Genomic DNA, 71,826 nt, shown 5'->3' on the forward strand with positions numbered 1-71,826 from the left:
GTTCAAGGCCGCCCTGAGACTACATAGTGACTTCCAGGTCAGCCTGAGCTTGAGTTAGACCCTACCTTGAAAAACCATAAAACAAACAAGCAACAACAACAACAAAACCTGGAAATGTTGGGCTGGAGGAATGGCTTAGCAGTTAAGGCATTTGCCCGCAAAGCCAAAGGACCCCAGTTCGATTCCCCAGGACCCACATAAGCCAGATGCACACAGGGGCACATGCATCTGGAGTTCGTTTGCAGTGGCTGGAGGCCCTGGTGCACCCATTCTCTCCCTCCCTCTCTCTCTCTTTCCCCCTTTCTCTGTCTCATATAAATAAATAAATAAAACATATTTTTTTTAAACTGGAAATGTTAAATAAAAAAACCCATAAATTCATTGCGTGCATGAAAGAAAACGTTACAGGGCTGGAGAGATGGCTTAGCGGTTAAGCACTTGCCTGTGAAGCCTAAGGACCCCAGTTCGAGGCTCGGTTCCCCAGGTCCCACGTTAGCCAGATGCACAAGGGGGCGCACGCGTCTGGAGTTCGTTTGCAGAGGCTGGAGGCCCTGGCGCGCCCATTCTCTCTCTCTCCCTCTATTTGTCTTTCTCTCTGTGTCTGTCGCTCTCAAATAAATAAATAAATAAATAAATAAATAAATAAATAAAAACAAAGAAAACGTTACATTTCTACTAGCATAAAGAGCATTGTCCTTCTCTATAGCGTAAGTTGTTATTTTATTTGAATGTTTTCCTGTACTATGTAAATGTCCCTGCTATATTCATTTCATACAGGTGCATGAATAGCGTTCTAGGCCCATCATATGGACTCTCTGCATATACTGCACCACTCAGTAATATCCACCAGGCCCTGAAGTAAAATACCACAAGGCAAGCTATGTCTACGGAAGCATGGTCTTTCCTAATGGGCCTGTGTCAGTCTGCATAATCCTACATGTTCTTTCTCATTAATTTACTATTATACCAACTCTGGAAAATGTTTTTTTGTGGTGCTCAGCTGGGACTGATTTTGTTCCCCAGATGACTTTCAACCATAGCCAAAGACATTTTTTTGGCTGTCACCCAGGGATGAGTCATTAGAGGTAAAGGATGCTGCTAAGATTGTCCAGGACACCCCCAAGAAAGAATGGTGTGGCCCAGCGTATCACCAGTGCAGAGATAGAACTGGAATTGGGGGATTTGTGCTTTGTTATTGATGGCTGTTTTCATGTCGTCTTCTTTTTAAAAAAAAGATTTATTTTTATTTATTTTTATTTATTTAGTAGAGACAGAGAAAGAGAGAGAGAACCAGAAAGAGTGTGAGAATGGGCATGCCAGGGCCTCTAGCCACTGCAAACGAATGCCAGATGCATGTGCTACCTTGTGCATCTATCTGTCTTACATGGGTTCTGGGGAATCAAACCTGAGTCCTTTGTCTTTGCAGGCAAGAGCCTTAACCTCTAAGCCAATTCCCCAGCCCTCATGTTGCCTTTTTAATGTACATTGCTAAGTCACTTTTTTTGCCAGCAAAATTAAAGTTTTCTCTTCTGTCCAGAAGTTCCAGGTTTTTTAAAATAAATTTTCTTTTTACAAGTTATTGTTTGTTCATTGACATTTGGGGTGATTTTTTCTTTTGCTATAAAGCATTTTGTTAGGTATATGTCCTTTATTATTCCTGACTTTCTGGCCTTCTGGATTGTTTTTCTCAGTGTAGGTTTTACATGTAATTTGTAGATGTTCATTTAAAGTGAATTTTGCACTTTAACGGAACTCTTTAGCCCTTCTTGCTATTGCTGAAATATTTAAGATGGGTGGGACACCTTCAATTTCTTCCAGACAGACATATTGCAAACACAACAGCACAAACATAATATCGGTAGGTATGGCATCTATTTCAATCCGTAGCCTTCTTTTTTGTTTGTTTGAGGCAAGCCCAGCAGCCTGGCCTTTTTGTATGCAAGAGAGTGAGAGAGAGAAAATTGGCATGCCAGGGCATCCAACCACTGCAATCAAACTCCAGACGCGTGCACCACCTAGTGGGCATGTGCAACCTTGCACGCATGCATCACCTTGTACGCCTGGCTAACATGGGACCTGGAGAGTTGAACATCAGTCCCTAGGCTTTGCAGGCAAAGCACCTTAACTGCTAAGCCATCTCTCCAACCCCATAGTGTTCTTTTGAAACAAAATAATTTACAAGAAGGGCACAGTATGAGTGATGGTCTTTCTGTGCCTTAATAGTTTCTGTCCTGGCACAGAGGCCACATCAGTATTCCACATCTTCTGATGCCAACTGTGGTGGTTTGATTCAGGTGTCCCTCATGAGCTCAGGTGTTCTGAATGCCAGCTGATGAAGATGTGGGAACTAGCGCCCCCCTGGAGGCGGTGTATTGTAGTGAGCCGGCTTATGGATATTATAGTTGGTGTCCCCTTGCCAGTGTTGGGCACACTCTCCTGTTGCTATGGTCCGCCTGATGTTGGCCAGGGGGTGATGTCCACCCTCTGCTCATGCCATCATCTTCCCCTGCCGTCATGGAGCTTCCCCTCAAGTCTGTAAGCCAAAATAAACCTTTTTTTTCCCAAAAGCTGTTCTTGGTCAGGTGATTTCTACCCGCAATGTGAACCTGTCTGTGACACAAAGTGTCATCACAGTCTCTCTCATTAACCAACCCCCTCCCCGCCACACACACACACACACACACACACACACCGGCTCCTTGATGGCTTTGAACGTCTGAAACAAGCACACACCTCGGGGTCTTGACACCGTCTGTTCCCTCTGCCAGGGGAAATTTTGGAAGACCCTGTCTTTTGGCTATCCCCCTGTCTTCCTGATTAAATGTCATTTTCTCTGCTCTTCTTGTCTGGATGCTCCTACAGTTGGTATCACCACAAGCTGAAGGAATAAGTCAGTGATAATGTGATTAGTATGTGCAGAGACCTTGGCTTTATCTCAGTAACACACACACACACGCACACACACGCATGCACACTGCATTCCCCATTTACCCCATTCTCCCTCTTTTTCTTCATAGCATCTTTACATCTGGCATGTTATATGAGTACTTATTTTTTTTTCAATAGCATCCCTAAAGTACAACTCATTTCAAAAGTACCAGAAATATTTACTTTGTACAATAAAACTATTGTTTGATATGAATATTAGTAAACATAATTCAGCCAAGGCATGGTGGTGCACGCCTTTAATCCCAGCACTTGGGAGGCAGAGGTAGGAGGATCACAGTGAGTTTAAGGCCAGCCTGAAACTACATAATGAATTCCAGGTGAGCCTGGGCTAGACTGAGACTGTACCTCAAACAAATAAATATAATTTTCTTATCTATCTATCTAGTCATCTGTCTGCCATTGAGATGTAGGAACCCTTGTTGCCAAACTCCAGTGTGTGTGAATGTGTGTGTGTGTGTGTGTGTGTGTGTTTAAAAATGGTCTTACACTCTAGCCCATGCTGGTCTGAAGTTGCCACAGTCATGTTCAGCCTCCTTAGTTTTGGGATTAGAGGTATGAGCCACCACACTTGGCTGCCAACAAGAGCCCCTAATCAGTGCCTTGAACAGACATGCATTATACATCCATTGAACAGACATCCATTATACAGTCCTAAACTGTGAAAATTCTACTCTTGTTGAAGTTGGAGTAAACATGACTTCTTGGGGGAAAAGGCTCACAGTAGGGAAGCACTAGGAAAGCCCTAAAGGGACCACAACCACGAACCCAATGCAGAACTTGACTTACTCAGTGGAAAGCATCGACCGCACGTTGCCTGTACAGCCATGACCACCTGCGTGAATTGGAGTCACGTGTTTTCCTTCTTAATTTTTTTTTGTTTATTTTTATTTATTTATTTGAGAATGATAGAGAGAGAAAGAGGCAGAGAGAGATTGAGAGAGAGAATGGGCGCACCAGGGCCTCCAGCCACTGCAAACGAACTCCAGACGCGTGCGCCCCCTTGTGCATCTGGCTAACGTGGGTCCTGGGGAACCGAGCCTCAAACCGGGGTCCTTAGGCTTCCCAGGCAAGCGCTTAACCGCTAAGCCGTCTCTCCAGGCCTTTCCTTTTTAGTTACATGCAACACATGGAACCAGGGAACAAGACGAGAACTTCAGAGTTCCTTCTCCTGGGATTTTCAGACGAACCAGAACTGCAGCCTCTCATCTGTGGTCTTTTCCTCTCCATGTACCTGGTCACTATATTTGGGAACCTGCTCCTTATTGTGGCCATTCTTTCAGACTCTCACCTGCACACACCTATGTACTTCTTCCTTTCTAACCTGTCCTTTGTGGACATCTGTTTTATCTCGACCACCGTCCCCAAGATGCTGGTGAACGTGCAGACACAGAGCAGAGCCATTTCCTACGTTGGCTGCATCAGCCAGATATATTTTTTCTTGCTGTTTGTCGAGCTGGACAACTTCCTATTGGCTATCATGGCCTATGACCGCTATGTGGCCATCTGTCACCCCCTGCGCTACATGGTCACGATGAACCACCGCCTCTGTGGGCTGCTGGTTCTTGCCTCGTGGGTTGTGAGCGCTCTTCACGCCTCCTTACAAAGCTTGCTGGTACTACAGCTGTCCTTCTGCATGCAGCTGGAAATTCCACACTTTTTCTGTGAACCCAATCAGGTGGTCCAACTCACCTGTTCGGATTCCTTTCTTAATGTCCTGGTGATGTACTGCGTCCTCGTGTTGCTGGCTGCTGTTCCCCTGGCCGGCATCCTCTGCTCTTACTCCAAGATCGTGTCCTCCATCCGGGCCATCTCCTCGGCTCAGGGCAAGTACAAGGCCTTCTCCACCTGCGCGTCCCACCTGTCCGTCGTCTCCTTGTTTTATTGCACGGGACTAGGAGTGTACCTCAGCTCTGCCGCCACCCACAACTCCCGCTCCAGCGCAACAGCCTCGGTGGCGTACACCGTGCTCACGCCCATGCTGAACCCCTTCATCTACAGCCTGAGGAATAAAGACGTCAAGCGCGCCCTGAGGCGGCTCTTTTTGCAGAGACTGTAGCAGATGCCACCGTCCTGGAGGTGCAAGGCGGCCGGGCGCGAAGCCACGGAAGCAGGGACTGGCATTGCTTGACTAACGTCAGAAGGATTTATTTCCTGTGGTTTCCATCCCTCTGATTTCAGTTCAACTGGTTAAGTTAAGGAAGTCGTTTTATTACAGTTCCTGTTTTCTTACACCCAACCATTTTCCCTTTTTGTCTCGCCTTGAGTTCACAAGGTTATTACAAAAATTGGACCAGACCATTGCGGAAGAGGTGGTGGAAAGAATGCAAGAGCCAATGCGCTCCTCCAGACACAAAATGGCCTGGATATCCATGACTTCACAGTGCCTGACACTACCTACACAAGACCATCTTAAGATGGAGGAGGAAAAGATCATGACATCAAAATACAAGAGAGACTGATTGAAAGGGGGAGGAGATATGATGGACAGTGGAATTTCAAAGGGGAAAGTAGGGGGAGGGATGGAATTACCATGGGATGTTGTTTACAATCATGGAAGTTGTTAATCAAAAATAATAAATTTGGGCTGGAGAGATGGCTTAGCGGTTAAGCGCTTGCCTGTGAAACCTAAGGACCCCGGTTCGAGGCTCGGTTCCCCAGGTCCCACGTTAGCCAGATGCACAAGGGGGCGCACGCGTCTGGAGTTCGTTTGCAGAGGCTGGAAGCCCTGGCGCGCCCATTCTCTCTCTCTCCCTCTGTCTTTCTCTTTGTCTGTCGCTCTCAAATAAATAAATAAATAATTTTTAAAAAATAATAAATTTATTTTTAAAAATTTGACCAGAAGTATTTGGACAACCTGCAGGCAGCTCGGCTGGTTGGAAAGTCTAAGACACATGACGTGACTTGCAGGGAGCTCAGATCAGACACCTTGTGGGAGAAAAGAAGCTAAAAGTTGAACCGGTTCACTGAGTCGCTGTCAGAGTTAATTGCCGAGGAGCCAAAACTTATCTTTGTCAGCAGATGGAAAGATCCCAAAGAAGGAACTGTCCAGAAAGGGCCCAAAGGGACGTTAAGAAGGAAAGACAGTTTAAGCTAAAACAAAGTAAAACGGAGTCCATTGTTCCAGTGGCCTGACTACAGAAGTGATTGATATGCAAGGTGTCTTGTCTATTCACTCATCCCCTCCCCTTGGCTATGGAAACTATACAATGGAAATAAAATCTCCGCTGGGGGGCAGAGCTTCTTTGGAGGGCGACCTTAAGCTTCTTGGCCCCTGGGTAATAAACACCTCTACTTTCATTCTGGCACCGGGAATGATCTTTTCCAGAGAGTTTCTACAACCTCAGTCACCGAATAGCTCTCTAAGCACTTGCTTTCCCTTTATATAGCCTTGGGTTGGTCTAGCAAAACTTTCCCAGACTGACTGACTTCCAGACTCTCTAGAACTTCTGAACAGAGCCTCCTTCCTCTCTTCTATTAGAAGGAATCTTGCTCAGCAACACCATGCTTTCTCCATCCTTGGGAAATTTCCCCTTCAAACTACAAGCCAGAAAACAAAAGCCTTTCCTCCCATTATTTGCTTCTGGCTGGGAGTTTAGTCACAGAAGTGCTATAGCATTTGCTATACTAGAATTTGCACTTGAATTTTAATGCTTGGTGATTTTGAACAAAGCATTGGGCTGGAGGGATGGTTTAGTGGTTAAGGCATTTGCCTACAAAGCCAAAGGACCCAGATTCAATTCCCCAGGACCCATGTAAGCCAGATGCACAAGGGGGCGCATGCGTCTGGAGTTTGTTTGCAGTGGCTGGAGGCCCTGGTGTGCCCATTCTCTCTCTCTCTCTCCCTTATATATATGTATGTATATGTATATATATGTGTGTGTGTGTATCTACTTGTTTTTTTTTTTTTTCGAGGTAGGGTCTCACTCTAGCTCAGGCTGACCTGGAATTCACTATGTAATCTCAGGGTAGCCTCGAACTCATGGCGATCCTCCTGCCTCTGCCTCCCAAGTGCTGGGATTAAAGGTGTGTGCCCCCATGCCCAGCCCAATAAAAATATTTTTTTAAAAAAAGAATTACGAACAACAATTATGGACAAAGAAATTCCTCTGGACTTAATTTTCCTTCTTCCTTCCTTTCTTTTTTAGTCTCTTACTGTTAACATATGGGAGTGAGAAAGAATTCAGGCTGGGAACTGTCCTGCACGGTTAACAGTCTCTCTCTAGGTGCTGCCACATAACTCTGGATGGTAAACACTGGTGCAGGGCTGGAGAGATGGCTCAGCAGTTAAGGCATTTGCCTGTGAAGCCAAAGGTCGCAGGTTCAATTCCCCAGGACCCACATAAGCCAGATGCACAAGGGGGCGCCTGCGTCTGGAGTTAGTTTACAGCGACTGAAGACCCTGGCGTGCCTATTCTCTATCTGTCTCTTCTTTCCCACTCTTCCTCTGAAATAAATAAAAGTAAATTAAAAAAATTTTTTAAATCTGGCCCAGAGTGTGGGAACAAGAACCGTATAATGAGTTCAAGGAGTTCTCCATGTTTTGCTTGATCTGTAACATTCCTGAGCCTTTTTTTCAGCAATGGGTTTTATAGTAGCACAGCTCTTTCCTAGAAGAATATTTACTGAAAATCAGGTCTCCTCTAAGAGAGTCTAAACTCAGGTTATAGTGCATAAAGTAACATGAGATCATTTCTCTCTATATATGCTTTTTTTTTTTTTTTTTCATTTTTCAAGGTAGGATCTCACTCTGGCCCAGGCTGACCTGGAATTCACTATGTCTTCTCAGGATGGCTTCAAACTCACAGCAATCCTCCTACCTCTGCCTCCCCAGTGCTGGGATTAAAGGCATGCGCCACCACACCTGGCTAAGATCATCTCTTTTGATTAGTGAACAGCTGAAGTTTCCTCCAGCGTGAAGGTGAATTTCAGTTGTCACTTGACACTCTGAATATTAATTCATTAGAGCAATGCCTCTTTTTTTTTTTTTTTTTTTTTGGTTTTCGAGGTAGGGTTTCTTTCTAGCCCAGGCTGACCTGGAATTCACTATGGAGTCTCAGGGTGGCCCCGAACTCATGGCGATCCTCCTACCTCTGCCTCCCGAGTGCTGGGATGAAAGGCGTGCGCCACCATGCCCGGCTCATATGTGCCTCTTGAGGAAAGCTCGCTGAGATGGCTCGACAAGGTGCGCGCATCCGGACTCGGTCTGTCTGACCTCCCTCTGATCCTACCTTATGTGCGTCTCCTCTGCTCTAACCATGCTCCTCTGCTTCTTGAGAATTCCAGAACGTTCCACAGAAACATGACCCTTGCTCTCCGGCCTGCTTGAGATGCCCCCCTCAGGAGATCTGACAGTCGGCTCTGACATTTGGCATTTGATCCAATTATCTGTTTTCCTTGGCTCTATTCCCTATGCTACACATCCCCCCAAACAACACTCACAATTCCTACCCCGCATTTCCCACCCATGGCACCTCTGGAGCATTTGAACATTTCCGTTGTTTGCAGTGCATTTTGTCTTTGCATCCAAACAACAGGTATTGGGCTGGAGAGATGACTTAGCAGTTAAGGTGCTTGACTGCAAAGCCTAAGGTCCCACATTTGAGTCTCCAGATCCCATGTAAGCCAGACGCACAAAGGTGAGGCAAGTGCAAGGTTGTACATGCCCACTAGGTGGCGCAAGCATCTGGTGTTCAATTGCAGTGGCAGAGGTCCTGGCGTGCCAATTCTCTCTCTCTAAAATAATTAAAAACAACAGGTATCATAATGTCAAGAATATGGCAGTGATTTTAAAAGCTCTATCCTCAGCACCAAAAATGGACCCCAGGTGTGATGGCACACACCTTTAATCCCAGCACTCAGGAGGCAGAGGGAGGAGGATCACTGTGAGTTCAAGGCCAGCCTGAGACTACATAGTGGATTCCAGGTCAGCCTGGGCTAAAGTAAGACCCTACCTCAAAAAAAAAAAAAAAAAAAAAAAAAAAGGAAGCTAGCAGATAATCATTAAATGAATGAATGAAGACATGCATGAAGTGAGGATGAATGAAGTGAGTTATGGAAATCAAGATCAAGTCCTTTTCCTATCAACAAGAACTTCCTGACCGTGTGGCTTGGGACAGTCCTGCCCACAATCTTGAACTCTTCCCGTAGTACCTTGTTCTCATCAACAAGCTGAACTTCGAGGCTTAGGAAGTCACATTTGCTTGTGGCCATACCACCGTAAACGTGCCTGATGGGGTCTTGGAAGCTAAGCCGGGCTCTGTGATCAGTGGACTCCTTGATATTTCTTTCCTTCTTCCACCAGATGGCACTGTGCCTGCAGTGACTACAGCCACACACGTGTTTAAATTAGTTTCCTCTCACTCTCTATGTGAATCTGTGTCCTTAAGGAACCGGCTAAAAGCATACTCGGACTCAATAGTCCTACGTGCCACTTTTTATGGTGGCACACGCCGTTAACCCCAACACTCGGGAGGCAGAGGTAGGAGGGTGGCCGTGAGTTCGAGGCCACCCTGAGACTACACAGTGAATTCCAAGTTAGCCTGGGCTAGAGAGAGAGAGACCCTACCTCAAAAAAGAAACAAACAAACAGAGCTGGAGAGATGGCTAAGCAGTTAAGGAACTTGCCTGTGAAGCCTAAAGATCCAGGTTTGATTCTCCAGGTCCCACATAAACCAGATGCATAAGGTGGCACATGCATCTGGGGTTTGTTTCCAGTGGCTGGACACCCTGGCACACCCATTCTCTCTCCCTCTCTCTAATAAATAAATAAAAATGAAAAGTTTAAAAAACAAACATACGAGCCAAAATCCAAAAACAAAAACAAAATCTAATCCAAAATGCAATAAAGACAACTGGCTCCCACAGTAAAAGGTGAAATTTGGGCTGGAGAGATGGCTTAGCGGTTAAGCGCTTGCCTGTGAAGCCTAAGGACCCCGGTTCGAGGCTCAGTTCCCCAGGTCCCACGTTAGCCAGATGCACAAGGGGGCGCACGCATCTGGAGTTCGTTTGCAGAGGCTGGAAGCCCTGGCGCGCCCATTCTCTCTCTCTCCCTCTATCTGTCTTTCTCTCTGTGTCTGTCGCTCTCAAATAAATAAATAAAAAATTAAAAAAAAAAAAAGGTGAAATTCAATTTAAGTGAAAATTACTATGGAAATGTTGTCTCATCTTCACACTGTGAAACTAACTTGCCAAAAAGATGGTGAATAAATCCGATTGGATGTGACACGCATGTACACTCACACGGTGCACCTTTCACATCTCACAGGCTAGCTAACTTGGCCAAGGATAGCTTCTAAGCCAGGTTTCATGAAAATGATTTCTATACAGGGCACTGTGGGGCAGCCCAACTGCCAGCATATTCCAGAAAGTTCTCCATTCAAGAGAGAAAAATAAGAATTACTTCCCTTACAAAGGAGAGGAATCCTAGATGTGGTCCTGTGTTGTGGGGAGGCGGTTAGGTTCTCGTCTGCATTGTTTATTTGAGAGAGAGAGAAGAGAGGCAGATAGAGAGCCAGGGCCTCCAGCCACTGCAAACAAACTCCAGATGCGTGCGCCACCCTGTGCATCTGGCTTACGAGGGTCCTGGGGAATTGAACCTGGGTCATTTGGCTTTGCAGGCAATCACCTTAACCTCTAAGCCATCCTGCCAAGCCCAGACTACATGCTTTTAAGACACAACTCCAAGTTGGGTGTGACAATGAAGTCTTGTAACCCTAGTCCATGAGGGTCAGAGACGGGATAATTGCAAGGGCTCACTGACCAATAGCAGCTCCGAGTTGAAAGAGAGACCCCGCCCCAAAAAGAAGTCTTTTGGATGAGCAATAAGAAAAGAACACCCAAAGTCCTAATGTGGTCTCTGTCCACGGGCACACAGGGGCATATACCTGCATGCACAGGGATGGATATCACACCTCACAGCCCAGAAATACTCTACACAAATGCACATGTGGGTGGGCACACACTTAAGCAAGCACACACACATGCACACACACACACACACACACACACACACATAAAAATTTAAAGGCATTGATCTTAAAGGTGGGATTTGTTCACTTTTCTGTCCAATCTAAGTAAGATTAAAAAAAAATAGACAAGGGGCTACAGAGGTGGCTTAGTGGTTAAGCGCTTGCCTGTGAAGCCTACGTACCCCCGTTCAAGGCTCGATTCCCCAGGACCCACATTAGCCAGATGCACAAGGGGGCACATGGGTCTGGAGTTCATTTGCAGTGGCTGGAGGCCCTGGCGCGCCCATTCTCTCCTTCCCTCCCTCCCTCCCTCCCTCCCTCCCTCCCTCCCTCCCTCCCTCCCTCTCTCTCTCTCTCTCTATCTGCCTCTTTCTCTCTCTGCTGCTCTCAACTAAATAAATAAAAATGAACAAAAAATTTAAAAATAGACAAAATGTTGATGGATGTAGGAGAAGATAATCTCAACATTTTAATATGGGGATTAATGGAAGGAGCAGGTGATCCTGGGAAGCTAATACTTGATGAGGGTGTGAAAATTTGGAAGCCATTCAGATTCATTATAAGAGAAAACTAGATGTAGCCAACTTGTTGGGTTTAAATTCGAAGGACATATTTTGTTCAAGCTAAAAATATTTCAAAGCTGGGGAGATGTTTTAGCGGATAAGGCGCTTGCCTGCGAAACCTAAGGACCCTGCAAAGCCTAAGGACCCACGTTCAACTCTCCAGATCCCACCTAAGCCACAAAGGTGAGGTCGCACCTGCCCACTAGGTGGCGCAAGCGTTTGAAGTTCGATTGCAGTGGCTGAGGCCCTGGCATGCCAAGTCTCTCTCTCTCTCTTTCTCCCTCCCTCTCCCTCTCTCTCTCAAAATAATATTTCACAAATTTCAAGGAAGGAAAGATGACTCAAGAACAACAGAGTTCATGTTAACAGACATTTAACTTGTCACCCATGGTATGAAGTTCTGACCAGCTACACCAAGGGTACAAATTTGAAAATGAAATATAGACTCGTGACGCAGAGCTGATGTGACCAGTGACGTGTCACTCATATGTAATAATAAAAGGACTAGAAAATGTGAATGAACGCTTAGATATTCCAGAAGAGGCTTGTTGCCAAATCATCTGTGCCAACTATGGGCAGAAAGCAAGTTCTCTCACGGGGCTACGTGAAACTCACAATGCAAGGGAAATGTTTGATGCGCTCGTGGCGCCCAGTACTTCTGTGGACTTGCCTGCGCACTGCGAGGCTATGGCTGGTGCGAATACACTCAGTGACTCGTGGTGGGAGAGTTATTGAATTACCACGTGAGAAGCTCTGACACTGCTTTCCATCCAGCACATGCTGCTGGCATATGGATGAGTTTCTACTCCTGACCATCACCTTCTAATGCGCCTAACGGGTCAGGGGTGTTCGCTCCCGGGAGGTTTCCCAAAGGCGCAGGTGACGAGCGGAGCACGAGACTTTGCAGAAACATTCGATTCCACATTGACACCAGCTGTTTCTCGGCTTCCTGAAAGCTGCCTTTCACAGGGACATATCTATGTGGTATCCCTGTGCCACAGACCGTGTTCGGAGGCAGGGCGCAAGTGTTCAGCTCAGTGGCTGAAATGAGCCTCAGGGTATTTAAAGACAAACTCAGAAGATGGAGATGAGAAAGCAGCGTTGGGGGGGTTGGTAAACACTCTACCAGAAGCAGCTCATGGGAGACAGGAAAGTATTTCAGGGTGACAGATCCCAGGGAAGAAGCTTCCTCGTGGTGGAGGGAGCTGCCTCACCCCGGCATCCACCCGCAGCAGAGAAGCAGGACTCCCGCGGCGGCCAGAGCTCAAGCTGGCTCTTGGCACACCTGGCAGGGTTGCCCCGAGTGACGTACTTCCTCCAGCAGGGCTCTGCCTCCTGAAGACTAAGAAGGAAGCTTAACGCAAAACACCCAGGCTGGAGAGATGGCTTAGTAGTTAAGGCATTTGCCTACAAAGCCAAAGGACCCTGGTTTTGACTCCCCAGGACCCATGTAAGGCAGATGCATAGGGTGGCACATGTGTCTGCAGTTTGTTTGCAGTGGCTGGAGGCCCTGATGTGCCCGTTCTCTTCTTTTTTCTCTCAAATAAATAATATATATATATATTTTAAAAATACCTAAGGCTATGGGGGACATATTCAAACCACCACAGCATGTTGCAACATGAAATTGTTTTTTCCAAATTAAAATTCATTGAGGTTTCTCTAGATTGTTCTTTTGGACGGCATTCTCTCTTTTGTTCTGGTGCACGCTTCTTCCCTGTCTCTCTGTGTAGCCACTCGTTCATCAATGGGGTCCTCTCTTCTCTTTGCAATTTACCGTCTCTCATACAGCATCCACCCACACACCCATCCATCTTTCCATATGACCCCATCCATATTGACTTCATCTCCATACTACATAGAAAATGACATTACATGCTTACATTCAAAACGAGAAAGAAAGGGCTTAGCAGTTAAGCACTTGCCTGTGAAGTCTAAAGACCCTGGTTCAAGGCTCGATTCCCCAGGACCCATGTAAGCCAGATGCACAAGGGGGCGCATGCATCTGGAGTTCGTTTGCAGTGGCTGGAGACCCTGATACACCCATTCTCTCCCCCCCCACCTCTCTCTGTTGCTCTCAAATAAATAAATAAAAATACCTTTAAAAGAGAGAGAGAGAGAAACAAAGAAAAAGAACTCCCTCTGACAGGAATATCATTGGTTCATTCATTTAAAGTAGACACGAAAGTATTAAATACAAATACAACCCCACTCATATATAAGAGCAACTTAGAAATGCAGGAACGCGTTTTAATTTGCTGGGTTGGCTTGGGGTGATGGTTCCATGGTTATAGATTCTTTTTTTTTTAATTTTTTTTAAAATTTATTTATTTGAGAGCGACAGACACAGAGAGAAAGACAGATAGAGGCAGAGAGAGAGAATGGGTGCGCCAGGGCTTCCAGCCTCTGCAAACGAACTCCAGACGCGTGCACCCCCTTGTGCATCTGGCTAACATGGGACCTGGGGAACCGAGCCTTGAACCGGGGTCCTTAGGCTTCACAGGCAAGCGCTTAACCGCTACGCCATCTCTCCAGCCCAAGATTCTTAATTCTCTAAGTTTTATGACAAGACATCACATTCCCTGAAATAGTAAGAGCTGTTTTTCAGTGAAAGTAGAAGAAATATGAAAATGGGCATCATCAAATACAGCATCAAGCACTATGTTGGTAATATAATGGACGTCACCAAATACAACATCAAGCATTATGTTGGTAATACAATGGACATCATCAAATACAGCATCAAGCATTATGTTGGTAATATGCACAGAAATAGAGGTATGAAATGGAAGCCAGAAGGATAAGATAGCACCATGAACTCATATGCCTTAATATCCAAGTTATTATGCTAACATAACTAAGTAAACCACAAAATTAATCAACTGCAATATAAAAATATTTCCTTATACAACATGGCAAGTAAACGTTTCCTTCAAAATTGTCAAAAAAAACTGCCCCCCCCAAATTATCCAGAGTAAAAATGACAGAAAGTGATTCTGTATTATGCACACACATAACATATATGGCAATATTTATACATGAACATACCTATTTCACATTAATGAAGATTAATAACGTGAAGAGATGTGAAAAAATTATCCAGTGAAAGAGGATGGAACATTAATTCACATCTACCAGCTCTTCCCATAACAAATCAATAAACTGAATACACTGTCACCCTAAATTTTAGAGCACTTTTGTATCTTTCAACAAAGCAATTCCAGAATTCAGAAGAGAGATACAGCAATTCTGCAGAAGTATCAGCAGGAATGTTTCAAAAAGTAATTGTGAGAAGAGACATAAAGCAGCAATCAAAACATACAATGCTAGGCATTGTAACACTGTGGGGCTTATTCAGAGGGAATGAGCTAATGAAATATAGGATACAGAATAGAGTGAACTACAGAAAATATTGTAGAGAAAGAAACTGCATGACAAATTAAATATATATAAAACACTCACAATTAAGTACTCTAAAAAGAGTTAAATATTTTGGGCTGGAGAAATGGCTTAGTGGTTAAGGCGCTTGCCTGAAAAGCCTAAGGACCCATGTTTGACTCTCCAAGTTCCACATAAGCCAGACGCACAAAGGTGAGGCAAGCGCAAGGTCACACATGCCCACTAGGTGGCACAAGCATCTGGAGTTCGATTTCAGTGGCTGAGGCCCTGGTGTGCCAATTCTCTCTCTCTCTCTCTCTCTCTCTCTCTCTCTCTCTTGCATGTGCTCTTTCTAAAACAAAAAATATATATATGTGTAATAATAAATTTCAAAAAATAAAATAAAATAAATTTCAAAAGTAATATACTTCACCAGACTTGTCAATAGTTAAATTGAAATGGAAAAGCTGGTGGCTCTAGGTGACCATGTCTTTATGAAAGAAGCAGAGGAAAGGATGTAAGAGCTGGAGGATGGGGTGGAGTGCTGTGGAGCACTGTCTTCTAGATACAACACAACCATCACACTTGCAAGCTCCAAGCAGTTGGAGTTGCTGCACAAGGTCAAGCCCTTCGACATTTCATCGCAGCCTATGTCACCAGACACTGCTCAGCTCAGAGAAGCTGTGGTCCGTTAACAGTCCCCGGGGGAGGGAGAGTAACGCTCTTCGGGAGCTTAGCCACCTGAAATTTGTCCACACCCCAAGTAGGCGACCCCCACCCATGCTATTGGGCCACGCAAAAAGGCATGAGAGCTGGAGAGATGGTTTAGCGGTTAAGCGCTTGCCTGTGAAGCCTAAGGACCCCGGTTCGAGGCTCGGTTCCCCAGGTCCCACGTTAGCCAGACGCCCAAGGGGGCGCACGCGTCTGGAGTTCGTTTGCAGTGGTTGGAGGCCCTGGCGCGCCCATTCTCTCTCTCTCCCTCTATCTGTCTTTCTCTCTGTGTCTGTCGCTCTCAAATAAATAAATAAATTTTTAAAAATATATATTTAAAAAAAAAGCGTGTGCCACCACACCTGGCTTTAAAAAAAAAAAAAGGCATGAGAGTAGGAAGAGGGTCGGCCTTGAGGAGGAAGGGGCTTTGGTGGGGGCAGGGGGGGGTGGATAGGAGATGGTAACGATGGGGGAAAGACCAAAACATGTAACACGCATGCGTGAAGTTGACAAAAACCAAAGGAAGGAAGAGTCACATGCTCATTGGCGTTAAGTGCCACACCATCACCCAATATATGACCAGAAAAATTCTCTCAGACTCTCTCAAACATTTTGCTTAGTTAAACCTAAGAAGGTTTATTCCTCCCACGGTGTGTTTTGTCCCTGAATCCATGCACAGAATTCCTTTCTGGCCTTAACAAGATAATGTAGCACTTGGGGACAAAGATGCAGCCCAGCAGCCCTGCACTGGAGGCCAGGATGGAGAAGACCTCCACGGCCACCATGAGCTTGCCCTTGGTGCTGTGATAGACAGGGAGGAAGGTGACCCAGACGCTGCAGAACACCAGCATGCTGAAGGTCAGGAACTTGGCTTCATTGAACGCGTCAGGCAGGTTCCTGGCCAGGAAAGCCACAGCGAAGCTCCCCAGGGCCAGGGCCCCCAGGTACCCGAGGACGCAGTAGAAGGCAGCGGCCGAGCCCTTGTTGCACAGGAGGAGGACGTGCCCCTGTTCGGAGTGAGCATCTGTGTCAACGAAGGGAGGGGCTGTGCCCAGCCAGACGCCGCAGAGGACGAGCTGGACCAGGGTGCAGATGGGAATGATGTAGTTAGGTGCCCCTAACACCAACAGTTGCCTTATCCTCTTCCCTGGAGCAGTGACCTTGAAGGCCAGAACCACAGTGATTGTTTTGGCCAAGACGGTGGACACAGCCACAGTGAACAGAACTCCAAACGTGACCTGCTGCAGGATGCAGGTGGCCGTGTTGGGACGGCCGATGAAGAGCAGGGAGCAGAGGAAGCAGCAGACGAGGGATACAAGCAGGATGTAGCTGAGGGCCCGGTTATTGGCCTTGACGACGGGAGTCCTTCGATGCCTCACAAAGACGGCAAGAACAGCAGCCGCGAGCACCGCGCAACCCAAGGCTGTGCCAACCAGTGCCATTCCCAGGGAGTCCTCATAGGCCAGAAACGTCGTCAGTTTTTGGAGGCATCTGTTTTGCTGACTATTGGCATACTGATGATCTGGACACTTAATACACAGCTCTGTGTCTAGAGAACAAGGCAAATGAAATACATACATATATACATATGTATATATATATGTGTATATATATGTATGTATGTATATATATGTGTGTATATATGTATGTGTGTGTATACATCCATACACATATATGCATATATATATATATATATATTTGTATATTTGAGCCAAATGGCCCTATGGGAAATCCCTGTGGGAGACTCCCAGAGAGCCAGGTGGACTGCCCACTTGACAAGTGTCAGCGAGGCAAGATGCCCGTGCTTCAGACAAGAAATGTGCTAGAAAGCCATCGCTGTCTGTTGCAGTCAGGTTTATGTTGCTGGCAGAAATCACCTGACCAAGAGCAGCTGGTTGGGGGGGGGGGAGGTTTATTTTGTTTTACAGGCTCGAGGGGAAGCTCCATGACGGCAGGAGGAAAATGATGGTATGAGCAGAGGGTGGACATCACCCCCTGGCCAACATCAGGTGGACAAAAGCAACAGGAGAGTTTGCCAAACACTGGCATGGGGAAACAGGCTATAACACCCATAAGTCCGCCCCCAACAATGCACCACCTCCAGGAGATGTTAGTTCCCAAATCTCCATCAGCTGGGAACCTAGCGTTCAGAATACCTAAGTTTATGGGGGATGCCTGCATCAAACCACCACACATCCAACTCTCTGCTAGTGTAAAGAGGACATTTGATAGGCTGTTTGTTTAGGAAAACATAGATTTCACACTGACAGCATGCTGTTCTGCCTGAGTTATTCTGCGCCAATTACGTGTTCCTTGACCTTGGAGTGTGACGTCACATTCCTTACTGCTCTGAGCTCTGTTCACTGTCTACCCTAACGCCTATATGCACCTGAGCAGGGGGCCGCTGTCACAGTTACAGTCCACCTACAGGTTGTGGCCTCCCTTGGGTCTCGGGGTGATTAAATGGCATGTCTGAGTGACCCCTTGCTGTCTTGCACTGCCCAGGCTGAAATGAGGCAAGTGCCAATCAGTACTGCACATCTTCTGTATGGCATGGTCAATAATGTTAGTTCTTTATTCATACATGATATTTAGGAGAGCTTCGTTTTGTAATTTTATTGTTTAATGATTTTTTTATTTTATTTGTTTGAGAGGCAGAGCGAGAGGGATAGTGGGCGTGCCAGGGTCTTCAGCCACCAGAAATGAATTCCAGATGCGTGCGCCACCTTGGGGATCTGGCTTTATGCGGGTCCTGGGCAATCGAACCTGGATCCTTTGGCTCTGCAGGCAGGTGCCTTAACCACTAAGCCATCTATCCAGCCCTATAAGTTTTTTTTTTTTTTTTTTTGAGAGAAAGTTTCCAGTAGCCAAGTCTAGCCTGGAATTGACTGCATAACCATAGATGGCCTTAAACTTCAGCCCCTCTTGTCTCCACCTGCGAGGTGTAGGGATGACAAGAGTGAGCTGCCACAGCCAGGGGTAAAGCCCAGGGCTTTGTACATCTGAGGCATTATAGCTCCAGCGTTCATGGGTGCATGTTCGTATTCTCACAAAACTATTAACGAAAGACTTTTACCTACGTAAATAATTGGACATTCATTAGCAAGAACTTGAAGGTGCATTCAATGAGCAAGCACCGGAAAACCATAATAAGCTACATGATTTTAGTGAAATAGGAGCCAAATAGACTTCATACCAAGTAGAGTGATTCCACCCAGCCAATAACGAATTAAAGTTTTCGGCTGAAGGGATGGCTTAGCGGTTATGATTTCTCTGTTTCCCTGAAATATTATTTCATATGTTCCATTGTATTAATTTTTGAATCGTTATTTTTCTACTTTGGGGTGAATAATTCTCGTGTATGGAACTTGGCCTTCCTTCATTTAAATATGCACCTCGTACCATGTACGTGCAGACCACTGGAACACGCCTCTGTCTCTAAAGTACTGAGACATAAGAAGGGGAAAGTGTTATTTTAAGTTTTAAACTTTCAAAAGTTCTGTTTTACTCTCTTCTATAGCTTATAGGTTGCAAAGAAGTGTGTAGATCCCGGTTTGTAACATTTAAATGCACGGATAGAAAAAGGGCAAAAGTGTGTAAAAACCTGAAACAGTAGAAGAGTGACCAAGAGAAAGTAGGAAGAAATGACACGGAAGAGGATGGTTGGGGGTGGGGTAAGGACACAGGGGGCTTGTGAACAGAGGAGGGTACAAAGGGGTGAAGAAGATGTAAGGAGAAGAAAAGCAATGAAAGACAAATAGTGTTTGTAAATGCCAAAATGACACTTAAAACTCTATGTGAACTAAAAAAGAAATTAAAAAGACAGATCAACTAGAAATAAGAAGTGCACTGCTTAAGGGCTGGAGAGATGGTTTAGCAGTTAAGCGCTTGCCTGTGAAGCCTAAGGACCACGGTTCGAGGCTCGGTTCCCCAGGTCCCACGTTAGCCAGATGCACAAGGGGGCGCACGCATCTGGAGTGCGTTTGCAGAGGCTGGAAGCCCTGGCGCACCCATTCTCTCTCTCCATCTGTCTTTCTGTCTGTGTGTCTGTCTCTCTCAAATAAATAAATAAATTCATTAAAATGTCTTAAAAAAAAAAAGAACATAGAATGGAGAAATGGCCTGGCGGCTAAGGTACTTGCCTGCAAAGCCAAAGGCCCTAGGTTCAATTCTCCAGGATTCACATAAGCCAAATGCACAAGGTGTCACATGTGTCTGGAGTTCGTTTGCAACAGCTGAAGGCCCTGGTGTGCCCATTCTCTCTCTCTCTCCCCCTCACCGTCTCTCTCAAATAAATCAATACAAAAGTTTTCAAAAAATAAATAAAGTAACTTAAATTCACAGCACTATGTGCTATCCCCCTGCACATGACTTGCAGGTGAGTGTGGTAAAGCAGGCGCTAGCTTAGGTAGACCTACATGATAAGTGTGCTGTACAGCAAAGGTGCGTTTCTAATACCAAACAACCTCTCTGCTCATTGCCTAGGAATGAAGAGAAGTGCCGTGGCGCTGAGGACATAATCGTTCTCCAGTGTGCTCCAACGTAGTTTCAAAGAAGATAGAAAAACGTATCCTTAATAGACACAGTTTGTTTAAATCACGAAGGATAGCAATTCAGGAACATTTTGGCTTCTTTGAGAAGAGTTTGCCCATACAGTCCTGTCCAGCCTCAAAGACACAATTTGCCTCTCTTAACCCCCAGACTACTGCAACTTCACATGCGTACCACCACACTCAGTGGGAAATGAGTTTTCCTGAGGAAGTGATATCTGAATGAATCTATAAAAATAAATCAGCCAGTGCATTTTAAAGGGCAGAAAATGAGCTTTTAAGGAAGGGGGAGGAGGGCTGGAAAGATGGCTCAGCAGTTAAGGCCTTTGCCTGCAAAGCCAAAGGACCCAGATTCAACTCTCCAAGACCCATGTAAACCAGATGCATAAGGGGGCACATGCATCTGGAGTTCATTTGCAGTGGCTGGAGGCCCTGGTGTGCCCATTCTCTCTCTCTTTCTCTTTTGCTCTCTCTCTCTCTCTCTCTCTCTCTCTCTCTCTCCCTCTTTCTCTCTCTCAAATAAATATATAAAAATATTTTTTAAAAAAGAGGAGGAGGGATGGAGGGATGGCTTAGCGGTTAAGGCATTTGCCTGCAAAGCCAGGTTCAATTTCCTAGGACCCACATTAGCCAGATGCACCAGGGGGCGCACACATCTGGAGTTCATTTGCAGTGGCTGGAGGACCTGATGTGCCCATTCTCTCTCTCCGCCAAAAAAATAAATAAATAAAAATAAGATATGAAAAAGTGGAGGAAATGTATTCAATACTAACAACTAGTTGTCTAATTTAAGATATTTCCCACTGTTGGGGTGAAAAGGTGAACATAAAAACATAGAAGGTCATTTGCCTATATAGCATCCACTCACCTGTCTGATTGGAGATCTCATTCTTTTGACAGGGAGTGCAGTCAAAGCAACAGGGAGGCTTTCCCTCTTGGTGGCTTATCCTAAACCCAAGATTACAACTTTCACTGCACACAGACTGAGGTGTCTGGGGAAAACATGATGTGTCAGTTAATTCTTGAACTTTTACAAAATAATTCATAACTAAAAGTCCTAAACTAAATTATCCAATTATTTGAGTTTGATATGCTTAGTACATAATACAAAAATATTGTGAAATATAATTAACTGATTATATGAATTCCCATTCAATAATGATTAAACAAGAAAAGTAAATTTGGAAGAGGCGTTATATTATCTCCACATACACTCACTTCCTAATAAGAGTGGGGAACAGAACCCATGACATTTTTAAAAAATATATTCTGTTGTTTATTTATTTAAGAGAGAGAAAGAATGTGTTCTCTAGGGCCTCCAGCCACTGAAAATGAACTCCAGATACATGCCCCACCCTGTGCTCTGGCTTACATGGGTACTGGGGAGTGAAACCTGGATCCTTAGGCTTCACAGACAAGTGCCTTAACCATTAAGTCATCTTACACTTCAATAAGAGATCCCAGACTATGACCAAAGATGGTTTAACATACATAAATCATTTAGTGTAATATAGCACTTCAATAGACTCTAGGAAGCAAAACATATAACAATGTATGCACAAAAATCTTTTGACAAAGATCAACAGCCCTTCATGGTTAAAAAAACGAGGAATAAAAGAAATGTACCCAGCATTATAAAGGCTAAATATGAAAATTATGTAGCTACCATTATTCCAAATGAGGGATATTTTCAAGCACAACCTCTAAAATCAGATATGAGAAAAAGATATCCTTTATCTGAAATCTTATTCAACCTAGTGCTTTAAGTCTTAGCTAGATCAATAAGGTGAGAGGAAAATCTGAACGGAAAATGTCAAATTATCTCTATTGCCTAATAATATGACCTTAGAGTTACAAGATCTTAAAGACTCCAGCAGAAAACACTTTTAGGGATGTAGCGGAATATAAAACCAGCATATCATAATCATAGCTTTCTACATACCAACCATGAGTATGATGGTTAAGATATCAGCAAAAGAAAGGCTGGAGAAGTGGTGTAGTGGTTAAGGCACTTGCCTTCAAAGCTGAAGGACCCAGGTTTGATTCCTATTCCTAAGTACCCACATAAACCAGATGCACAAGGTGGTTCATGTGTCTGGAGTGCATTTGCAGCGTCTGGGGGCCCTTGAATGCCCGTTCCCTATCTTTCTCTCACTCTCCTTCTCTCTTAGTAAATAAATAAGATATTTTTTAAAAATCAAAGAGAAGCCGGGTGTGGTGGCGCAAGCCTTTAATCCCAGCACTCGGGAGGCAGAGGTAGGAGGATCGCCGAGAGTTCGAGGCCACCCTGAGACTACATAGTTAATTCCAGGTCAGCCTGTACCAGAGTGAGACCCTACCTCGAAAAACCAAAAAAAAAAAAAAAAAACTCAAAGAGAAAAATCAGCAAAACAATCCCATTCACAATAGCCTCAATAAAAGAAAATGTCTAGGAATCAATCTCACCATAGAGATGGAGATTACAACATGAAAGAAAGAGGGGGCTGGGGACGTGGCTCAGCAGGCAAAGTGGTCACCACGCAAACAAGAGGACCTGAGCACTCACATAAAAGCCAGGTATGGTGGCATGTGCCTGTAATGTCAGCCCTGGGAAGGGGGAGACAGGAGGACGTGTGAGGATTGCTGACTGGATGGTCTACCTAAACATTCAGGAAGAGAACCTGTCTGAAACAGTAAGGTGTCGAGCAACTGAGGAAGTCACCCGACGCTGGCCTCTACATACCTGTCCACATGCATGCGCAACCACCAAACACATGTGCACATACACTCACTCTCACATGCAAAAGCAGAAGAGGAGCCGGGCGTGGTGGCGCACGCTTTTAATCCCAGCACTGGGGAGGCAGAGGTGGGTGGATCGCCGTGAGTTCGAGGCCACCCTGAGACTACATAGTGAATTCCAGGTCAGGCTTGGCTAGAGTGAGACCCTACCTCGAAAAACGAAAATATTAAAAAAAAATAAATAAATAAAATAAAAAACAGAAGAAGAAAGGAATCTGAAGGAGACAGAATGGACGGACGGGTCTTCTAAGCCTCCAACCAAACAGACTCAGTGTGATGCTTATCCGAATGCCAAGGATGTCTTTCGCAGAAATAGCTTAACAATCTTGAAGTTTGCATTAGAGCACAGATGTCCCTGTGTAGCCCAAAACCAATCCTGAGCAGGGGAGCAGTTGCTGTGGTGTCGTACCTGATCTCAGCGTATGCTACGGAGACACAGTAACCAAAGTAGCATTGGACTGACACACACAAAAAAGAAAGACACACCAAAAAGAAAAAAACGGCGGGTGGGGGGGGGAGGGTTGCTGGAGAGATGGCTTAGCAGTTAAGGTGCTTGTCTGCAAAGCCACAGGACCCAGGTTCAATTCCCCAGGACCCACGTTAGCCAGATGCACAAGGAGGCGCATGAGCCTGGAATTTGTTTGCAGCGGCTGGAGGCCCTGGCGCCCCCATTCTCTCTCCCCCTCCCTCTCTCTCAAATAAATACATAAAAATAAAGTTTTTATAAAGGTTTTATAAAGATTTTAAGAAAGATTTTTTGATTATACATTAATACATTGGATCTATAAAGACCTCAAAAGATTGGACACCAAAGTAAATCCTTGATAAATGGGCCAATATAACAGATAATTCTAAAAAGATGATTTATCAATGGCCAATAAATATATGAAAAAGGTTGAACTTCCTTAATCGCCAAGCAAGTACAAACCAAACCTACGCTAAGATCTCATCTTGTGTCGTGAGGATGGCTGCTACTAAGAAAACAATGACATATTTATTATGGATCTACCAGAAGGGCCAAGGTGTCCATTAACACATGATAAAGAGAAGCAAATGGGGCTGGAGAGATGGCTTCGTAGTTAAGTCGCCTGCATACATTGCCAAAGGACCCTGGTTCAGTTCCCCAGGGCCCACGTTAACCAGGTGCTCAAGGTGGTGCATATGTCTGGAGTTTGTTTGCAGTGGCTAAAAGCCCTGGTGTGCCCATTCTCTATCTGTCTCCCTATCATCTATCTGCCTTCCTCTCTCTCTCAGATAAATAAGTAAATACATAAACAGTTTTTAAAAAGTTTTTTGTTTGTTTATTTTTATTTATTTATTTGAGAGCAACAGACAGAGAGAGAATGAGGCAGAGAGAAAGAGAGAGAGAATGGGCGCGCCAGGGCCTCCAACCACTGCAAACGAACTCCAGACGTGTGCACCCCCTTGTGCATCTGGCTAACATGGGTCCTGGGGAATCGGGCCTCAAACCGGGGTCCTCAGGCTTCACAGGCAAGCGCATAACCACTAAGCCATCTCTCCAGCCCCATAAACAGTTTTGAAATGTGGTAGAGAAACACACTGGAGTTTTATTTTCCCATAACGAATGAAACCAGGCACAGGGTATTGGGCAGTCTAAAGCATCCAGGTACACGATAGGCTGGCAGGAAAGCTTCATGACAATATCCCTAACTGTCCGCAGACATTTGCCGTAGTTTTTTTTTTTTAATTTTTTTTTTTTTTATTTGAGAGCGACAGACACAGAGAGAAAGACAGATAGAGGGAGGGAGAGAGAGAGAATGGGCACGCCAGGGCTTCCAGCCACTGCAAACGAACTCCAGACGCGTGCGCCCCCTTGTGCATCTGGCTAACGTGGGACCTGGGGAACCGAGCCTCGAACCACGGTCCTTAGGCTTCACAGGCAAGCGCTTAACCGCTAAGCCATCTCTCCAGCCCTTTTTTTCTTTTTAACATGGTTATTCATGTTTAGCAAACTCTATTAAAATCACATCCTACTTACCTCTGTAATCCCTACTGGCCATTCTACCATATTGGTATGAAAAGACAATTGTTGGCCAGATGGATGATGGGAGGAAAACTGTCCTACTTTCACTTTGAGTCTGAGACCTTCAGGGAAATTCCAGAAGTTCATAATGTCATACTCTGTATCTCGCTTCCTTTCCTCATCCAGGCTCACTTGGTCTCCGGCAGGATTGTAAAATTGGATGTTCCTCAGAAAAGGGTGAAGCTGAAAGACACACAGAGTCTTATGGTGACATGGATCCCAGTGGAAGGACAGAATCCGCCCCACCCCCACCCCTTTTTGAGAGAGAGAGAGAAGAGAGGCAGAGAGAGAGAGAGAATGGGTGCACCCCCTTGTGGGCATGCCTGGCATTGCACGCTGGCGTCACTATTGGGTCTTGCTATATGTGGGATCTGGAGGATTCAAACAGAAGTCCTTAGGCTTTGCAGGCAAGGAAGGGCCTTAACCTCTAAGCCATGTCTCCAGCCCGAAGGGAAGAATTCTTGATTGTCGCTAATTCACACATGGTTGTCTAACATTAACAGAGGCAATGAGTGAAATCAAATAAATGAAATCTTGTGTAGGATAATAACATTGTATTTCAAAAACATCAGGCCATTTTGAGAGTAAAGGTCCACTACGCTCACCTAAGTCAACAGCCCTTCTGGCCGCTGCATGGATCTCAGCTGTGCGCAAAGGAGCCCCACAGCTGCTGACGCTGTTTATTCCAAGAGCATCTGCCTTAAATGAGGACAACAATACCCAAACTTTGCAGGATCAAATGGTACAATTCATCGTCTGTATCCATTCTAGTGTTTGTACCTCTAGGTCTATAAAGAATTAGACAGAGCTGGGCTGGAGAGATGGCTTAGCAGTTAAGTGCTTGCCTGTGAAGCCTAAGGACCGTGGTTCGAGGCTCAGTTCCCCAGGTCCCACGTTAGCCAGATGCACAAGGGGGCGCACGTGTCTGGAGTTCGTTTGCAACAGCTGGAGGCCCTGGCGTGCCCATTCTCTCTCTCTCTATATATATATCTGCCTCTTTCTCTGTCTGTTGCTCTCAAATAAATAAGTAAAAATAAAAAAAATTTTACAAAAAAGAATTAGAGCTGCTGTTATCTTTTAGAATTTCCTAGGACTTTTTAAATAGATTTTATTTTCTACTGAAAATGCTATCTGGGCGGCACATATGTTGGAACACAAAGAATTTATCCTCACTCGTGCTGGCTCCTTGTTCTTAAAATGTTTTTTTTGTTTGTTTGTTTGTTTTTTGAAAACTATCTTTTAACCTTTTTCTTTCTTTTTTTTTTTTTCAGTTCTGGAGATGTCTGGCACAACCAAGTTAAGCAGACTCTGAACCTGTGGTTGACAGTTAGATGCCCCCCACCGCACACACACACACACACACACACAGAGAGAGAGGAAGAGACCTTACCTGCCATGGGGAAAACTTCATTCCTCGTCCAGTTCCAGCCAGCTGTGCCTCCTCCTGCTGGACAGACAGCTCATGCAGGGAGTGGGCCACAGCGTACACGGCATTGTATATATTATAACTGCCATCGTTCATGGCAGGGTCAAAAAGGTGTGCAGGCAGCCTTGCCAAGGAGGCGTTGGGCATACAGTTCTTCAGCAGACAGTCAGATTCTGAGTAGGAACAATCAAACTGCCGGAACCAATAGTCTGCAAGGTAAAGGTCCTCTGGGTAGGAAGAAGGGTTCACTTTCCGGATAAAACTTTGGAATCCAGAAATCTCCGCACGGTGATTGGCAAAAATGAAAGTCCCGTGGAAGGAATCAAGTAGGAAATTTTGCCCGTGGGAGGCAGCGTGCCACTGGGAATTTGTAACCCAGACTTTCCCGGTCACTAAGTACTGCCCTGTATAAAAGAAATTATTTCTTAAGCTGTCTGTATCAAAATAAATGACAATTACAGTTGCAGACGACACTTCCCTGCGAAGTAACATCTGGAGTGGGGCAGTGTAGTCCCCATCTACCATCTGGGAGGAGACGAAGCTCTCAAACGCCACACAGATTCTGTTCTTGTCCATCTCACTTCTCAGGTCAGAAAGAAATTGAAAGCCGTTCTGACTTTCTGCGATGATCAGTCCCACCCAGGTCCAGCTGAAATGAACCATCAAGGAGACCATCCCAAGGGCCAGAGCTGTTTCCTTGCAGGCCAGGTGATAGGAAGAAGAAAACTGGCCTTTGTCACTTAGAACAGGATATGAGGGGCCGTAGTTGAGCTGAAAAGAGAAAGATCATTGTAAGCAATGGGGGAAGCGAATCGGCCCTGGATCCAAGGAAGACCTGATGGGGATCCAGGTTGAGAGTGGGAGCCTCGTTCTTTCTTCTTCTCTCCCCCAGTTCCCAAAGAGCTACCTCAGATGATCAACCAGAACTTAGAATTCCAGGAAACGTCCTTATTTTCTGCACAAGTGCAGGCAGCCCACCCAAGCCTGTGGGTGCTTGTCCTCTGAGGTTACGGTGTACACATTTTGAGACATCACAGACGAGCCCCTCCCTTCCAGTCTCTCAGGACACCCATCGTGGCACTAAATGAGACATCGTTTCATCCCATCCCACCCTTCCTTACCTGTGGAAATCTGTAGAGGTCTAACAATGTTCCGGTCTGGGAAAAGGCTGCCTGTGACGGTCCTGATAATACTGCCACAGACTTCCTCTCCCTCCCACAGGTGTAGTTGGGGTGCTCATCTTGCCCGGCGAGCAAAATGAGTGCGCTCTCCAGTGTCCTCTCCTGGCTGGGCAGGACATTCTGAATCTCATATCCCAGAGACAAGTTGGGCAACAAGTGTGGATTCATGTTGACCTCTTCAATGGCGAAAACCAGGGCTAGAATATACTGGTAGTTATGGTCCATGACACTACATAGAAAGCACACATGTCCTTAGAAGAGAGACACAATTGTGTTTGAGTACAAGACAAATCCAATGGGATAGCTACTCTGAATGTAATGTTTTGAGGCATGCTACAGTCATTCATATATACATACATATATACATACATATATACATATACATATACATATACATATACATATATATATATATATATATATATATATATATATATATATATATATACACACATACATGGCTGAACCCCCCAGAAGTTGACTAAGGGCATTAAAGTGTGACTTGGAACAGGTAATTAATATTATAAAGCATTATGAGATAATGATAGAGCTCAGGAATAGAGCAGTGCCATAATAAGTGTGTGCGTGTGTGTGTGTGTGTGTGTGTGTGTGTATGCGCACGCACACGCCAGGCCCATGGTCTATGAGGGGAGATTTCTCCGGAAAGGGAGGAGTACCCATGGAAGAGAACAGAGGGAGCGTTCTTTGTCTTTCTGCAGGTGTGGACATGTTGAAAAGACTACCACCAAGAGAGAGATAGAGAGAGAGACACAGGTACTCAGACTTCTTAGCGTCTACAACCATTCAAAGCAAATGATTGTTGGCCTAGAGAGATGGCTTAGCAGTTGAGGCGCTTGCACTCAAAGTCTAAGGGCCTACGCTCAATTCCCCATTACCCGCGTAAGCCAGACGCACAAGGTGGCGCATGCATCTGGAGTTTGTTTGCAGTGGCTAGAGGCCCTGGCATGCCCATTCTCTCTCTATCTATATCTGCCACTTTCTTTTCTCTCTCTCAAATCAATCAATTAATCAATCAGTAAAATTTTAAGTAAATGATTGTTGAATCTATCCAATTTATGGTGCAATTTTGGACAAAGGCTGTGATTAGACATTTCCCTAAACAGGGCTGAACACCTTGTCGTTCTAACAAGATCTTGGAAGAGCCGGTCCCTCTACAGTCTTAGAATTGACAGCAAAAGCAAGTGTCACGGCCGGTACATGAGAGGGATCTTACTGAGCTCCACAAACGCAGAGGAAAATGTTTCCATTTATAAATTACCATGTTCCAGCTGGAAAAGGAGATTACAATAGGGTTGGGCTGAACCGTAATTCTACTTGTGGAGTTTGGAACAAGCACAAAGACCTAGTTTCTTGGTGTTTGGTATGGTTGAAGAAGAAGGCTGACCGGGCTGGAGAGATGGCTTAGCGGTTAAGCGCTTGCCTGTGAAGCCTAAGGACCCCGGTTCGAGGCTCGCTTCCCCAGGTCCCACGTTAGCCAGATGCACAAGGGGGCGCACGCGTCTGGAGTTCGTTTGCAGAGGCTGGAAGCCCTGGCGCGCCCATTCTCTCTCTCTCTCTCTCTCTCCCTCTATCTGTCTTTCTCTCTGTGTCTGTCACTCTCAAGTAAATAAATAAATAATTTTAAAAAAATGCAATAGAAACGACACTTACCTCACCGTACTCACTTCCTTCATAGGGTCTGAGTAAGACGCTCTGACATGAAAGAACGTGTGGAGGGGGAAGAAGCCACCGATGACCGCATCCCCACCCTTCCGCACAGTGACGTGCTTTGGAGGAAAGCAATAGAAATTAGAGAAGGAGAGGGTGTACAGGGGAGCAGGAAGCTGCACAAGAGCCACAAGAGCCAAGGGGAACATCCTCAAAGTGTCTGGAAGTTCGACGTGCAGTGTAAGCCAGTGTATATACCTATTCCATACTCTCTCTCTCTCTCCCTCTGTGTGTGTGTGCGTGTGTGTGCGAATGTGACAGAACAGAGTGGACACCACAGTGTCCTCTTCAAGCCTCCTGCCCTTCCTTGGAGACACGTGCAGTGCCTCCCAGCCCTGGGGCTGCGCATCTGTGGTTCAGCATCCCGATGAAAACACACGCTGGAAAACATGTCGCAAGATCATCCACCTCCCTCCCCAGGCGCCGTGATTTCATCCGCAGCTAGCAGAGCCCTGGGGACCACCTCCTCGGGGCAGGTTGGGTCACCAGCCCCCTGTCAGTGACCAGTTTCGTGAATGCGATTTGGGATAACCCAAGTGGATCGCCCTGGAAGTTTCTGCGTCAGGTGCTTGATGAAACGTAAGGAAGGGCCCGCGCGTGGACAAGCGGCTTTGGTCTGTGTGCGTCATCTGCTTTCCACTTGCCCAGAGAGTCAGTGATCATGTGAATACAGAAGTTCTAAGTCAGCAGCTAAAATCCAAGGAAGAGTCAAGTTGCACTTTAATGTTTTACATCAATGTCCTTCCCTAGTAACATAGACCTTCTAACCATACAAATCCTACAGGTTAACATGTTGTAATGACCCATTTCACCACAGGTAACTTGGGGTCCCTCCTGATGTCTTTATGAAGATGTGGGGCTATGTTAGAGACTCCTCTCTTCTCTCACCCTAAATCAGTGAAGATTTGTAAAGCCCTCGTGTATAACCCTCTGCTCAAAATATTCAAGACAAAAGCCAAGTGGTGGGTCCTTACATTCTTGTGTCTCAGGGAGGGTAGGGGCAGTAAAGTGCCATAATGGAGGGCACACACCGTTTTACATTTGTCAAAACCAAAATGGTATATAGAAAATAATTACAATGTGCCCTCTAGATTTTGAGTCAGTGTGTCCAACTTGTCTTTTTAACTGTGACATGCAAACATAAGTAAGATGAGGAGGGGAAGTGAACTTTCTGCCTTTCTTTTAAGGTATTGCAAACACAGCTCTTCTTTAAAGTGTAATTTTTTTTTAAGCAAGAGAGAAAAAGGACTGGAAAGATGGCTTAGCAGTTAAGTGCTTGCCTGTGAAGCCTAAGGACCCCGGTTCAAGGCTCCATTCCCCACGGCCCACGTTAGCCAGATGCACAAGGGGGTGGACAGATCTGGAGTTCGTTTGCAGTGGCTGGAGGCCCTGGAATACCCATTCTCTCTCTCTCTCTCTCTCTCTCTCTCTCTGCCTCTTTCTCTCTCTGTCTGTCGCTCTCAAATAAATAAATAAAAACAATAAACGATTTTTTTAATTATTAAAAAAAGAGAGAGAAAGAGAGGGAAAGAGAATTGGCATGCCAGGGCCTCAGCTACTGAAATCTCGCTCTAGAAGCTTGTGCCATCTAGTGGGCATGTGCAGTCTTGTGCTTGTCTCACCTTTATGTGTCTGGATTACATGGGATCTGGAAAGAGGTCAAACATTGGTCCTTAGGCTTTGCAAGCAAATGCCTTAACCACCAAACCATCTCTCCAGCCCTAAAGTCTGATAGTTTTTTTTTTTTTAAATATTTTATTATTTATTTATTTATTTGAGAGCGACAGACACAGAGAGAAAGACAGATAGAGGGAGAGAGAGAATGGGCGCGCCAGGGCTTCCAGCCTCTGCAAACGAACTCCAGACGCGTGCACCCCCTTGTGCATCTGGCTAACGTGGGACCTGGGGAACCGAGCCTCGAACCGGGGTCCTTAGGCTTCACAGGCAAGCGCTTAACCGCTAAGCCATCTCCCCAGCCCTAAAGTCTGATAGTTTAAATAAAATCATAATTCACAATTTGAAGGACACTTTCTCCTTATTAGCACTGATCATCAGACATGTAACTATTGGGCCAGAGAGATGGCTCAGGAGTTAAGGTGCTGGCCTGCAAATCTTAAAGACCCAGGTTCGATTCCTTAGCACTCATGTAAAGCCAGATGAACAAAGCGGCGGCACATGAATCATGAGTTTGTTTGCAGTAGCTAGTGGCCCCAGCATGCCGTTTCTCTCTGCCTATCTCTCTTCTCTCTCTCTCTGCTTTCAAGTAAATAAATAAAACCATTTTTTAATTATTAAAAGTGTGATGTAAAGTCACATTACAAAGTCAATGTAAAATCTTTATGTGAAATTAATGTATAACAACATATTAATGCTTATTGTTTGGTACTATGATGATACACTGAATCTATTTGATCTATTTGTAAGTATGTCCATTAAGATAAGATAAATAGCCAGGCATGGTGGTACGCACCTTTAATCCCAGCACTTGGGAAGCAGAGGTAGGAAGATCGCCGTGAGTTCGAAGCCACCCTGAGTCTACATAGTGAATTCCAAGTCAGCCTGGGCTAGAGTGAAACCCTACCTCAAAAAAAAAAAAAAAAAAAGATAAGTGAGTGGACAAGGTACAGATCAGTTGTAGGGTACTTCCCTGGCATCTAGAAAACCATAGTTTGGTCACCAGAACAGCAAAGATGAAAGTGGAGTCTTCCGGCTGAAACTAAGGAAAATTGGCGAAACAAGCAAGGGTGCTGTTTTCCTGATGAACCGGATACCAGCACAAGGAGGAAGGAGACCAACACAGAGAAAAATCAACACCTACCAAATCAGAGAGCCAGAGCCCCAGAGGCCCCCAACACCTCATCCCTGAAGCAGACCAAAAATGAACCCAACATGGCTCAGGGAAATTTTGTGGAAGAGGGGGTGGAAAGACTGTCAGAGCCACATGTTGGGTCATGCTATGCAGAGACATTTATCGTACCAATAACTGTGGGCTAACTCCACAATGCACGACCCATATACCTCAACAAGGAGGGGCCAGTGGGGAGGGGATAGGTCATGGATGAGCCTAAAAATGGTACCAAACTGCCTGTACTTGCAGAATAGAAAACTAATAAAAAAAATATAAATAAATAAAAATAAAGAAAGTGGAGTCTTCCAAGTGTATTGACTTGGACGTTGCAAGATGCAAACAAACACATGAGTGTGTGGTTGTACCAGGGGGTTCCACTTTCTAAAACGACTGTATCAATCAGGGGGTTCCACTTTCTAAAACGACTGTATCAATCAGTGCTATCCCATAACCAAGCCTGTACTTTCTAGATCAGCCTTAGGGTATGGTTGGAGATTACCTTAGTTTACCCAAAAGGCATCTTGAAATCTGGAGTTCTGAGTGTGACCTTATTTGGATATAGATTTTTTTTTCTAAGTCCTTGGAGGAGATCCTGGATTCTGTTAATCTGGTGTGTTTATCAAAAAGAGTTAATGTGGGCTGGAGTTAAGGCTTTAAGGCGCTTGCCTGCAAAGCCTAAGGACCCAGGTTCAATTCCCCAGGACCCACATAAGCCAGATGCACAAGGTGGCACATGCATCTGGAGTTCGTTTTCAGTGGCTGGAGGCCCTGGCACGCCCATTCTCTCTCTATCTATCTGCCTCTTTCTCTCTCTGCTTGTCTGTCACTCTCAAATAAATAAATAAAAATAAGCAAAAAAAAAAATATTTTTTTTGAAGAAAGAGTTACCGTAGGAGCAGCTGCTGGTGCAAACCTGGGATTGTTGAGGCCTGGTGTGGTCTCGCCAGAGACTAAGAACAGACAAGGAGAGACTCCATCCAGATTCACAAAAGGACCATAAATCTCATGCTATCCTGTCTTCTTACTCTAATTCTGGAACTCCGAGAACATGCGCGTCTGTTGTTTGACGCTCTCGAGGTCTTCTGTGCTAAGAAGCAACCAGGATAACCGTTCAGGGACGGAAGACAGAGCTCACGTAGCAACGTAAGTGAGCAATGCTGGCGGACCTTGGGGATCTGATTTCCTCTCTTCCGCATCATAGTTTTGTTTTTTTTTTTTTGAGAAAATAGTTGCTATAGGCCAAAGGCCTTGGTTCGCCGCGTTGCATGTGTGGAGTAGCAGGACCCTACCTCGTGACAGACCATACTTCAATGAGAGTACTTGCCATTCCTGAGTGATGGACGGTGTGCGCAGTGTGCCTGGAGCTCAGTCTGCTTTTTGTGCTTCAGTGTGATCATTTCCAGTTCAGGATGAGCCCAAGAAAACCTGCACACACCCAAGAGAATGGCAGACAGAGAGAGAGAGAGAGAGAGAGAGAAGGAGGGAGAGAGAGAGAGAGAGAGAATGGGCGCGCCAGGGCCTCCAGCCACTGCAAATGAACTGCAGACGCGTGCGCCCCCTTGTGCATCTGGCTAACGTGGGACCTGGGGAACCGAGCCTCGAACCGGGGTCCTTAGGCTTCACAGGCAAGCGCTTAACCGCTAAGCCAGCTCTGCAGCCCACTGTCCTTTTTGACTCTTTCTGGAAATTCAAGCTCATGTAGACTACACAGTCACACACAAGAAGGAGTCCTAATGAGGAAGCCTCCCATTGCTCGTTTCATTTCTTGGTTCCTCTGGCTGTAGATAAAAGGGTTCAACATTTGGGGGATGATGAAATACATCATTGAGGGGACAACATTCTTTTTTTTTTTTTGGTTTATTTTTATCTATTTATTTGAGAGTAGCAGACAGAGAAAGAGATAGAGAGAGAGAATGGGCACACATGTTGAATATATATATTTCACCATCCCAACTCCAGCCACATATCCTTGAAGACTAAGAAAAGTAGAATGTGATCAATAATAAATTACTCAAAACTCATGATAGCCCGTGGGAAAAAAAATTTAAGGTTAAAAGTGAAGAACTAAAGAGAAACTCACCAAAGGAAATATGAAAGAACACAATTCAGGCAGTTTTTATATGAAATATTAGTTTTTATGTGAAATATTAGAAATGGTATTTTTATGTGAAATATTGGAAGTGGCACTTCATGTGAAGTATTAGAAGTGGTGTTTTATATGAAATGGTAGTTTTTATGTGATATATTAGAAGTGATGTTTTATATGAAATGTTGGAAGTGGTATTTTTATATGAAATACTAGAAATGCTGTTTTGCCAGAAACTTTCACTATTAATTTTGTCACCTGGGCTTTCATGTTTTCTTATCTTTTAAAAAAAAGTTTATTTATTTTTATTTATTTATTTGAGAAAGAGGAGGAAAAAACAGGCAGGTAGACAGAGAGAAAGAGAGAGGGAGAGCATTGGCATGCCAGGGCCTCCAGCTGATGCAAACAAACTCCAGATAACTGCATCCTTTTGTGCATCTGACTTACGTGGGTCCTGGGGAATCGAACCTGGGTTCTCTGGCTTTGCAGGCAAGCGCCTTAACCACTAAGCCATCTCTCCAGCCCACCTCACCCTTTTAATCGAAGAACAGTCAGTGCGCATCCTTATGTGAGTTATTCTATGTGTGTGTGTATGGTTCTGATAAAAGGGTCACCAGCCAGTTAATGACCTCATATATTTATCATTTTGTTGGATTCAGAATATTCAAAATTCACCTTAATAGTTATTTTGAAATATAAAATACATCATTGGTTATCATGACTCTAATGGAAAACAGAGCACCATAATGTATTCTTCTTTTCTGAGCGTAACTGCACCCATTGATCAATGTTTCCCCTTCTTGCCTTCCCCAAGTACTGTGTCTATGAATTCAGTTTATTACTTCTATGATATCAGCTTTTTAGATTTCCAGGAAAACCCAATTAACATTTTTTTTTACTCTGTGGAATAACCCAGACACAAGTTATAAGTAACATTTTTAATACCATAAATCTATTTTAGATATGTTAAAGTGACAATTTTTATTAAGGTAAATTAAAAAGAAAACACCTTGGAATTAGCATGACCTTTAGGAAACCAGTAAAAAGAGGAGGTAGGAAAATCATAAATTATAAAGCAGCCTGTGATTTCCAGTAAGACCTGATCTCAAAAAGCAAATAAACAAACGAACAAACAAAAGCCAATTTCATTTACAATAGCATGAGCAGGCTTGTTATGGTAAAAAAATATTTAAAATTTTTTTGTTCATCTTTATTTATTTATTTATTGAGAGCAAGGGAGAAATTGAAAGAGAAAGGGGCAGATAAAGAGAGGGCCTCCAGCCACTGCAAACGAACTCCAGATGTGTGCGCCCCCTTGTTCATCTGGCCAAGGTGGGACCTGGGGAATCAAGCCTAGAACTGGGGTCTTTAGGCTTCACAGGCAAGTGCTTAACCACTAAGCCATCTCTCCAGCCTATGGTAAAAAAAATATTTTAAAATGTGTCAATTATGAAATTATCCATTACTTTTTATTTCATAGTGATTTAGTATCAAGATGCTACTATTATTAAAATTCTAGAATGAAACATTTTTTAAAATATTTTATTTATGTATTTGCTTGAGAGAGAGAGAGAGTCAGATAGAGAGAATGGGTGCACCAGGGCCTCCAGCCACTGCAAATGAATTCCAGACATATGCGCCCCCTTGTGCATCTGGCTAACGTGGGTCCTGGGGTTTTGAACCTGAGTCCTTAGACTTTGCAGGCAAATGCTTTAACCACTTAGTTTTCCAGCCCTAGAATGAAACCTTTTAACCACTGAACTATTGTTATGAGCAATAATTAAAAGCAAAAATGGGATGTTAGAAGCAATAGTTAGAAGTAAACTAGGAACTGCTAGAAGCAATGATTAGTAGAAATGGGGTACTCACTCAGCAGTGACGGGGTCGCCATGGCAACCAGGGGCCAAGACCAGAGACTGACCAGAGACCCTCTGCGAGCTGATATGCCAGTGAGCTAACCCTAAGGTGGCTCTCAGCAGCTGGGATGACTGAGGGAAAAATGGGTGTAAGAATTCCAGCAGAGGCTCAGGAAATGGTCACTCAAGTCAGAGAGGCAGACTCCACGTCCCTCTCTCTGTGTGTTGACAGAGGTAGGAGGATCGCCATGAGTTTGGGGCCACCCAGAGACTACATAGTGAATTCCAGGTCAGGTCAGCCTGGGCTAAACAGGCTGCCAAAAAACAAAACAAAACAAACAAACAAGAAAAACCCCAAAAAACCCTCAAAGGCCAGTTCTAAAATTGCTACATGAAGCAACAAGGAGATATTATATTATTAGATATTGCCATGCATAAAGCCCACGGGACCCTCCGCACAGAGAGGAGCAAGGCCCAGGCCCAGAAGTGGCCACCTGTGGACCAAATGAGGTCTCTTGTGAGTGCCCCAGGGCGTTAGAGCCAGGAAGGTAAGGTAGCTGAGAAGATAAGGAAAGGGGAATTGGCTTAACTAACATGTGTGATGAGTGAATACATTGTGTAAACTTAATCAACATAATCCTCCTGTTGACTAATGGGTTTAGCCCTAGCTACAACTATCCAACCCTAGAATGAAATATTTTAACCACTTAACTATCCAACCCTAGAATGAAACATTTGAACCACTTAAATGTCCAGTCCTAGGATGAAACATTTTAAACATTTAACTATCCAGTCCTAGAATGAAACATTTGAACCACTTAAATATCCAGTCCTAGGATGAAACATTTTACTCACTTAACTATCCAGCCCTAGAATGAAACATTTAACCACTTAACTATCCAGTCCTAGAATGAAACATTTTGAACACTTAACTATCCTATCCTAGAATGAAACATTTTCACCACTTAACTATCCTATCCTAGAATGAAACATTTTAACCACTAAACTATCCAACACTAGAATGAAACATTTGAACCACTTAAATGTCCAGTCCTAGAATGAAACATTTTAACCACTTAAATATCCAGTCCTAGAATGAAACATTTTGAACACTTAACTATCCTATCCTAGAATGAAACATTTTAACCACTTAGCTATCCTATCCTAGAATGAAACATTTTAACTACTTGACTATCCACCCTAGAATGAAACATTTAACCACTTGACTATCCAGTCCTAGAATGAAACATTTTAACCACTTAACTATCCATCCTAGAATGAAACATTTTAAACACCTAACTATCCACCCTAGAATGAAACACTGGTTAAATCCATGTTCCACAAACTGCCTCTCAGTGAATCCTATCAGACAGGATGGATGGAGGTGTCCAGTCCCCTACTACCGAAACTGAGAAAACGTAAATGCCCTTAACTTGGATAATGACCATTAACTTATAAAACACAGAAACTGAATGAATCGTGGGCTTTATGTATGGCAATATCTAATAACATAATATCTTCTTGTTGCTTCATGTAACAATTTTAGAACTGGCTTTTGAACTTTTTTTTTTTTTTTTTGGTAGGGTCTCACTCTAGCTCAGGCTGACCTGGAATTCACTATGTAGTCTCAGGGTGGCCTCAAACTCACAGCGATCCTCCTATCTCTGCCTCCTAAGTACTGATATGAAAGGTGTGCACCACCATGCTCAGCTTGAGTTTTTTTTCTAAATATTTATTTATGTGAGAACAGAGAGAGAGAGAGAGAGAGAGAGAGAGAGAGAAGAGAGACAGACAGATGGAGTGAGCATGCCAGGGCCTCCAGCCGCTGCAAATGAACTCCAGATGCATGTGTCACTGTGTGCATCTGGCTTCATGTGGATCCTGGGAATCAAACCCGAGTCATTAGGCTTTACTGGCAAGTGCCTTAAACTGCTGAGACATCTCTCCAGCCTCCATTTGAGCTTTTAACATATTTTGAATTGATGTTTGGAAATGGTGACAAGACTGTGGTTCTGATTTTTCTGCTAGTGGATATTGACTGTTCCAAGCACCAGTTATTGAAAAGGTGGTCTCGACCGTCTCCAGGCCAAGCAAGAAAACCTACACACCCATCCTACCCTGCTTTAGGAATGTACGTTTTTATTCTCAGTTTTCCGTTAAGTTCCACTGTTCTATGTCTGCTTTTATTTCACTACTATGCTAGATTGTCTGTCTGTCTGTATGTAGTTAGTTGTACAGTTAGTCATTTATTATTTGCAATGTTGGCATTGAAATGAAGGGCCTTGTATATAATAGGAAAGCATTTTGCTCTCTGTAGCACTCCCAAGAACCTCTGTGCTTGCTGGGTTAGTACAGTTTTGTAACAGGTAATGTAACATCTCCTGCTTTGATTTCATGTTTCTGGTCAGTTTGTCTTTGGGTTGGTGTTTTTTGTTGTTGTTGTTGTTGTTTTTGGTGTGTTTTACTTGCTAATGTGAAAATTATTTATTCCTAGTTCTTTGGAATTTTTGTTTCCTAATAATCTGGGTTGGTCTTGACCTCCCAAAGTAGTGAAGGATGACCATGACCTTCTGACCCTCTTCCTTCTTCCTTCTGAGTTCTGGAATGTTAGCTATGTGTATCCATTCTTTCTTTTTTATTTTATTTATTTTTTAAAGTTTCTTTTTTAATTATTTATTTATTTATTTGAGAGCAACAGACAGAGAAAGGCAGAGAGAGAGAGGATGGGTGCGCCAGGGCCTCCAGCCACTGCAAACGAACTCCAGATGCGTGCGCCCCCTTGTGCATCTGGCTTACTTGGGTCCTGGGGAATCAAGCCTCGAACCAGGGTCCTTAGGCTTCACAAGCAAGTGCTTAACCACTAAGTCGTCTGTCCAGCCCCTGTGTATCCATTCTTGAAGTAGCTCTTTGTTGGCATAATGGGACTGGCATCAAATCTACAGATTGCTTTGTGTTATATGGACATTTAACGACATTGATCTGTCCAATCCGTGACCATGGTGTGCCTTGGTATATTGTTCTGCCCTCTTCCATATCAATGCATGACTGTTTTGGTTGTAGTAATATTTTATCTTCTTCATTAAATTCATCATTAGGTATTTTATAACTATTGCATATCTGACTAGTTTCTTGACTTCTGTAGTACTTAGTGTCCTTGTTGCCGAAACAAAATACCTTCCCAGAGGTAAGGTATGAATGCGTTATGTTGGCTCATAGTTCAAGATTTCAGAACACAATAAAGGGGGGGAGATAGCTGGCAGGTGCAGGCAGCAGCTGGCCACACTGAGTCTGATGTCAGGGACCAGAGAGAAAGATAAGTGCTGATGTTCAGCCGGCCCGCTCACTGGTCTCCAGCCCGGGCTCCCAAGCCCACGGAACGGCATTGTCCCCGTACGTCTTCGTCCCTTCTATAACCTAATATGAAAAATCGCTCACAGACACACCAAGAGATTTGTTTCCATGGTGATTCTAAAGCCTGTCAAGCTTACAGCCAGAGATTAACTGGCACGAATCCACCCATTGTCAGCCCAATACCTAAGCTTCACACTGTTAAGGCATAACCTTCCACCCCCTGGTTCCTGGGCCTGTGAATCCTGGCGATAGGAGAAACAGAACCGCGTATCAGGTGCAGACTCAGGGCATACATGCCCTTCTGGAGAACCCTCCCCAAACATGGTAGGCTATCATCACCCAGTTGGTACAGCAAATAAGTCTTTTTTTTTTTTTTTTAAACTGTCCTTTTCCTTTTCTTTTATTTATTTATTTATTTATTTATTTGACAGAGACAGACACAGAGAGAAAGACAGATAGAGGGAGAGAGAGAGAATGGGCGCGCCAGGGCTTCCAGCCTCTGCCAACGAACTCCAGACGCGTGTGCCCCCTTGTGCATCTGGCTAACGTGGGACCTGGGGAAGCGAGCCTCGAACCGGGGTCCTTAGGCTTCACAGGCAAGCGCTTAACCGCTAAGCCGTCTCTCCAGCCCCAACTGAGTCTTTTTATGGGAGAGAGAGGGGGGAAGAGAAAGGGAGAGGGAGGGAGACAAGGAGAGAGAAGAAGGAAGGAAGGGAGAGAGAATTGCTCACCAGGGCCTCCAGCCGCTGCAATCCAACGTGCGACCTTACGCAGGTGTCACCTGGCGCATCAGGCTTACGTGGGATCTGGAAAGTTGAACCTGGGTCCTTAGGCTTCGCAGATAAGCACCTTAACTGCTATGCTATTCCCTCCAGCCCAGTAACTCTGTCTTTAAAAAGCCATCCCAGAGCTGCAGAGATTGCTTAGTGGTTAAGGCATTTGCCTGAGGAGCCATAGGACTGAGGTCCGATTCCTCAGGACCCATATAAGCCAGATGCACAAGGGGGCGCATGCATCTGGAGTTTGATTGCAGCAGTTGCAGGCCCTAGTGTACCCATTCTCTCTCTCTCTCTTTCTCTCTCTCTCTCTCTCTCTAATAAATAAAATAAATTAAAAAGCCATCCCAGGTTTGAGAAGATGGCTCAGTGGTTGAGAGTTCTTGCCACTTAAGTATGAAGTCTTCTCAGGCCAGAGACTGCCAAGTTTGACTCTCCAGAGCCCACATTGTTAAAATGGGCATTTTGGGGACTGGAGAGATGGTTTAGGGGTTAAGGCGTTTGTCTGCAAAGCCAAAGGGTCCCAGTTCAATTCTCCAGGACCCATGTAAGCCACATACACAAGGGGGCGCATGTGTCTGGAGTTCGTTTGCAGTGGCTAGAGACCCTGGTGCAACCATTCTCTCTCTCTCTCTCTCTCTCTCTCTCTCTCTTTCTCCCTCTCTCTCTCTTGCTGCCTCTTTCTGTCTCTCAAGTAAATAAAATATACTAAAAAAATTTCTTTAAAAAGTGGGCCTTTTTCATGCATAGCTGTAATGTCAGCCCATGGGCTGGGGGAGAACAGAGACTGTCTGGGATTTGCAGATAGACAGCAGCTTCAGATAAGGGAGTCGCTGTGTCTCATGGAAATACAGGTGAACAATGAGAGGAGGAGACCTGGTGTCTGCTGACCTCTGCGAGCACAGTATGGGGTTCCCACATCCTCAAACACAGGCACATCCCACACACCCACACCCCACATCCACACACATACACATGAATGCAAAAAAAAATAAATAAATAAAAAATAGCGATCCCACAATCCTTTCCAGCCAGCTGCTTCAGGATGGTAGGGAATCTAGTAAGACCAGACAATTTTATCAGCATGAGCCCACTGCCACAGATCTTTGGCCATGGAGTGAGTCCTTTGCTCAGAAGCAACGCTGTGTGAAATACGATGTGTGTCACAAGGCATTCTATAAGTCCATGGGTGGTAGTTTTGGCTGAAACATTATGTTCAGGAAATTGAAATCCTGCATTTTCCCTCCTTCCTTTGGTTTTTTTCTACCCTTCTTCCAGCTCATCTCTTTATATTTATGGTTCCATCTTTATACAACGGACCCACATCTGCCTCCACCTACATACGCTTATAGAAACTCCGAGCTAAGACCGGCGAATCAGAAATAACATGTGGTCTTGGTCTTTCTGAGTTTGAGTCACTTCACTTAATAAGATTTTCCAGAGCCACTCATTTTCCTGAAATTTTTCATAACTTCATTTTCCATTCTGCTGAAGAGAATTTTGTTGTGTATATATACCACATGTTTATGATCCATTCATCTGTCTCTGGGCATCTAGGCTGTTTGCAGTTCTTAGCTATTGTAAATAAAGCCACAATAAATGGGGATAGGCAAGTATAAATGACTTTAGGGCACATGCCCTGGAGCGGTAACGCTGGGACATATGGGAGGCCTATTTCTAACTTTCTTTTTATTATAATATTATATTAATTTATTTATTTATGACAGAGAGAAAAAGAGGCAGACAGAAAGAAAGAGAGGGTATGGGTGGGCCAGGGCCTCTAAGCCACGGCAAACCAACTCCAGATGTCACCTTGTGCATCTGGCTTTTTATGTAAATTCTGGGGGATCGAACCTGGGACCTTTGGCTTTGTGGGAAAGTGCCTTCAACCGCTAAGCCATCTCTCCATCCCTATTTGTAACTTTCTGAGAAGCCTCCATACTGATTTCCATAGTGGCTGGGTAGTAGTCTACTCTCTCCAACAGTGGAAACTGTTTGTGTCCCTGTGCCCTTCCCCCTCCACCCCCCAGCCCCTCACCCCTACCTCCAGCCCCTGGCCGTATCCTTGCCAGAATTTGTTGTCTGTTGTCTTGCTGATAGCCATTCTGACCAGGGTGCGATGGTATTCAAAGCAGTTTGGATTTGCGTTTCTCTGGTGGCTAGGGATGCTGGGTATTTTTAGTGTTTCTTCTGTTGTGAACTATCTGTTCATTGCATTAGCCCATCTGCTAATTGGCAGATTAATATTTTCGGGTTTAGTTTTTGCAATTCTTTGTAAAACCTGCCCTGGTTAGCTCCCTGTCTTACGTGTAGGTGGCAAAGAGCTTCTCCCGTTCTGTAGGCTGTCTGGTCATTTTTTAAAAATTATTTTTTATTGACAACTTCCATAATTATACACAATATCCCATGGTAATTCCCTCCCTCCCTCACTTTCCCCTTTGCAATTCCATTCTCTATCATGTCCCCTCCCCCTCTCAATCAGTCTCTCTTTTATTTTGATGTCATCATCTTTTCCTCCTCTTGTGATGGTCTTGTGTAGGTAGTGTCAGGCACTGTGAGGTCATGGATATCCAGGCCATTTTGTGTCTGGAAGAGCACGTTGTAAGGAGTCCTACCCTTCCTTTGGCTCTTACATTCTTTCCACCACATCTTCCGCAGTGGACCCTGAGCCTTGGAAGGTGTGATAGAGATATTGCAGTGCTAAACACTCCTGTCAGTTTTCCTTAGCACCATGGTGCCTTCTGAGTCATCCCAAGGTCATCATCATCTGAAAAGAGAAGATTCTCTACCAAAAGTGAGAGTAGCATTAATATAAGGGTATGAACATTAAGAGAAGTGCTTACTGGGCAGTTTGATACAGTTTGATAAGCAGAGTATATACATTTAGCCAGACAGCAGCAGATGTTACACCCTAGGGCTCATGACTACCCATGTTCTAAGTTTTCAGTATCAGGGATGTATTCCCTCCCATGGAGCGGGCCTCCAGTCCAATTAGAGGTCAGTTGGTTTCCACCATGGCAGACATGCCACTATTGCCCCCATTGGCTCATTTGGCCTGGCTGGCCAAATACAAGTCTTGCAGTGTCCACTGTTGAGTATCTTCACTGGTAATTTCTCTCTCTCCCATTGAACTGCATGCAGCATGGCTTCTTCCAGCTTTCTGTCAGCTGGTCTACATGGAGGAGGTTTTCAGCTCAGCTTCAGCAGGATTTCTCAGTGGCCTTGCAGCCCAAGTATGTGGAGTCTTCCACAATATACCTGGTGCTTTCTTTTCCTGCGCATAAACTTTTAACTTTTATGTAGTCCCATTTGTTGGTTGTTGGGCTATTTCCTGTGCCACTGGAGTCCTGTGCAGAAAGTTCTGGCCTGTCCCCACACCCTAGAGCATGTTCTCCGTCTTTCTCATCTAGAACTTTCTGTGTTCTGGTTTTGGAGTGAGTTCTTTGATACATTTTGACTTGATGTTCATACAGGAGGAGAGATACAAATCTAACTTCATTCTTTTTTTTTTTTTTTTTTTTTTTTTTTTCGAGGTAGGGTCTCACTCTAGCCCAGGCTGACCTGGAATTCACTATGTCGTCTCAGGGTGGCCTTGAATTCGTGGCGATCCACCTACCTCTGCCTCCCAAGTGCTGGGATTAAAGCGTGCACCACCATGCCCGGCTTAACTTCATTCTTTTGCAGGTGGATGTTTATATTTGCCAGCATTACTTGTTGACTAATCTGTCATATATAATTTTATTTACTTAGTTATTTATTTGAGACAGAGAAAGAGGCAGAGAGAGAGAGAAAGAGAATAGGTGTGCCAGGCTGCTGTAAAGGAACTCCAGACGTGTGTGCCCCCTTGTGCATCTGGCTTACATGGGTCCTGGGGAATCAAACCAAGGTCCTTTGGCTTTGCAGGCAAATGCCTTAACCACTAAGCCATCCAGTCCCCCCTTTTGTTTTTGCACTATTTTTGGACAATTTGTTAAAGTTAAGGGAGACAAAGCAATGTGGATCCACGACTGGATGCTCCATCCTACTCCATTGAGCTACATATCTCTTTTGGTATCAGTACCATGCTGTTCTTATTACTACTGCTCTGTACTATAATTTGAGACCAGGTATTATGAAACCACCACCTGCATTCCTTTTCATTAGGATTTCTTTGGCTAGTCTTAGTCTTTTGTGGTTCCTTAGCCTGTATCTTTTTTTTTTTTTTCTTTCCTAGCACTGTGAGAAACATCACTGGAGTTTTGATGGGAATTGAGCTGAATTTGTAGTTTATTTTTGATAGGAAAGCCATTTTCACAATGTTAATTCTGTCAATTTAGGAACATGGAAGGTCTTTCTTTTTTTTTTTTAAAGATATCATTTTTTTTTCCTTTGGTTTTATTTATTTATTTATTTATTTATTTATTTATTTATTTATTTGAGAGCGACAGACACAGAGAGAAAGACAGATAGAGGGAGAGAGAGAGAGAATGGGCGCGCCAGGGCTTCCAGCCTCTGCAAATGAACTCCAGACGCGTGCGCCCCCTTGTGCATCTGGCTAACGTGGGACCTGGGGAACCGAGCCTCGAACCGGGGTCCTTAGGCTTCACAGGCAAGTGCTTAACCGCTAAGCCATCTCTCCAGCCCAAGGTCTTTCTTGTGTTTTTGTTTCTTTTTCTTTCTTTCTTTCTTTTTTAGTGTCTGATAGAGATATTTTACATTTTTAAATTTTTTCCAAGTATTCTCTAATGGTGTTTTGGATTTTTTTAAATTTTCATTTTATTTATTTGAGAGAGAGGGGAGAGAGAGAGAAGAGGTGCACCAGAGCCTTCATCTGCTGTAAACAAACTCCAAATGCATGTGCCATCTTGTGCATCTGGTTTATGTGGGTCCTGGAGAATTGAACCTGGATCCTTTGGCTTTGCAGGCAAGTGCAAGTGACTTAACCACTAAGCCAACCACTCAGCCATTTCTCCAGCCTGTGTTTTGGATTTCACTGGGGTCTGTGGCAATGACTCCATTTTTCTCTAATTTTGTTAACTTATTAATTCTCTTTTCTTTTGTTACTTTGGTTAGAGATTTATCAATTTTATTAATTTACTCCAAGAACCACCTCTTTGATTAATTCTGTTTTTTTTTTTTTTTTTTTTTAGTGATTATCTACTTGGTTTGGAGTTGTCTTGGTTCCCCCCCCCCCCCCCGTGGTTTTCTTTTTAGTTGTTGTTTGTTTGTTTGTTTTTCATGATAGGGCCTTACTCTAGCCCAGACTGACATGAATTCATCATGTAGTCTCAGGGTGGCCTTGAACTCACACTGATCCTCCTACCTCTGCCTCCCGAGTGCTGGGATTAAAGGCATGCACCACCACACCTGGCCTTGTTGTTGTTTTTCTACAGCCTTGAGATAGACTGTTAGGTTGTTTATTTGAGAACTCTCTGATTTCATGATATGGTCTCTTATAGCTATAAACTTTCTATTTAGGAATGCCTTCACTGTATCTCAATATACCTTATAGATTATATTATCTTTTTTATTTTATTTTATTTTTGAGGTAGGGTCTCACTCTAGCCCAGGCTGACCTGGATGACCTGGAATTCACTATGCAGTCTCAGGGTGGCCTCAAGCTCATGGAACTCCTCCTACATCTGCCTCCTGAGTGTTGGATTTAAAGGTGTGCGCCACCACGCCCGGCTATATTATTGTTTTCAATTGCTTCTAGAATTTTTTTTTCACTTCCTCCTTTGTGTCTTCAATATCCTATTGTTCACTCAAAAGTTTGTTGTTCATTCTCTAAGAATTTGTATAGCTTTTTTATTCTCTCTTCTTGTTAATTTTCACTTTTGTTGCACTGTGATCTGCTAGGATACAGGGGCTTTACCTTAATAGTTTTTTGCATTTCAATAAGGTTTGTTTTGTGGCCTATAATGTTATCAATGTTAGAGGTCATTCCAGGAGCCACTGAGAAGAATGTATATTCTGTACTTCTGGGGTAGAATACACTGTACAAACCCATCAGGTCCAGTTAATCAATGGTGTGGTTCTGCTCTGAAGGTCAGCTGTTTTCAGTCTGGATGACCAATCTAAGGGAGAGAGCGGGGTACTGAAGTCTCCCAATATTATTGTGAAGTTAGCTGGTGATAGTCCAGCTCTCTGGAATCAGTGCTAGGGTATCTGCTGAGATCAAGACTCCCTGGACTACAGAGTGAGTTCTAGGAAGACAGTCATGTATATAGTGAGATCCTGCCTCAGAACAAGGAAAAGAGAAAAAGTAACCAGGGAAAAAGAAAAAAAAAAAATTAAAAAGGCCATTTTTGTGTGTTACATTTCAGACATGGACTTCCTTGTCCCAGCTAGGTTTGCAATGGGTATGGTCAGTGGTATTTGAGGATAGGAGGTACTAGAGTCATGGCTTTACTGGCCCTGGGGTCTGCACTGGTAGGTTCAGCTGGGCAGAGAAACCTCCCTGAAGCCTGTTTCTGGGTATTTATTCTTCTGTTTCTCAAAAGCCATCTGTAGGGCTGGAGAGGTGGCTTAGCAGTTAAGGCCTGCAAAGCCAAAGGATCCAGGTTCAGTTCTCCAGGATCTATGTAAGACAGATGCACAAGGGGACGCATGCATCTGGAGTTTGTCTGCAGTGGCTAGAGGCCCTGGAATGCCCATTTTCTCCCTCTGTCTGTCTGTCTGTCTGTCTGTCTGTCTCTCTCTCTCTCTGTCCCCTTTCTCTCTCTCTTTCTCAAAAAAAGAAAAGTGATTTGTGTACACAAAACTAAATTTCATAAACTAGGTTCTGGTTGTTAATTATTTTTTATATGCTATATGTTCCTTCATATATTTATATATCACTTTCCTCTTACCATGTGGATATAAGAAGTGTCTTTTGGGCTGGAGAGATGGCTTAGCGGTTAAGCGCTTGCCTGTGAAGCCTAAGGACTCCGGTTCAAGGCTCCACCCCCCAGGACCCACGTTAGCCAGATGCACAAGGGGGCGCACGCATCTGAAATTCGTCTGCAGTGGCTGGAAGCCCTGGCGCGCCCATTCTCTCCCTCTCCCTCTACCTCTTTCTCTGTCTGTTGCTTTCAAATAAATAAATAAAAATAAACCAAAGAAGTGTCTTTTGACTCTGAAAAGCAAGTTTAAAATGATAGAAATTTAACTTGATTTTAAAGGGAAGAAAAAAATACAGGAAATAGACAAGTGAGAACTCTTTCATTATACCCCATTATTCGTTGAATTTTGGATATTAATATCATGTTTTTTTCAACTTTCTGTATTACCTAGATCTAAATATATCAATGCAATTATTTTCCTTGAGTTAATTCTATATTTGGTCCTCATGCTGAGAACACTAAGGTAGAAATCTGTGGGCATGACAGTCTAGCAGATCTTTTTCCTTTAGTACCAGGTCTGCTGGCCTGTAAGATTTTTTTCTTTACTCCCTAATACTTAGGAATGTAGACCATTGTCTAAGCTTAAAAAGTATCACGTTGTGGACTGGAGAGATGGCTTAGTGGTTAAGGCATTTGCCTGCAAACCCAAAGGAGCCAGGTTCGATTCCCCAGGACCCACATAAGCCAGCTGCACAAGGGGGCGCATGCGTCTGGAGTTCCTTTGCAGTGGCTGGAGGCCCTGGTGTGCCCATTCTCTCTCTCTCTCTCTGCCGTTCTCTGTCTCAAATAAATAAATAAAGTATTATGTTGCGATCACCCTGAATGGCCTCTTTACTCTCTGACATTGTCACGAACTTGGATAACTCAATTACTTACTTTCTTCAAAAGTGCTATCAGGGTTCAATGCTGCTGCCCTACCTCCATGTTTCCACGTAGCTTATTCATTCTCTTTCATGTCTTATTTTTTTTCTTTTCCTTCCTCTGACAAAGAGTCTGTCTCTAGGCTTGCCATTTATTCCGTTTCACGAGTCTGGCATGACCGCCTTTGAAAACATGAGTTTTCGATTGTTTCAGTGCGTTTTTCTCCCAAAGAATTCCATTTGATTTTGTTTAATTGGTTCCGTCTGTCCGTTCTCTGTTGGCGGATGGGGTCGTTCCTCTGCTTTCTGAAGGCATTTTGAAGTTTCCTTAAGACAGATGTTTTAAATTTTCTGAGGGGGGCCGACTCCCATGCCAAGTATACACTGGTTGATTTCTGGTAATTTATTTCGCATGTGCGTGAGGTCCTGCCTCCTGAAAGCTTGTTTTTCTCTGTAGTCACTTCCACAATTGCAGCCCCAGATCATGTCTTCCAGGAGCCTGTGTTGGTGTTTTGTTACAGCTTGAGCATTGGAGGCCAAGCCGGGCCTGCGCCCTCACACCCGTGACCTCATCTATTTGATTTACTGGGAACATTGTGAATCGCCGGGAACCAACTTAGCATCAGATGGCCTTGAATTTGGCAAAACCATTAACATCGCAACTTCAAATTTTCATTTATTGAACGTTTTTCTACGTGTATATAATGGGTTTGATCATCACGATCTCCTGCTGCCTCCTCCTGGCCCCTTCCCCACCCCTTGCAGTGAACTCCTCTCTTCTTTCCAACTAGTCTGCTTTCTACTTGGATGTGTTCCCCCCCCCCCCGACTTCTCAGGGTGCACTGAATATTCTAACAGTTAATCTAGAAGTTAAGAGTACCCTGCTGGTTATCAGAGGCTAAGGAGAGTCGGAAGTGGGAGAAATGGGGAAAGTTTGGTCAATAGATTAGAGCTAGATGGAAACAAGAAGTTCTGGTGTTCTGTAAGAGATAATATTAACGTTCTGGGTTCTTCAAACACCCAGAAGAAATGTGTGCTGTGCTATGGCTTCAACACCCAGCAGGCTAAGGTAGAAATTTGAGGGCAGCCTGTGGTACGTAGCAAAAGCCTCAACTCCAGAAAGATCCCTAGAACAAAGGAGAGGTTGTCCACAGAACGAATAAATGTTTTGGAGGACAAATTAAACTTTGGAGATTCGATTACACTAATTTAAGCATTAAACAATGGTTATGCACACTTAAAAATCACAAGATGGTAATTGCAGTGGCTGAGGCCCTGGTGTGCCAATTCTCTCTCTCTCTCTCTTTAAAAAAGAGAGAGAGAGAGAGAAAAAAAAAAAAGAAAAGAAAAACGAAAATTAGTCAACTTACTGTAAACCTAACAGATGCACACACAACTTATTTCCAGATATCAGTGCCTTGTTTTCTTTGTATGTGACCGACCTTTGGTCTTCACTCTTTGTTACACTTAAACATCTCAGGCTGTGGTATGCTTTCATATCAGTGTTCACACTTCAACAAGGGAGTACGATATTTGCAGAAATTTACTTCAAGGGCTGGAGAGATGGCTTAGCAGTTAAGGCAATTGCCTGCAAAGCCAAAGGACTCAGGTTCGATTCCACAGGACCCACATAAGCCAGATGCACAAGGGCAAACATGCATCTGGAGTTCATTTGCAGTGGCTGGAGGCCCTGGTGCACCCATTCTCTCTCTGTTTCTCTTTCCCTCTTTCTCTCTCAAATAAATAAAGAAAATAAACTTATTCAGAAGCATGCTTTGCAAGATTGCACGGTTGTCCATGTTATACAGATGTGTCCAGTGGATTTTAAAGCCTAGAATAGAGTGATGACAGACCATAATTCACAGTGGACTCTCTCATTATTCACTCTTGACCTTGCTTTTTTTCTTTTCTTTTCTCAATACTTCCAATAGTGCCAATCTCATCATGTCTTTAGATTCTTTAATCTCCAGCTTAAAAATGTAAATCCAAACAAGTATGGGAGCTAATGAAATGTTCTCATACATATTATAAGAATTATTTATACACAGGGAGTATTAAGCAGGAACGACCTTCACTATATATGAGAAATGCATAAAAATATTTAGATATAAAGGGCTTATTTCAATGAGGAAAGCTTCAGGAGAGATTTATGATGGTATAAGAAATAAAAGTGATTAGGAACCTTGGTAATTTGTGACAAATAGTTTCAAAAACAAAGAAAATGAACCATCTTAATCCAGGACTAGTTTTGTAGGTAATACAAATGTACACATTTACTTGTGTTTAACTTTGTCTTTTCATTTAATATACTTCACTTATTTGTGTAATTTATTTTTATTTTTATTTTTTAGACCAAGGGAGAGAATGGGCACACCAGGGCCTCAAGCCATTGCAACTGAACTCCAGACGCTTGCACCACCTAGAGGGCATTAGAGACCTTGCGCTTGCCTCACCTTTGTGCATCTGGCTTATGTGGGACCTGGAGAATAACCTGGGTCCTTAGGCTTCACAGGCAAGCGCCTTAACTGCTAAGCCTTCTCTCCAGCCCTATTTATGTAATTTTTTAATACTTTGAAAACTTTTAAAACTATTTTATTTTTATTTATTTGAGACAGAGGAGAGAGAGAGAGAGAATGGGCACACCAGGGTCTCTAGCTACTGTAAACAAACTCCAGATGCATGCGCCACCATGTGTATCTGGCTTACGTGGGACCTGGAGAATCAAACCGGGGTCCTCGGGCTTCACAGGCATGCGCCTTAACTGCTAGGCCATCTCTCCAGCCCTATATATGTAATCTTTGAGACAGGCTTTTGCTGTGAATCCCAAATGGGCCTCTAACACACTCTGTAGCCAAGTCTTGCCTGGAACTCAGTATCCTCCTGCCTCACACTGCTACAAGCTGGAATCACAGGTGTGCACCACCGTGCCCAGCCGGATTCCTCTTCTTTTATATATATTTTACTTTTGTTTATATTTCAGAGCAAGAGAGGGGCTGATAGAAAGAGAATGGGCACGCCAGGGCCTTTAGCTGCTGCAAATGAACTCCAGACATATGCGCCACCTTGTGCAGCTGGCCTACATGGGTCCTGGGGAATTGAACCCGGGTCTTTAGCTTTGCAGGCTGGTACCTTAACCACTAAGCTGTCCCTCCATCCCTGGGCCCCTCTTCTCTGTGAGGAGGAATACTGATGTGATAGACAACGCCATGACCCGTGCTCCTCTTTCCCCTCAGACCCCTCGGTCTGTGTGTAGCCAGAGCTGTGGTCCAGGATCCAGGAAGACCACGCAGGAGGGAAGACCTGTCTGCTGCTTCTCTTGCGCTCCTTGCCCCGACAGACACATTTCCAACCACGCAGGTAGGGAGTGGGAGCTGTCCTATGACCATATGTTCCCTGATGTTGCTTCTCAATTAGAAAGAGAAACTTGAGATGCCGGAGTGACCTGGGCTGTCCACTGACCCATTCACTGTCCATGTCACACATCTGTTGTGCCATCAGTGCTGACGCACGCTCCCCTGCCATCTTGGGTCCGGCCGCGCCCATCCTGTCGTGCTCAGATGCTGCTCTAATTTTGGTGGGCGACATCGTGTCGCATTGTGAGCTCAGGATACCGCATCAGTCTACGATCACCTGCTGGGCAAAGAGAAAACTTAAAATTCAAGGCGTGGAATCTTACAAGCCAACAAGGGTGATAAGGAGTGTGGAATACCTAAGTGCTAAACATGCCGAGGCTTCCAAACATTGTTACGGAATTGTATTATTGCTGTTCACACCTTATCTGTAACAGTGTGCTAGAAATCAAGTTCTCATAGATAATACCAGTATCCCATTCTCATGTGTACATCATTTCATAAAGGGACAAGTCCCAATACGAAAATGAATGATTCTTCTAAAAGATACAGCCTTGTATTTCTAAAAATTCCTTTTACACATGACCTAAGTGTAATGAACTATAAATCAAGATATAATGTGTTCATGTAATATGCACAATGTAACAAGCTAAATCCTCATATTTTTTTCCAATAAAGAGTAAGTATTATAGTGATGTGATTCCTATAAAAGACCTGTGGAATTTCAATCACAGAAGAAATCTGATTTCAATCAGTTTGCAGAGTAAATACATATTCCCAGGTAACAAGAAGCTTACACACAATTAAAATTCTCTTTGATGTCAAGCATTTGACATAGCAAACAGTGTATAAAGCACTAGAAAGAAATAAAACAAAAGTACAGGTCTGTGGGCTCATTATTCAACATACAATTGTACGTACCAGGCATGTCTCAGATACTGATGCCAGGAACACATGCTAAATCCATTGAGAAGATTGGGTAGTTCAAGGAGAGGAAATTTAGATGTAGTCATAGTGAAATATCACAGGCTCCAGAACCATTGCAAGTCTTTGCTTTGCAAAACATAAATAGGCGACTCAAGGAAGAAATGGGTAAGCTCCTGCCTATTTTATGCACAAAACGTAACTGAAACGCTTTCTTCACTGAACCATGCACTATTGGAGCAGGTAAAAACAGTTGAAGAGAGATCAGAGCTCCCAATATTTACAACCTGTCACATTATAAAAATAGTTGACAGCCGGGCGTGGTGGCGCACGCCTTTAATCCCAGCACTTGGGAGGCAGAGGTAGGAGGATTGCCATGAGTTCGAGGCCACCCTGAGACTCCATAGTGAATTCCAGGTCAGCCTGGGCTAGAGTGAGACCCTACCTTGAAAAAAAAAAAAAAAAAAACAGTTGACAGCAGTATTTTAGCAGTAAATGCTAAAAGTGCCATTCAGCCTTCACCAAGAAGGAACTCCTCTCATTTTTATCAACATGAATAGACCAAGAAATATTTTTGTGTGTGTGTGCGATATAATCCAGGTAAAGAGACACACATAGTTTCCTGGTCTTGCTCATATGAAGATTGCTTCAAAGTCAATCTCAGAATAGACTGTAAAATGTGGTTCCCAAAGGCTTGGAACCAGAAAGTTCATGGAGATTTTGTTGTAAAGAAAGAACGTTTCAGACAAATATATATATGTATATGTATGTATGTATGTATGTGTATATATATATATATATATATATATATATATATATATATACACATATATATATATTTCCCCAATGGCTTGTTGTAAAATATGCCAAATACAATTAAAGATAATGCACTGCATACTTGAAAGGTATCGATTTTAAGTGTTTGCACAATACAAAGTGATGATGTTAGCAAAATAGCTTGATATAGGCATTTTACAGCATGCCAAGATGGGGAGGGGAAAGAGTTTGAATGAGAGAAGTGCTGTGCGCTGCGTGTGGTCTGAAACTGCCTGTTGCCATAAAGGGGAGAGGAAGTCGTTAAGCACGGTGTGTGACTATCAGTGCCCGCGGGGGAACAAGTGACCACAGGTCACAGCGGATGCAGTGCGACGACACAGGTCACCGAGACCCTTTCAGTGAGTCATGGCACCGGACACTGGAAGTCATCACAGAGTGAGGTTTGTGGGCAGGAAGCTTGAAGTCTGCCAGTTGTGTCCTGGTGTCCACTCGGAGCCCAGGATCCCCCTCTGGGCCATGTGGCCTCCCAAGGACACCCGTGTGGAAACCCTTGCCTTCACTGGCCGGTAAGAGCCGAGATCACATGCGCTCTCCAGGCCGAATCGGGGGCGCTTCACCCATTGAACCCACGAGTCAGCACCGAGTGTCTCCACAACAGAACGGCGGGCATCGCTACAAAGCAAAAACACCAAGCACTGGCCCAAATGCTTACTCGAAACCGGTGTTTCTGACTGAATGGCACGACCAGCGTGCTACATCCACACAGGCGTTTAGTGAACACAAAACAAGGAATATGAATAGCAAAGGCACTGGTAACTGGGCTCTCACTGCTCGGGAAATGAGGCCAACCGTCCACAAACGGGGCTTCACGGGCTCAAAAGACTGCTGCACAGCAAAGGAGAGTGTCGATGGCAGGAAGTGGGAGCCCACAGACCGGGAGAAAAAGCTCTGCTAGATAGATATATGTAAGGTGGAGGATTGATATGTACAATACACACAACATTCAAATAACTAAACAAGACAACAACAACAACAAAAAATGAGCAAATAATGGCTGGAGAGCTGGCTTAGTGGTTAAGGCACTTGCCTGTAAAGCCTAAGGACCCATGTTCGACTCTCCAGATCCCACCTTATCCAAATGCACCAAGGCGAGGAAAGCGCAAGGTCGCACATGTCCACTAGGTGGCGAAAGCATCTGGAGTTCGATCACAGTGGCTGAGGCCCGGCCACACCAATTCTTTCTCTCCTTTCTCTCTCCCTCTCCCTCTCTCTCTCTCTCTCTCTCTCTCTCTCTCTCTCTCTCTCTCTCTCTCTCACACACACACACACACACACACACACTTTCCCATGTAAATCCAGATCCAGGTACACAAAGTGGCACATGCATATGGAGTTCACTTGCAGTGGTAAGAGGCCCTGGTGTACCCATTCTCATTCCCTCGCTCTCTCCTTACAAATAAATACAACTTTTTTTTTAAAGAAGAAAGCGATTGGATATACTGGCTAACACCTGTAATCTTACAACTTGAGAGGGTGAGGTAAGAGGATTGTTATCAGTTCAGGTCCAAACTGAGCTGCATAATTAATTGTAGTCCTTCTTGGGTTACAAAATAAATACCTGTCTAAAATAAATAAATAAATAAATAAGCAAGCTACGGAGAGAGATGGAGAGAGAAGAGAATTTCCAATTTACTTACAATATTATTCAAAATAGTCCAGGTATAGAATCAAGTAGTGTCCAATAACAGATGAATGAAAAAATGAAAAAGTAGCACATAATATGTTTTTACACATACACACACACACACACACACTCAATGTACTTTTCAGCCTTAAAGGAACCTCTCTCATTTTCATGATCATGGGAAAATCTGGAAACATGATGCCCAATGAAATATAGTAGACATAGGGTGTCAAATAACTCCTGACCTCACTATATGTGGGGCGTGACAAAATCAAACTCATTGGAATAGAAAGTAAAATTGTAGTTACCAAAAGTCTATAGAACAGAGTGATTGGAAATTTTTCATCAAAAGAAACTAAATTTCAGGGGCTGGAGAGGTGCTTGCCTGTGAAGCCCAAGTAAGAACCCAGCTTCGATTCCCCAACACCCACGTAAGCCAGATGCACAAGGTGGTGCATGTGGCTGGAGTTCGTTGGCAGTGGCTGGAGGCCCTGGTGTACCCGTTCTCTCTATATATAGCTACCTCTCTATTTCTTTCTCCCTCTCTCTCTCTCAAATAAATAAATACAAAGAAATATTTTTAAAAGTTCAAACAGGGCTGGAGAGATGGCTTAGCAGTTAAGCGCTTGCCTGTGAAGCCCAAGGACCCAGGTTCGAGGCTCGGTTCCCCAGGTCCCACGTTAGCCAGATGCACAAGGGGGCGCACGCGCCTGGAGTTCGTTTGCAGTGGCTGGAGGCCCTGGCGCGCCCATTCTCTCTCTCTCCCTCTATCTGTCTTTCTCTCTGTGTCTGTCGCTCTCAAATAAATAAATAAATAAATAAATAATTTTTTTAAAAAAAGTTCAAACAGCAGGAATAATTTTTAGCAACTTGTAGTGATAATAATAATGTTCTGCCTGATTAAGAATGCTCAGAGGTTTGAACTGTCTGCACCATGAAAATGTGATATGTGAGATAAAACTTTATATAATCTTTCCACAGCACCTGCAGACATGTATCAGAACCCCTTGAGCATGCCATCAATATGTACAAGTAATGCTCAGTTCACAATTAAATGGAAACGGATAATTTACACCAGACGTCTTTTCCACGAAGAGCGTGGCAAAAGGAAAAATGGCATAGCAGATATGCGTTGGCTCAACAGCAGCGTTCTCTTAAGTTCTGGCATAATACGCCAAATATTGGTGAGGAGCTGGGGCAAAAATTCCCTCTGGGCAGAGAGCAGAGCATCCGTCACGCTTACGCATGAAGTTGGAGCTGTATGCAGCGGTGGGGAATGGTGTTGGGGTCGTCACTACACGGGTTCCTTCCATTAAATCGGTAATTCCATTCATTCCAGAGGGTACCGCAGACATCGGAGTAGCAGAAACACAATACAGGAAGTCTTCCGCGAGTAGCGCAGGAAGCCAACCCTGAACTTCCTCATCTGTCCAGCTCTTTCCAAAGCGCCATGGGAATTATGCTACCGTTCCATGGATCGGGGCTCCCGCCGTTTCGAAAGTTGACAAAATCGTAATAACAGACTCCCGACAATAGACCCCGTGACCTCACAGGGGCGCATTCATGCAGAGCCCTCTGTGTCAGGGTGTGAGAATGCCTAAAGCCCTTTTTTTGGGGGGTGGGGGGGGGAGGAACATGATGAAACCATTTATCAAAGAGCACAAGAACCAAACATGTTTTTCTGAAGTAATTTTGCAGAGGGGTGCAGGTGTGCTGCCTCAAGGCAGTGTGATGGCCAGAGCCCCTCACCCCCTTGGGAAGGAAGCAAAGACAGAAAGATCGAGATTCTCTTAGCTGGGGGCACTAAGGTCTCTCCACCCTGGAGCATTTATTAGAGCGTCTGCCACGATGTAGTGTGCCTTTGCCTGGCACACCTGTGCCCCAGGCGTGTGAGGACACCCCGCATCCCCAGTGATGATGCGCGCGGCGTGACTTTCCCCGCACAGGGCTGACCCTGAGACAAGGCCCAGCTCCTTGAGGGCCTCAGCTCAGCCACCATGTCCTTCACTCTTTTTCTGATCTACCTATTCCTTCAGCGTTTACATTCTTCACGCGCGTGTTTAAACTACTTGTGGCCCAGCGTGACCAGAAATGGAGACCTGGAGCTTGCCGGGTTTTTTCCCCTTTACTTCAAGAAACCTGATCCGATCATATTCCGTCTCTCTTTTTTACTCAAACCGAAAGAACAAGTGCAAGTTTCTAGGTAAGTTCTGTGTCACCTTGCTGGGTGTGTGTGTGTGTGTGTGTGTGTGTGTGCACGCCTGTGTGTGTATGTTGTGACCTCACGCTTAAGAATTATGAGAGGCCACCCTGAGACTACATAGTGAATTCCAGGTCAGCCTGAGCTAAAGTGAGACCCTGAAAAAAAAAATATATATATATATATTTATATATATATATGAAACAAATTGTATTGTTCAAATGGGAAATAAGAAAGCTAGCAATGGCCAAGATCAACCACATCTTAAGACCATGTTCCTCAAAAGTTTAGGGGCTGGAGAGATGGCTTAGCGGTTAAGCGCTTGCCTGTGAAGCCTAAGGACCTCAGTTCGAGGTTCGGTTCCCCAGGTCCCACGTTAGCCAGATGCACAAGGGGGCGCACGCGTCTGGAGTTCGTTTGCAGAGGCTGGAAGCCCTGGCGCGCCCATTCTGTCTCTCTCCCTCTATCTGTCTTTCTCTCTGTGTCTGTCTCTCTCAAATAAATAAATAAAAATTAAAAATAAAAAAAGTTTAGTCATTGGATCCTATCAGACGGGATGGAGGTATCCCAGCTCCTAGTACCAAAATTAAAAAAAAAAAAGTAAATGTTCTTCACTTGCATTATAATTATAATGAAAAAATTACAAAGCACAGAAACTTCACTAATCATGGGTTTTATTTATGGCAATACCTAGTGGCGAAGTGACCTATCTTGACGCTTCGTGGGGCGAGGGGGGGTTCCCACAGGCCACCTCTGTGCTCCGCACGCTTTCTTCCCTACGACCATTGGCATTTGCCCAGACCACAGTCGAGGCTGAGGGATGTGGAGCTTGTTTTTCCTGGGCGCCTCTCCCTTGTGGTCCCTGCGGCCAGCCTTGATGTGTGTCATGTAGCCATCTAGTGCCCAGAGAGGTGAATGTTGGGGGGGCTGGGGGGGCTGAAGGTCAGAGCTGAACCTCAGCCTCTGATGCTGAGGTCTGAGGACCTGTGGCGGACTAGCATCCTGCCCTTCAAGTTGCCCTTCCGACCTTGCCCTCCTTCTCGGCGCTAGCCTAACTATGAACGGGGATATCTGATGGCCGTTGTTACTCACATGTGAACTTCTAGAACAGTGACAGCTGCCATCTGTCATCACGCAGCCGAGGTAGATGGGCACTGAGGGATCGTCGGAGCAGGAAATGACCGTCCCCTCAGCCTTCCAAGGTGCAGCCACACACGTCTCTGACCACCCGTGTCCTTCGTGGAAGATGTCTGGACTTGGTGTGGGGCGTCATTTCCAGAACCGTGTTCCCCTACATTTCTGTAAGCCTTACGTGAGAGTAGACTCTTGACTTCATTCTGTGAATAAGGCACTCCGACGTAACAAGACCATTGCTATGATTTACGATGCCCAGTGCAGATTTTATTTAATATTCCCGTGCCTCCACTGTACCTCTTTATGTGCACGTGCCAACGCTTCCTTCTGTTCCAGTATGGGACCGTTGGGTGTCAATAATTCTGTCCAAGTGTAAACGACAGGCCCACGTGAGCAACACTTTAGTTTGCTTTGCACATTGTCTCTAATTTAAGATCATTGAGAAGACTGTTTTTCAATAGGTATGGTCAGTTGTAAGATATCTGGGGGCTGGAGAGATGGCCTAGCGATTAAGCGCTTGCCTGTGAAGCCTAAGAACCCTGGTTTGAGGCTCAATTCCCCAGGACCCATGTTAGCCAGATGCACAAGGGGGCGCACGCGTCTGGAGTTCGTTTGCAGTGGCTGGAAGCCCTGACGCACCCATTCTCTCTCTCTCTCTCTCTCTCTCTCTCTCTCTCTCTCTCTCTCTCTCCCCCTCTATCTCTCTCTGTCTGTCACTGTCAAATAAATAAACAAAAAAATTTAAAAAAGAGATATCTGGTACTTCTTTAGGAATACTTACTGGGAAACCAGCACATTTTTATTATTCCCTATTGATTTGCACTTGTACCAATTTCTCTGCCCACCATCTGCCTTGGCAACCCTAACATGCTTGGGTCTCTTTGGAATTGTCTGTTCTCAGCAGTCCGTTTAACTGGACACATGTCACTTGTGTTTCTCTGTCATGTCTAGAGCCACCACCCCTGATGCAGCATATAGCATTCAGTACTACACTTAACTTGTAATATCTTTTTTTTTTCAAATCAAGGTAAAGTCTCGCTCTAACCCAGGCTGACATGGAACTCACTATGGAGTCTCAGGCTAGCTTGAACTCATGGCGATCCTCCTACCTCTGCCTCCCCAAGTGCAGGGACTAAAGGCAATTGCCACCACGCCCGGCGACTTGTAATGTCTGAATGTCTGTGGATTCTCAGTGTCACATTATCTCTGGCTTCAAAGAACTAGACGGGCAATGCTCACTGCTCCTCAGCCTCATGGACACAATTTTCAGGTTGCTGTGGTTTCTAAGAGTAGTATCTAGTAAAATTTACTACTGAGGTAATCATGTCTTCCTTTTTGACAGGATTTAGATTCTGGACCATGTCCTGCTTTGTTATAAAATGTTCGTATCTGATGATGTCGTGTGGGATTCTAATAGCTGGCGCATATCATAGAAAGACAGTTTCTGTGTTTGTAAATGGGAAGAAAAATCACCTTGTGGTTTTGATTATATATGTATGTTTTTATTCAAATTAACTTTGACACACATCAAGCTACCATTTTGTTTATATGAGTGGGTTACCAGTGCAATATTGTATTGTGTGTATATGTTGTGTGATTTTTGAATAGTGTGAATCATATCTGATACTCAAACACTTAACATGTCTCTGGGCTGAAAACTTTCAAACACTCTTCTGTGGCTTTTTGAAATGTGCAGAACATGATGTGGATACTTGCCCTATTAAGCCATGGAATACTAGAAATACCACTAATTTCCTCAATCTTCTTCTTCTTTTTTTTTTTTCTTTGTTTTGTTTTGTTTTTCGAGCTAGGGTCTCACTCTAGCCCAAACTGACCTGGAATTCACTCTGTAGTCTCAGGGTAGCCTCAAACTCTCAGCGATCCTCCTACCTCTGCCTCCCGAGTGCTGAGATTAAAGGCGTGTGCGTCACCACGCCCAGATTCCCCAACTTTTCACTCCTATCTTCTATTACCAACGTTCTACTGTCACATTCAAAGAGAGTCCCCCTTCGAAGCTTCCACGTTTGAATAAACCCATGCACTGCTTGGTCTCTGGGACACGGTTTATTTCACATAATAGCACGTCCTTTAGTTTGAAACCTGGCACGTGGTAGAAGTTCACTTTCTGGTTTGCGTAGCGTTACGTTGGGTACACGTAGTCCACCGTCTTTATCTGCTTTCCAGTTTGTGCAGACTTTGAGTGCTTACACTTTGTGGATAGTGCTTGTATATCCTCCTGATGATGGATACAGTGATTATCAATACAGACCCACATTTGCGTCGCGTCTAGGCAAGGGTTCCGTCTTCTTCACACCCTCCCTTAAGAACTGCTCCTCACAGTCTTGGTTTTAATTTTATTTACTTGCACCCTCCCTTAAGAACTGCTCCTCACAGTCTTGGTTTTAATTTTATTTACTCGCGCACGTGCATGCAACCGTGTGTGCCCGCGCCCTAAGTCAGGCTTGCATTGTTCTCAAGGCATTTTCCTCTCAAGGATTCCATTTGGTCTGCTTGCACCGGCTCCAGCTCTCCTGTTGTCCCTCACTCGGAGTATTGGATCATTTCTTTGCTTTCTCCGGACATTTTGAAGTTGCCTGGAAACATATGTTTTGCATTTTCCAAGGGCTCTCGCATGGCGGCTGTTCTCCGGTGGGTTTCGGGCTGTCTATTTCACATGCTCACGTGAGCTCAGGAAGGTTTATTTTCTCTCCGATCGCCCCCACTGTTTCAGCCCCAGGTCCTCATCTTCCAGCATCTGTCTTGGCAGATTGTCAGAGTTTAAAGTGCCAGAGGCCGAGCTGGGCCTGGGCTCGCATGCTCATGAGCTCTTCTGGTTTTCAGTGAATTTTTTTCAAACTAGCAAGGACTTCCACAACGGCCTTGAATTTGGAAGATATCTAAAGTCTCTACTTCAAATTGTTATCTCGTGTTTTAAATAGCAGTGTGTGGATTTTTCCCCCCCCCTTTCCATTTATTGACAATAATGGATGTCAATAATGGATCTACATGTATATAATGGATTTTTATCACAATCCTCTTCCATTACCTTGTCTCGGCCCTTCCCTCGTACTCCTCTCACTGAATCCCTCTTCTTCCTAAATAGGCTGCTTTCTACTTTGAAGTCTTTTTTTAAAAAACTATTTCTGGGTCTGGAGAGATGGCTTAGCGGTTAAGCGCTTGCCTGTGAAGCCTAAGGACCCCGGTTCGAAGCTTCATTCCCCAGGTCCCACGTTAGCCAGATGCACAAGGGGGCGCACGCGTCTGGAGTTCGTTTGCAGAGGCTGGAAGCCCTGGCGCGCCCATTCTCTCTCTTTCTATCTGCTTCTTTCTCTCCCTCTCTCTCTGTCACTCCCACAAATAAATAAATTAAATAAAAATGAACAAAAAATTATTTCTGAAACTCTGTTGAATATTTTAACAGTGGATCTCAGAAGTTAAGATTAGCTTGTTGGTTATCAGCAGCTGGGAGAGGAGGAAGTGGGAGAAAGAGGGTAATGTTGACAAAGTAGCAAGATAGAGGTACCGAGTAAGGATTTGAAGGAAGCAAAACTCCTGATGTTCTCTGAGAGAGGACATTAGCATTCTGTATTCTTCAAAAATGTAGAAGCAAGCAAGGCTGATGACCACACAGAAAAACCCAAAACTCAAAAGGCAGGATGCCCCAAACTCTTAGGCCAGCCAGTGGGACAGAGAAAAACTCAAAAAAGATTCATACAACAAAGGATTTGGGAAAACTGATTTACATGAAGAATAAATATTTGAATGACATATTTACGTACAATAAAGGAAGCATTAAACAGTGATTACATGTATTCAACATTAACACGGAAACCTACAATTTGTTATAATTTGTATTTTTATCTACCAGTCAAAATTAAGTTTCCATTGCATTTAAAAAATAACATTCCCATACTAATGTAAGAATAAGAAGTAGGGGCCAGGCATGGTGGTGCACACGCCTTTAATCCCATCACTCGGGAGGCAGACGCAGGAGGATCGCCGTGAGTTTGAGGCCAGCCTGAGAATACATAGTGAATTCCAGGTCAGCCTTGGCTAGCATAAGACCCTACCTCAAAAAAATTAAAATTAAAATTAAAAATTAAAAAGAGGAAAGTATCTAGAAGTGAAAAAAGTAACTCCATAAATTTTTAATAATTCAAACAAAATTCAGCTAATATTTATGGTAGTAAAAGTTGTCTGGCAATGGTCATCTATATGAACTAAAATACTGCCTTTCAAATGTTTCTATAAAGTAGCAACATTGAGTCATTTGTTTAGTAAAGAAAACAAAGTTTCAAATTTCATAGGTAATAATATAATTCATCTAACTTAATTTACCTACTGGTAAAAATATTTCTGGATGTAAGTTAATGACAACTCCCCCCCGAAAAATAAAGATAATCAAACTGAAATAAAGCATTCAATCTCTGAGTTATTTTTTATATCCTACAATTAATAGATTTCACAGATCTGGTCAGAACAAAAACTATAGGTTATTTTAAAATACAAGTTGAGAAATAAAGAATTCACTTCACAGAATGAGCACTAAATACAATTAAATGAACTGGTTGAGGTCTATTAAGACAAAAGTTTTATTTACTAAAGGGAAATATAATTGAACACAACTGCTCTCATAAGACACAATAAGGTGATGTATACAATTAAGCAAAAGACCCACACTAACTCATCCCACAAGGGTAGGAGGATTAAAGAGGCCATTTCTCCCAAATGTTTGAAGACATGGCAAGGCAGGTGTCAAAGTACTCCAAAATAAAAGAGAAAACTGCAACATGGGCATCTTCCTTTCTGCTTCTGCGTAGAAACAAGCTGGCAGCTGGGAACATGCCCACATACCGGCAAGAGTGATTTTGAAGAGAGTCGCGTGCCCTCCTTACACGCACATCCCCCAGGTGAAGGTTGGTGCGTCACTCAGCTCAAGAAACCTGCCCGGCTGCCTGGTCCACCTGACTCACTCATGCCTGGCTCAGTGTCCCAACTTCTGATGAGAAGTGTGTCCAAGACCATCCGACCGTTTGTCAGGTGGCAAGTCAGAGTGAAACCCAAATACTCCACGAGCGGCGTAATCTGCCCACTTACCCCATTTCTCTCTCCTGTGCGGCAGGTGGTTTTGGAAGCACTACCAGTATGTGCTGGCTTTCTACTTTGCCATCGAGGAGGTAAACAAGGACTCCAGGCTGCTCCCCAACACGTCCCTGGGCTTCCACGTCTACAACGCCTTCACCTCTGACAGGTATACCCTGTGGAATGCTCTGTTCGGGCTTTCTGGAAACACGATGCCTGTTCCCAACTACAACTGCCAGGAGCCGGGGAAGACGCTGGCCGTCCTCGCGGGAACTGTGCCGGCGTTTTCCGCGGAGCTTGGGACCCTCCTGGAGCTGTACAAAATCCCACAGGTAACCGGGACGTGAATTCCGTTGGTGTCTCTGAACACCCTGCCCTCATGCGTGTTCAAAGGGGAGTGTGCAAGCTGAGAATCCACACCCCACGAGGGTTTGACGCTGGCCTCTCGGAACTTCTGGGTTGTGAGGCTTTCTGAAAATGGGAAGAGAAAGACAGACGAAGTTATGGGTATTAGGAACCTCAGTCCACCTTTGTGTGAGCACTGTTTATTAGCCCATCGGGGGCAGTGCCTGTTAATTAATCACAGGTGTGTGCCACATAACACATCTACACAGCTCTAAACAAACCCATTTCTTGTTTTTATTTTATATATACATTTTTTTGAGGCAGCCCAAAAGACTGCCTTTTCTTTATGAAAGAGTGAGAGAGAGAGAGAGGGTATTGGCACACCAGGGTCTCTAGCCACTGCAATCAAACTCCAGGCACGTTCACCATCTTTTTTTTTTTTTTTTTTTTTTTTTTTAATTTGAGAGCAACAGACATAGAAAGAAAGACAGATAGAGGGAGAGAGAGAGAATGGGCGCGCCAGGGTCTCCAGCCTCTGCAAACGAACTCCAGTTGTGTGCGCCCCCTTGTGCATCTGGCTAATGTGGGACCTGGGGAACCGAGCCTCGAACCGGGGTCCTTAGGCTTCACAGGCAAGCGCTTAACCGCTAAGCCATCTCTCCAGCCCACGTTCACCATCTTTGTGGGCATATGTGGCCTTGGGCTTGCATCACCTCGTGCGTTTGGCTTACGTGGGACCTGGAGAGTCGAACGTGAGTCCTTGGGCTTTGCAGGCAAGGGCTTTAACCACTAAGCCATCTCTCCAGCCCCAAACCCATTTCTTGAATATGATGGAGACTCGGGATAGCCAGCGGCTTTTAGATTGGGGGATATTGTAACTTAGGGACATGTGGTTTATTCATGTGAAGCAATTCCAGTGGCCACATCCCCCTTTCGTTTCTACGAAGGGTGGTTGAAGATCCACTATGCCTGAGCTGGAGTATACACGTGCACCCCTGCTGTGCTCACAACCCCCAGAACGTTTCCTTCAAGAGCACTCCCCATGTTTCCATAGTACCATTTCCGATGTCAGATAGTCTTCCAAAAGTAAGCCTCTAAAAAAGAAATAATCAAGACCCATTACTAGTAATTAGTGATATGGTGATATAAGTTTAACAGAATTTTATTCCGGAAGATTCTTTCTTTGGGAAAGCCTATATTATTAGTTTTCAAGACAGCTTAATTTGTGCTGTGATGATAAACTAAATAAAAAATATTGGGCTGGAGAGATGGCTTAGCCATTAAGCGCTTGCCTGTGAAGCCTAAGGACCCCGGTTCAAGGCTCGATTCCCCAGGACCCACGTAAAGCCAGATGCACAAGGGGGCGCACACGTCTGGAGTTTGTTTGCAGTGGCTGGAGGCCATGGCGTGCCCATTCTCTCTCTCTCTCTCTCTCTCTCTGCCTCTTCCTCCATCTGTCACTCTCAAATAAATAAATAAAAATAAACAAAAAAAATTTTAAATATTGGGAAACAAGTAAAATGGAGATTTCTCTACATATTGAATATTGATCACTGGGCGATGGCTGAATTTCATAATTTACACAGGGTGAAAATGGAGGAAATGTATCTTGATGTTTCATCCAAGGTTCAATATTTTTATGTTACCAAATTTATAACATGTTGCAAATTTTCTTAAACAGAAGGTAACATGCCCTTCGCTGAGGAAACTGCATGGGCTGAAACATGGTATCTTTGTACCTAAAATGAGATAACCCAGGTAGCAATCTATCTCTATACCTAGTAGCAGCATGGATAGATATTCCCCAGCAGACAGCTGTCTCAGGACCTCCACGGGACAGCCAACCTCACATCCCCCGGCCTCAGAACCATGTCGTTCTTTGCTTATTCAGGTGACATTCGGACCCCATGATCCCATGCTCAGCAACAAGGAACAGTTGCCATCGCTCTACCAGGTGGCACCCAAGGACAGCTTTCTTGCCCACGCAATGACTTCCTTACTGCTACACTTTGGCTGGACGTGGGTGGCCGTCTTTACCTCTGATGACATCAAAGGAGAGCAGTTCCTTCAGGACCTGAACGCAGAGACAGTGCGGGCGGGCATCTGCGTGGCCTTCACCCAGAAGTTCTCTGCCACGAAGACAATGTACATCGTCAACGCCATCACTTTCATGACTCGGATCCCTGTTTCGTCTGCAAACGTGCACATACTGTACGGGGACGTAGGAAGCCTCCTCACTGTGGACGTGGCGGCTGAGCTCTTCTTAACCACCGGGAAGGTGTGGGTCATGGCCGCGAAGAGGGACGTGGTCATGTACGAGATGGATCACATCCTTCACTCTTTCCACGGAAGCTTCTCACTTTCACGTCACAACAGGGAGATCCCCGGCTTCAAACGCTTTCTCAAAACAGTCGACCCTTCCCACTACCCGGAAGATTTTTATTTCACCAAGTTGTGGATGTACAATTTCCAGTGCCTGCCCACCGGGTCGCAATGTGGACGGGGTCCGGTCTGCCCACCCAATTCTTCCTTGGAGCTCCTGTCGGGAAACTTTGACATGATGACCGTGTCGGAGTCCAGCTATTTCATGTACAACGCTGTGTATGCCCTGGCCCATGCGCTGCACAGCATGCTTTTGGAGGAGAGTGAAATGGGACCTGCGGGAGACAGAGAACCGCCCGGGCTTCTTCCCTGGCAGGTGAGTTTCCTCCGGGAGAACATGCATTGAGCACCTGATGATATAGGCAGGCATTTTTGTTTAAACAAGATGATGATCCACCCTTCTTCAGGATCAAGCAAAATGGAAGGCAAGCACCTTCAGGAAACTTTACCCTCTGAACACCACATTTTGAATTATTTAATTGCAAATTGCATAAGAAAACACAATTCTAATGTAGTACAAAATACTGTAAAATATCTGAGCACAATCTATCCCAAAACAAGGACATCAACTATTAGGCAGATCTATACTTTCTTGGAATGTTTTCAAAGAAAAAAAAAAAAAAGCAACATATACAACAAGTATTTCAGAAAGAATGCCACATATGTGGTGGCCCAAGGCTTCCGTTGCTTATTTTTCTAAGCTATAAGTGGATTCCAAATGATATTTTTAAATTATGTGGTAGATATGAGTTGGTTTAGGCTCCACTATTCTCACAGACATTTACAATGATTAGGTGGACACAGAGTCTCAGTTTTCAACACAGGCCTAGACAAGACAGGTTCGTTCAGGATGTCCAAATTGAGATGTGTATTTAGATTTACCTTGAGTTTAACACTCGATATATTAATGATAGTGTATAGAACATATGTATGAATTGCTGTTCTTGTGAGCAGAGGTTATTATACAGTAGCCTAATTTATTAAATAGAAAAATAAGTTTAATATTCAGAATAGCCAAATATTGTATGTGGACATTGATGCCATGAGCTGCAGAGATGGCTCAGCAGCTAAAGGCACTTGCTTACAAACTCTTACTGCCTGGGTTCAATTCCCGGTACCCATATAAAGCCAGACGCACAAAGTGGTACTTTCATTTGGAATGCATTTGCAGTAGGAGGAGGTCCTGGCATGCTTATCTCCTCTCTCTCTCTCTCTCTCTCTCTCTCTCTGCCTCTTTCTCTCTCCCAAATAAACAAATAAAAATATGTTTTTATGAGCCATTTCCCCAGCCTGGATCAAGGAGTTTTTTGTTGTTGTTGTTGTTGCTTTTTCAAATTCTTCACACAAGCAAGAAATTAAACCTGACAAGCATCTATAAGCGTCTCACTCACCTTCCTGCATGAGAGGTGACCACAACCTGGTCACAGCACCGCTGATTAGTTTGGCCTGTTGTCTGACCTTGTATGGTGAACACACACAGGACATATTCTAGATCTTCTCCATCCACACTGTTGTGACACAAGCCTGGCCCTTCCATCCTGCAGCGCAGCTTTCCATCGCCTGAGGAGCACAACTAAAGTTACTATCTCCTCAACAACTAATGAAACGTCAGTGGACATCAATTTTGTGGTTATTACAATTGTGCATTTAGGAACATTGCTGTACATGGCTTTCCTAGCTCATACGACCCATTCCTCTGGGGTAATTGTTAAGTTGACTTACTATGTCTTAGACAAACATAGAGTCACTTGTACAACAGAGGCAGCTTAAGTCATTTTGGTGAAGGTGTAGTCATATTTCACTGTGATATTGGCTTGCATTTTCACAGCAACTAGTGAAGTTGTGTAAATTTCAAATATTTATCATCCATTTGTTTGTCTTCTTTATAAAGGCCCTGTGAGAGCATTTAGCCCTTTAAAAAAAAATTAAGCTTGGGGGCTTAAAAATTCAGCTGGAGATGGCTCAGCAGTTAAGGCACTTGCCTGCAAAGCCTAATAACCTGGATTCAATTCACTAGTACCCACGTAAAGTCAGGTGCACAGTGACTCAGTTCGCACCAGGAGGTGCTGGTGCACCTATTCTCTCTGTGTGTCTCTCTTCTATCCATCTCTCTCTGCTTGCAAATAAATAAGTAAAAATATTTTTAAAGTACAAAATAAAATAAAAAAATTAAGCTGGGCAGAATAGGGGCTGGGGGAGTTAATCAGAACTAAAGATGTTATGAAACAATCCATATGGAAACATACTTCTCTGTTAGCTAATTTTTTTAAAAAATGAAGGAGAGCTGGAGAGATGGCTTAGGAGTGAAGGCACTTGCCAGCAAAGCAAAAGGACCCAAGTTCAATTTCCCAGTTCCCATGTAAAGCCAGATGCACAGGGTGGTGCATATGTCTGGTGTTTGCAGTGGCTAGAGGCCCTGGCATGTCCATTCTCTCTCTTTCTCTCTCTTTCTCTCTCATAAATACATATAAAGAAATAAAATAAAATATTTTTTTAATGAAAGAGAATTTGGACAGAAGTACCCTATGGGGTACCTCTCTCTCTCTCTGTCTTTCTGTCTCTTTCTCTGTCTCTCTCTTCTTACAAATAAATAAGTAAAAATACTTTAAAACATAAGAAAAATAATTTCTAGTGTCAATCCTTTTTGTTTAATATTTGGGTAATTGGCCATGCAATACTGTTATGAAAGTGCTAACATGACCGTCCTTGTCTGCCAATCTTTATTTTTCCTTTAATCTTCATTAGAAAAAAAATATTTTTTAAAATTGATACCAGAAAGTTCAATTATCCATGTGATTTCCTTACTAACTAAAAATTCTGGAAGGATGGCTTAAGCGTTTGCCTGTGAAGCCAAAGGACCCCAGTTCGAGGCTCAATTCCCCAGGATCCACATTAGCCAGATGCACAAAGAGGCGCATGCATCTGGAGTTAGTTTGCAGTGGCTGGAGGCCCTGGCACTCCCATTCTCTCTCTGTCTCTCCCTCTCTCTTCTCTCTCCTTGCAAATAAGTAAAATAATTTTTTTAAAAGTGTGTTTTAAAAAGTTGTTTTAGGGCTGGAGAGATGGCTTAGCGGTTAACCGCTTGCCTTTGAAGCCTAAGGACCCCAGTTCGAGGCTCGGTTCCCCAGGTCCCACATTAGCCAGATGCACAAGAGGGCGCACGCGTCTGGCGTTCGTTTGCAGAAGCTGGAAGCCCTGGCGTGCTCATTCTCTCTCCCTCTATCTGTCTTTCTCTCTGTGTCTGTCACTCTCAAATAAATAAATAAAAAATTTTAAAAAAATGCATTAAAAAAGTTGTTTTAAAAACTAAAGCTTTGTCAAGGTACATTCTAAAGGCAAAACAAGGATTAGAAATGGATTAGAAAATAAAGGATTAGAAGTTAGAAATACATAGAAATCTCCTTGTATCTGGAGACTTAATTAAAGACTACTTGTTTCCCACAAGAAAGTATTATGGGATCCAAGAGAGTTGTTTAAAACACATCCACAGCTATGTTACCCTTGTACCTAGATCATTCCTTGACTGTCATGAGACAATTGTGTTTCGATCGTAAGAATTCTGAAAGCACAGGACAAAAGCCAACGTTGTGTGTGTATGTGTGTGTGTGTGTGTGTGTAGAGGGGGAAATGTGCGTGTGTTTTGTTGATTAAGTGTAACAGATATACAAAAAGTAGTACGTACTTAATACACACAACTTAAATTTCTGAATGAATGCATATGGTCATACTTAGCATCCTCACACTGAAGATAGCAAATGACTCCATTCATTTTTCTAAAACACACATGGATGCCAAACGCCGTTCACGTAGTATGCTTTGAAAAGAACGCATGGGTCGCATGCCAAGGAGCACCAGACTCCCCGTGTCGGTCGGCGTTGCGCTAGAGCCAAATCTGATGGCAGTTTTTTTTTTTTGGGGGGGGGGGAGGCAATATCCAAGACCTCCTCTGACTGAACTCAATCACTCAAGTGTCTCTCTTGGGAAAAGATGACTTCTTATCCATCGAGCCCATGACGTAGTGACCACCCAGCTGACTGAACCCCAGCCAGCGAGGACTCCTAAGTGTAGGCAGGTAGAACGGGATTGGCTTCATCTGAGGGGCATCCCACCTTGTCCAGGTGAGCTCTTCTCACCCAAACCCTTGCCTCTCCTCAGCTTCATCCATTCCTAAAGGAGACCCAGTTCACCAACGGTGCCGGGGAGCTCATATCCTTTGATGAAGAGAGAGACCACGGGGCACACTATGACGTACAGAACGCTGTCAACTTCCCTGCTGGACTAGGGCTGATGGTGAAAGTAGGAGAGTTTGACCCTACACGTCCACTTGATCAAGCCCTGGTCATCAGCGAGGAGATGATAGAATGGCCGATCGGATTCACAGAGGTAGGCCTGATTCCGTTTCAGGTATGACTCTGTACGTATGGAGGGGCCAGAACAGACTTCAGAGGAGAGGCGAATGTGACCTTAACCCCACACCTTAGTTCATATTTCATATCTTGACTTTGTACTGTCAGATGTTCTTTGTTAATACTCTAGACAAGTACGTATATAAAAAGGAACTCTGGCAATGTAGAGATAGCCAAGTGGTTAAGAATACTTCCTGCGCAAGCAGGAATCCTGTAGGGGTGCCTGAGAACACCGAGTTCAATTCCCAGAGCCTTTGGATGGAGAGGTGGCTTAGCGGTTAAGGCTTGCAAAGCCTGAGGATCCAGGTTTGACTTCCCAGGTCCCACGTAAGCCAGATGCACAAGGTGGTGCATGCCTCTGGAGTTCTTTCCCTGATGTGCCCATTCTCCTCTTTCTCTCTCTCTCTCTCATAAATAAAAATAAATATTTTAAATGGTTTGTTTATTTTATTTATTTGAGAGAGAGAGAATGGACTCACCAGGGCCTCCAGCCACTGCAAACGAACTCCAGACGTGAGTGCCCCCTTGTGCATTTGGCTTACATGGGTCCTGGGGAGTCAAACTTGAGTCCTTTGGTTATTACAATAAATTTTTTTAAAATCCCCAGAGTCCATGTAAATAAAACTGAGCATGGCCCTGCGTATCAATAAGCCCATCTTGTTAGAAGCATAACGCAGAGTATTGTCAGGGCTCAGGAAACCACTGGAGGGTCAGTGACGAGATTTTGTCTCAAGAGAACACGCTCATGAGCAGTGGAGGCAGGTAAGATCGGTGGGTGCACATGGAGAGCCAAATCTGCAAACATCATACACTACATCACTCCTACTATGCACATGCACAAGCAACATTTTTTAAAAAGAGGAGCTGGGCTGGAGAGATGGTTTAGAGGTTAAGGTGCTTGCCTGCAAAGCCTAAGGACCCAAGTTCAATTCCCTGGAATCCATGTAAGCCAGATACATAAGGTGATGCATCTGTTTGGAGTTTGTTTTCAGTGGCTAGAGGCCTTGGGGTTCCCATTTTATCTCTCTCTATCTTTCTATTTTTATTTCTCCCTCTATCTCACCCCTGTCTTGTTCTAGACCTTACTGGGGCTGTTCCAAGTTTGTACCCATTTAGTATGACATAGCCTTCAGGTCTGTTATATATAACCCTCATTAGGTTAAGGTACAATCCCTCCATTCCTAGTCTCTCCAGTATTTTAATCGTGAAGGTGCATTGCATTTTGTTGAAGGGCTTTTTGTCTTTTAAAACGACTGGGTGGTTTCTGTCCTTAAATGTGATGTGTTACAATTTATCAATTTCTGCCTGTTGAACTATTATCTTTGCATCCCTAATAAGAAACGTACTTGATGGAGGTAGCTGGTGCATTTGATATGTTCTCACGTCCAAGTTGCGAGTATTTTCTTTAGACGACTTATCTCTTAATTCATCGGGGAGATTGCTCTATAATGTTCATTTCTTGTTGTCTCATCTGGTTTTGGTATTCATGTTACGCTGGCTTCATAGAAGGACTCATTTCCCGCTTCTCAATTTTGTGTAAAAACTTGAGAAGAAGTGATTTTTTAGCTCTTCTATAAAGGTTTGGTGGAATTCAGCAGTGAATCCATCTGGGCTTGGACATTTTGGG

At 44.2% G+C, this 71,826-nt stretch overlaps 3 protein-coding genes across 3 annotated transcripts in view; 2 read left to right on the forward strand and 1 right to left on the reverse strand.

The window, feature by feature from the left end:
• The first annotated feature begins 4,075 nt into the window (after window positions 1–4,075).
• On the forward strand, window positions 4,076–5,005 carry LOC101617496 (olfactory receptor 1078). Its single transcript, XM_004672745.1, has one exon. The coding sequence runs from the start codon at window positions 4,076–4,078 to the stop codon at window positions 5,003–5,005; it is 930 nt and encodes a 309-aa protein (XP_004672802.1).
• An 11,189-nt stretch (window positions 5,006–16,194) lies between these two features.
• Window positions 16,195–51,500, reverse strand: LOC123456388 (vomeronasal type-2 receptor 116-like). Its single transcript, XM_045139407.1, has 8 exons — window positions 51,375–51,500; window positions 29,298–29,391; window positions 29,188–29,213; window positions 27,488–27,763; window positions 26,331–27,137; window positions 24,896–25,123; window positions 20,987–21,110; window positions 16,195–17,117 (listed from the first exon to the last, which is right to left on the reverse strand). Exons 1-8 carry the CDS (start codon window positions 51,498–51,500, stop codon window positions 16,195–16,197), a joined length of 2,604 nt encoding a protein of 867 aa, XP_044995342.1.
• Window positions 51,501–60,616: 9,116 nt separating this feature from the next.
• The window catches only part of LOC101602787 (vomeronasal type-2 receptor 116-like), a 17,613-nt gene continuing 6,403 nt past the window's right edge, over window positions 60,617–71,826 (forward strand). The window contains exons 1-4 of the mRNA XM_045139409.1: window positions 60,617–60,633; window positions 63,107–63,398; window positions 65,303–66,109; window positions 69,949–70,176. Of these exons, the coding sequence (XP_044995344.1) occupies window positions 60,617–60,633; window positions 63,107–63,398; window positions 65,303–66,109; window positions 69,949–70,176 (1,344 nt within the window). The remainder of the gene's footprint in view (window positions 60,634–63,106; window positions 63,399–65,302; window positions 66,110–69,948; window positions 70,177–71,826) is intronic.

Source organism: Jaculus jaculus, chromosome 21, assembly GCF_020740685.1.
Source record: "Jaculus jaculus isolate mJacJac1 chromosome 21, mJacJac1.mat.Y.cur, whole genome shotgun sequence".
Taxonomy (NCBI): Eukaryota; Metazoa; Chordata; class Mammalia; order Rodentia; family Dipodidae; genus Jaculus; species Jaculus jaculus.

Coding starts and splice junctions, on each gene's coding strand:
- LOC101617496 (XM_004672745.1), top strand. CDS start 4,076: ATGGAACCAGGGAACAAGACGAGAACTTCAGAGTTCCTTCTCCTGGGA.
- LOC123456388 (XM_045139407.1), bottom strand. CDS start 51,500: ATGTCGCCCACCAAAATTAGAGCAGCATCTGAGCACGACAGGATGGGC. Junction 27,764..29,187: donor TTCTATTGCATTTTTTTAAA/ATTATTTATTTA, acceptor GTCATGGACCAT/AACTACCAGTATATTCTAGC. Junction 27,138..27,487: donor ACCTCTACAGATTTCCACAG/GTAAGGAAGGGT, acceptor TTCTCTTTTCAG/CTCAACTACGGCCCCTCATA.